Source organism: Fringilla coelebs (assembly GCF_963513975.1).
Source record: "Fringilla coelebs genome assembly, chromosome: 10".
Taxonomy (NCBI): domain Eukaryota; kingdom Metazoa; phylum Chordata; class Aves; order Passeriformes; family Fringillidae; genus Fringilla; species Fringilla coelebs.
In genome coordinates, this window is record NC_140036.1 from 1,000,708 (window position 1) to 1,072,796 (window position 72,089).

Genomic DNA, 72,089 nt, shown 5'->3' on the forward strand with positions numbered 1-72,089 from the left:
ACATCTCTGTCCTCTTGGACAAAAACACCCAAAAAACCAAAACCTAGACATTGTTAAATACAGGAGCAAGATGCAGAAAGGCATTTAACAAAATGCCACTTCAGTGGTGATTAGGATGTAAATTGGATTTGGTCCAGCCCTTCCTGAATCCGTGTTTCAGCAAAGGAAGCTGTGCCAAGGCAGATTGGGCCGAGCCTATTTTACTGGTTTGAAGCTGGTGCAAACTCCACCGAAGGAGGGGAGCTGGTGGTCGTGTTTGCAGTGTCACTGCAGTGAGCAGGTGGCTGTCACTGCAGTGTTCACTGGAGAGGTGCTTAGGACAATGTTTGCTGAGAGAGCAGTGGAGAGAGAAAGCAGCCAAATGTTTTGCTTCCTCTGGAATTCACCCCTTGTGTGCCTGGGAGGGCAGGGAGGCTGCAGATTTATTTCCCTTCCCCACTTTCCTTCCTCAGCCCCCCAGAGAACCAGGGGTGTCTTTTACTCTGCTCCTGCTGAGGGATCCTTTGCTAATCAGCTGTAGTGGAAAGGAGATGATCCTGCCTGCTCCATAAATTCTCACTGAGACCCCACTGGGGGCTAAACTGAGCTTCATTACACACTGTTTGCATATTGCAGGGATTCCTTGAGACGCTATTGCTGGGAATTCTCCTTTTCTATAAAAATTTGCAGGTGTCTCAAAAGTACTGGGAGTAAAATGTGTGTACTTATCAATGTTCTATGGAAAACACCTCAAGAATCTGAATTTTCCTAAACCTCATCCATTCATCTATGAATTTTTAAAGGTCATTCAGGTGAATTTGTACCCCTCTCTGCTTGTGAAAATAATTTTGAAACAATGTCTGACTTGTGTTCAGTGGGAGAAGCAATGGGTGGATTGCATCTTGCAGAGTATCTGGCACTGCCCATTGTCCTTAACTCTCTGGTTTTGAAAGCACCTCCAAGTGTTTCTGTAGTTTAAAGTTTCCACTCTTTTTCCTCCTTGATGAATAGAAATAATAGATTTCAGACACATTTATTAATTTCAATTTTGAATGTCAAAAAGTTGTGTTATTTCAGTATTTTGTTAACTCTTGATCATTTTGCCCATTTCCAGAGATTTAAATGTTTCTGTGGAGTGCTTGACAAAAGTTCAGGAGCTCCTTAGGCGCTGTTAGGCTCAGGAGAGCCTTTCCATCTCTTTCTTTAGGGACTGAATCAAGCCCAGAGCCTGTGTTTTCACCTGAACCTAAAGGACTTTCAAATCTTGATCGTGTGTGAGACTGAACTGAGAAAATCCCAACTGGCAGTTTCATCAAAACCACTGGAAATACTTGTTGTTGTCAAGGTAGAAAGGCTGGGAAAAGCTTGCTCTCAGTCCTGGCCTCTTTGAACATCTGAAAATTCCCTTCTTTCTTGCATGGAAATAGTGAGTTTGTAGACAAGTTTGCTTTGCAGTAGCTGTGGAACTAATCAGAGAGTGAAGTCTTGGAAGTGATACATCTGAGCAGAGTCTTGAGCAAGAGGGGGAGCACATCAGTAACTGTTTTCATTGCTGCTTTTTCTAAACAGGAAGAGTAACTAAAAATCAAGAACACTGCTCACCATTATTTTCCTTCTTTTTTTTTTTTTTCTTCAGAAAAAAAAACCCTGTTCTAGCTGTGGTGTCCAATACATTGGATGAAGACTGCTTAGAACAGGAGTGTCACAGTTACTTCCCTTATTTGAAAGTTTACAACTTATTTTAGATTGCTGTACTGCTCACAGTAGAATAGTGAAATATTTAATAAATATATGCTGGACACACTAGTTAAAATTTGCCTTATAAATATATATAGGCATATATATTATATATATAATATTATAAAATTATTATATAATTATTATATATATAATATTATAAAATTATTATATATAAAATTTGCAGTTATGTGCTCAGCACATAACTGAGGCCAGTTAAGAGGGGGATGATTGGCCAAAAGCCAATTTAGGGCTAAGGGCAGCACCCAGCCATGGGCTCAGACAGAGCTCTGCAGAGCTGGCTGAGCCAGCAGCACTGCAGGGGTGGTTTGCTCTCCATCAGTCCCTGGAATTGCCTGGTGTCACAGCAGTACTGTAAAACAGACCTGCAACATCAGACCCATGAAGGAGGAGATCTACCTCCAGTTTTAGGCACTAATTGAGGGCAAATCACGGGGCTGCAAAGCTTCTGAGGTAAAAGCAGCATCCATTAGATTTCCTAATGCAGATCCTAATTAATTGTCAAAAGTAGATAAACTTACCTGTTACTGGCTAGATCTCAGTTACCCAGAAAAAATTTTAAAAATAGGTATAATAGCCTCTATTTTAAAGGAAACTATTTGGTGGATACAAAACCAAAAAAAAAGTCTGGTTTACAAGGCCCTTGGGCAAACTGCAGGTATTGTCAGCATGAGCTGGATTTCAGTTTTGTGTTTATGGAAAGAAAAGGACGAAAGGCACTGGGAAGATGAAGGTGTGCAGCCCAACAGACTCAGGGAGCAGCGTGAGGGTGTGTTTGAGACAATGCCCATGAAATCAAGCACAGCACATGGGACTGGGTCAGCATTCTGCAGCTAATCCAACACTCTGCTCTCCTCAGCAGAAAACGAGCAGGTTTTGCGCCCCCAGGTAGTTACAAAATAAACCCTGGAAATGACCGGGGTGCCTGACTTCAGTTTGAACAGAAACAAGTAAAATCAACTGTAAACTGAGAGAGTTCATTATCTTACATAGCTGCCACATCTTTAATTTTGTGTTTGTGCTGTGCCTACTGGAGGATCAGGATCCTTCCAAAGGTTTTGAGATCAGCATTTGGTTCTGTGAAAGTCTGGATTAACCCACCATTGCCATGAGAAAGGCAAAACTGGTTTGGAAGCAGGCTCCTTAGAAAACCAGCATAAAAACAAGACTGCTAGCACATGTGAAACATGCTGTTAGATTTTTGGGTCTTTCAAAGACATGTATCTTGAGATAAATGTGCAATAAAGCCTGTGTTTAATCTAGGAAGAGGAGCAGTATTCTACTGGTAAAAAGCAGAAGGAAAATAAATTGCATCATCTATAACCTTTGCAGTCATAGGCTCAGTGAACAGAACATCAAAACCAAATGTAAGGAAAACAAGCCTCTGTGTTCAATTTACCTAGTGATATCCGGCCTTACAAGAAGCTTGAAGCACATTCATTCTTTAGCTGCAGTGTGAAAAAATCAGTACTGAGCTCAGTCTTCAGTGGATGAGCGTATCTAGGGGAAAAAATTGCTTAAAGCCAGATCCAAGGTCTGTCAGAGTGACTGGAAATAGTCCCAGAGACTCTGGGGACTGTAGATGAGGCTCTCAAACATGTAAATGAAAGTTTGATTGCTTTGGGTGAGCAATATTTCTGTTAATCCTCCAGCCAAAGAGATTTGATTATTTGGAACAGTAAACCAGCCATTTGGTTCCTGACAGAATACAATGCATGTTTGAGCATATCAAATGTGTTTGGAGTTAGGGGAGGAAGAATCCCGAGATGTTTGGGTTTGGTTTGGATCTGCATCCAGAGCCTGCGTGTCTGCTGGAGCTGCTCACCCTGCACCAGGGGCTGCCTGGGGAGGGAGGAGCCCTGCACACTGCCAAACCCTGCCAAACCCTGCCAGCTGCCAACCCTGCCAACCTCTGCCATCTGCCAAACCCTGCCATCTGCCAAACTCTGCCAGCTGCCAAACTCTGCCAGCTGCCAAACCCTTCCAGCTGCCAACATCTGCCAGCTGCGAACCCCTGCCAGCTGCCAACATTGCCAACCCCTGCCAGCTGCCAAACCCTTCCAGCTGCCAACACTGCCAAACCCTGCCAGCTGCCAACCTCTGCCATCTGCCAAACCCTGCCCAATCCTGCCAAACCCTGCCCAACCTCTGCCAGCTGCCAACCTCTGCCAGCTGCCAACCTCTGCCAAACCCTGCCACCTGCCAACCCCTGCCAGTTGCCAAACTCTGCCCAATCCTGCCAAACCCTGCCAGCTGCCCAGCCCTGCCATCTGCCCAACCCCTGCCAGCTGCCAACCTCTGCCAGCTGCCCAATCCTGCCAGCTGCCCAATCCTGCCAGCTGTCCAGCCCAGCCAGCTGCCAAACCCTGCCCAATCCTGCCCAGCCCTGCCAGCTGCCAAACCCTGCCAGCTGCCAAATCCTGCCAAACCCTGCCAGCTGCCCAGCCCTGCCATCTGCCCAATCCTGCCAACTCCTACCAGCTGCCAACCTCTGCCAGCTGCCAAACCCTGCCAACCCCTGGCAGCTGCCCAGCCCTGCCAGCTGCCAAACCCTGCCAGCTGCCAACCTCTGCCCACCCCTGCCAGCTGCCCAACCCCTGCCAGCTGCCCAGTGCCAAGAGTGCCAGAGCAGCCAGGGTGCTGGGAAAGCAGTGAGGAACTGGGGCAGAGTCTTTCTGGAATGGGCAAGTGTTCTTTGGAGAGAGCTCGGCTTTCCACACCCCTGCTGGAGAGAGAACAGCTCGACTCCAACCCTGCTGCCATGCAGGAGGCTCTGGGGCCACTGTCCCCCCAGGACACCCTCCTGGGGCCACTGTCCCCCCAGCACACCTTCCTGTCCCCCAGCACACCCTCCTCTCCTGCTGCAGCCCTGATGGGCTTTGGTGGAACATGGAAATTTCTGGTTTGGAGTAACGTGAAAATTTTTCAGGTCTTTGCCCTCAGTTTCCTTTCAGATGTGTGTAGGTGCATGGGGGCATGGGAGAGGGAGGGTGGGGAACAAATTCTGGAATTTTCTTTTCCTCCCAATCCTGCCCAGGGTAGGTTCTTCCCTAATCTGGTTTGATGGCTCCGTTTTTTCTCCTTGCTGGGTGCCTGAGGATGTAAGAAGTGCTGATGTCCTTCCCTTACTAAAATTAGGAAGCTTTGTATCTGGGAGAATCTGACCATGGTTAGGCATGGTGAAAACAAGGAGGCATGAAAAACTGATGTGGAGACAAAACTCCCCATGCCATGCCTGCCTGCTTGCTGCTGGAAAAAATCCTTGCTGCAGGAGGAACGCAAAATAAGGAGGATGAAGCCTTCAATGCAGAGTTCAAATGAGTTTTTATTCTGCTGCCAGTGCAAAATACCAGTGATTTTCTGCTCGTGACAGAGCTGGTAGGAAATGGTACCTCAAGGAGCTTGTGTTGACAAAACATCTGAATTCCCATTTTCCACTGAGGTGAAACTGGCCCAGTGGAAGAACTGACAGACCTTCACTCAGGCTCTGTGCCTGGAGTCCTGTCTGAGGGTGTGCACCCTGACCAAATTTGTCACTCAGGGCTGGGAGGGTGAGTCTGACAGCTCATGGAGCTCTGTCACAGCCATGACACAATCTGCACCTGATTTAGAGGAGTTCTGCTCTTCTGAGAATTCCTTTCTCAAACAGAAACCACCCAGATAAATTTTATTTGGTAGCTAATTAGAGTTTAAGTAGATAAATGTGTATCTAAGGACAGTGGATTAACCTGAGGATATTAAATGAAAAATTGGTTCCTTGATTCCTTTTGAAAAGGACCATAAAAAGCATCACTCTGAAGACAGCTGTCATCTTTTATTGGCCTGGGTGCGTGTGTGGAGTTTTCTGTTTGTTTTTTAAGGGGAGGAGTAGAAGTCTTTTTTGGCAAGGTTTCTTTGTCTGAGAATCTCTGATTAGGAATGTTGTGCTTTAGTTATCCTGGTGCCTGGGCCTGGGCCAGGATTTCTCAGGATGGAGGATGTTCACAGTGGTGGTGTGCTTTTTGCCTCTAGCAATGGTTTTTCCTAATAGGGCAAGCTCAGAAGGCTCCTTACCATGAAGGGAATAATGGGAAAGGAAGTTTCAGTGGGATTTTTTTTTGTTTGTCTTTTTTAAGAAAAGGAGAGGGAGACAAAGGATGGAGTTAATATAAAATCCTGCTCTCCAGTTAGCCTAGGAGATGACCTGCAGTTTTTGGAATTACGGTATGTTCAAAGATATGTCACTGAAATAATGTAATGCCACAGACATTAGGCCATAATGACCCAAAAAAGTATGTGTTTAGCAGTTTGCAGCTGGAGGCAAGGAAGGAGCAAAACTGCTTGAAGTGAGCCAGAGCTGCACACTCTGAAAACCCTGCTTGCACTTGGACCCTGCCTGGGGAAACATCCCCAGCCAACTGTGGGACTTTGGTTTAGAATAGATGCCACAGTGGCCTGCAAGGAGAGCCTGGACAAAGGATTTCTGACTTTTTATGTAGCTATCACCTCTCATCTGAAAGATCACAGCTGTAGTCACCATCAGTGGTGGTCTGGAATTTTACAGGGTGGGGTTTTTGTTTGGTTTGTTTTCTTCTTCTTTTTTTTTTTTTTTAGCAAAGAGAAAGGACTTGTGAGAAAAAGGAATTGATATGGATCACCCAGAATAGGTAAAGGTCTTCTGCATGTCCTCAAATGCTTCCTGATGACCATGAGGCCTAAATAAGCATAGCTGTGTGCTCAATAGCTTACTGCATTAGACATTCATTTATGTGTACCCTGAATTTCAAGGGTCTAATGAGGCCTTGCATTACTGTTAATCTTGCCTGTGCTCATCCATCCAGCCCTCTTGGAGGAAGCAGCAGCATGAAGAGCTGCAGTCTGTCTTAGTGGCACCAGAGCTCTGCCTCTGCACTGGGCAAAGCCAGGGATTTCAGATGCATTCATTGCTCTAACAGCCAGATGCTTTTCCTGCAGGGCAGCTACCTTTTCTGGTGTCTCATTTCCAAGATTGTCTTGGTTTGGAAAGACAGGTGCCTGCTAAAGGAGACAGGAGCCTCCCCTGAAATGAAGAATGCAAACTCTTCCTACTCTTCCAAATTGCTGTGGATTTTAAATTAAGGGGCTCTCAGGCAAAAACATGGGAGCAGGAAATAACAGTTCTTTAATAGGGAAGGGAAAAAATAAAATTATAAAGTAAAACAATGCAATACACCAGAACAACACTGTCAGAGTCAGAACTCAACGTGACACCCTGTGGGTCAGGCTGTTGGCAGCAGCCCAGTTGGAAAAGGGGCTGCAGCCCTCCTGGAGTGTCAGGGGTGGTTCTGTTGGAGCAGGGGGTCCTGTAGGAAAGGGGTGAATTCTTCCTCCACAGATCTGTGGAAGTAGAAGCAGCTGCTGTTCCTCTGGGCAGTCCAGTGCAGAAGAGCCGTGCTGGTGTGTCAGAATCTCCAGATTATATCTGGGTAGGAATGCTTGGCTCCTCCCTCTGGGCAGAGCATCTCACAATGGGATGTTACAGTTCTTATCAGTCATGGGGTGACATTCAATAGCCCCTTATCAGCAGATGTCCCCTGTTGATTATGATCACTCAGGAAGAGAGATAAGGAGCATTGCCCACTTGACACCAGACAGCTGCCACACAGATGGCAATAGAATACATCTTGCCTTGCAATCTGGAACAAAGATTTAACATCAAAGCTTTGTTTTAGAGTTGGTTTTTCACCTCCACACATTGTCTTACTCTTCCTCAAAGCAGTTTTAGGTGTGCACCTCACAGCTGCATGGACTGCCTGCCCCTTCACCCAATGGGGTCTTTCTACTCCTGCTTGTGAGTGAAACCAATCTCCCAACACTGCTGCCTTCCTTGGTAGGCAGGTGAGGTAGGAATCACCTAATGTCAATTTGAGGTGTTTCAAAGCACCTGCCACTGCCCTGCTCCACAAGGGAGTACAAATTTTCATTTGTAGCTTTTGCTGGAGAGGGCTCTGGGTTTCACTGAGCCCCACTTTGTTCCAGAGGCACTGAGAAGGGACCATCTAGTCCTGCACACCTGGCCTGTTTTCCTGTATCCAATCACACTCACCAGCAGTTAACCCAAAAGTGAAGGAGGTATGCAGAATTAAGTACAAAAGTGGTTTTCATGTGGCTAAAAAACATCCACATTGGCTTTCTTTTTTTTTTTACCCTGGAATGTTAATGCTGTGGTGTTTGGGTGTTTTGAACACAAAATGTTTTTCCTGTCCCCCACAGTAGTCTGGTCTCCGTATGTGAAGCAATTCCAAGGATAGGCTGTTCCAGAACATCTTTGGTTAATAAGAAGCTGAAAGATAAGCCTTGTGATAATTGATAAGTCATTAGCAAGACTCTAGCTCATCAGATAAGGCAATTAATGGTTTCACATTTCCTAAAAAGTGGCAGTGTTGGGCTGAGTCACTGCAAGATGTAGGATGAGGAATTGTTTGGTGATCCAGTTTGAATGCAGGACAGATTTACATCCCGTGTAAACATCCCTGTGTTTGTTTCTGCAATTCATACCTTGGCCTTCCAATCATTGTTACTGACTTTGAATGCTCAGTTGGGTGCTTGTGTTATGAAGAATTCATATTTCATTCCCTCAGATTTTGTACTGCAGAGTCTGTTCTCACTTCTCTTATGTGTGCTAATACTTGGGCTGTCACAAGGAAAAGGTATTTCACTTTTTTCACTGTGTAGGTGTTAGAAATATGGATTATGATTTGAACATCATGGAATCAAGTTAGTCCATAACTAGATTACAAATAAGAGGGAAAAAAATCAGAATTCAATCAAAATTTCTTAGGAATTTATTTATCAATTTGAAAATCAATTTTTGTTTTCAGCTGGTTAGAACAAAAAATTTATTTTTTTTTTACTTTGTATGGTATAAAAGTTCAAAAGACTGTGAAGACAGTAACATGGCATAACTTGTATATTCAGAGTTCTTTGTATTGGTGCTGAGAACTTTACTGAGAATTGTGCTTGGAACACAGGCAGGTTGAAGTGCTGCATCTTTGAGGCAGTGTTGATCGGAAGAATTGGGTCTGAATTTCAAAACAACAATTGAACAGAACAGCTACAGAATGACAGTTTTGGTGGAGAGCTTTAGCCTTGCAATATTATTGCTAGAAGTCACTTTTGTTGAAGTGAGGAAGTCAGGAGGGAGTCCAAAGGTGATTTGTGTCAGGAGGTTTGGTAGGACTGCCTGTGTGGAGCCAGGGAGCCCCAGCAGCCACTCGGACTTTGTGGTGGAACTGCAGCCCCAGTTCCTCCCTTCTCTGGAAGGTGATTAGGAACAAGGACAATAAAATGCTTTGGGAGCCTTTTTTGCTCTTTGTTTTTGTCCTGTTCCCATCCCAGCTGGGGTTTAAAATGCAGATGAGGGCTGAAGTGCAGCTCAGCCTCCCAAAGGACCAGTCAGAAGCTGTGGTCCCTGTTCCCTATGAAGGTGAGGGATCCTGTTCTACCTCCATCCACTCCTTCCACCTTCTCCTGAGAAATGTCCCTGAGTGTTTCGTGCTGCGTTTGATGAATGAGTGTTCAATATTGAATAAAAATTCCTACTGACTCTTAGTCCCACTTGTTTTGGAAAAGGCTGCACAAATGGCACACAAATTCCTTGCTTACAGCAAAGCAAAGATAAGAGAGGAGATAACATCCCGGCTGAATTGAAAGATGAACTCAGGAGGCATTGCTGTTGAAAAGCAGGTTTATTTTTAACCTATTTCCCTCCATCCATAGGGGTAAGGGCTTGCTGGACCCAGCAGGCAGTTCAGGAGAATTGTGACACTGAAGGCTCAGCCTCAGTGCCTCCGTTTGAAACGCCCCTTTGGGAACCCCACAAACGCTATTTTGTTCAAATATTGAGTAGTTTTTGTATGAAAAATATTATGGCCACCTACTATACTATTTTCTGGGTGTATAACTATGTACCCAGAATTAATTACTGTAGCTGCTTTAAAGCTGTGTCTCTGAGAGTAAAAAATTCCATCTGGCATTCTGTGCACCAACCCTATAAAGGGCCCAGCACACAAAGCTGGTCACCTGCAGCGGAGGGACCGGTCCCAGCTGCGCCAGGGCTGCCCTGCCAGGGCGAGGTGGAGCCTGTGTCCAGAGGGGAGATAAGGATCGTGCTCTGATTAGCATACAACTTGAGGAGTTAATTGCAGCGCTTAAGAGAGCTGATAGCATCTCAAAGTACAGCCCTGAAAGTGTCAGAGGAAGAATAACAGTATTATGAGTGTTTGATTTAAAGCGATGGGAACAGTCCTCTGCTGATAAAAGACAACATCGCTGGTGTTGCCAGAGCTCAACTTGCTGTGCAAGGCCCTGTCAGAAGCTACTGGGAAGAGCTGTTTGAAGCCCATCATAGCTGGAGCCCACTAATGCATGTCTGAACATGTGTTAAAGCTCCCTCTGATTCAGTACTGAAGCTACAGCTGTCACATAAATAATAGCAACTTATTTTTATAAATACTGTACTCCTGAGATCACTCCTTTTGAAAGGCTTGGAACATCCTAAAGAAAGAGACAACTGAAAGGTGGCAGGACCTGGCCTGGCCTTACTAATTTTGAAATGCACTTCCAGAGGTGATATCCAGTTTGCTCTCAGGCTGTCTGTAAAGCCCATTGTTTGGGCTGTAACATTATACAGTTCCATTCATCTCAAGTGATGCCTGTGAAGTCATTTGCACGGTGCTGAGGGCACTGAGCCTCCTGGTGCAGGGGGTGAAAGAGAAGGCAGAGAGGAGCACACAGAGGCTGGATGGAGGTGTTGGTGCTGCTAAAAATGTCTCAGGGTCTGTCAGGTCCAAACGTGTCCCTGGGAAGTCTGGAGACAGAAGTGTAAACACTGACTCTTAACTCTTCACAGAGCTGAAGTGTGTTTACTGCACTCACTGACAGTTTCACTGCAGAGAAAACAGGAAGGAAAAATAAGAAAACACTCTCCTATTTAAACTCACAATTTGTAGCAGCCACCCTTGGGCCATCCCAGTTTAAGGCCTTTGTGGCAAAGCTCGGTGTCACCATTGCCTTGTGACATCAATGACCTGTGAGCAGCGGCCTGATGCTGCTTTCCCTGGAAATCAGGAGGGCTCTGGCAGAGTCACAGCCCCTTCCCAATGCTCCTCCTGGGCCAGGCTCCCCTTACACAATGCTCAGTGTCAGCCTGCAGCAGAGAGCTTTGAACCTTTTATAATCTTGGAACCTTTTATCATCTTCTTACTTCAGTAAGGCAACACCTCCTATTCTAATCAAGTGCCTTAAAAAATTTTTTGCTCAGCCTAAGACTGTGTAAAAATTAAAAAGGCTTTCTGGAGTGCACACATTTCTAATTAATGAGGGAATAACATCCTTCATAGTTTTTTTTCTTTCAAAAACAGACAATTCCTGGAATTTCATCTTTCTTACGGAGTGCTTTAGGCAGTGATTATTCACAGTGACTTCTGCCTTCTTCTCTTTGCATCTGGCAGATCAATTGGCACAGAGAACTCGCTGGAGCACTGTTGTCACTGTTTAATCCTCAGTGTACACTTGCAGGAAGGTAGCAGGGAAGTGCCCCAGCCAACTTCAAAGAGTGTCACTGGAAGCAGAAATCCACATCTTTACAGCAATTAGTGACAATGGAGGCACCTGTGGTGGGGAACTTTGGCTCCCAAAAGCTGCTCTAAAACTCCTTTAAGCACCCAGGATTTCTAGTCTTAGGTTTGAAGGACTGACAGGAATGACCTGCTCACCTCTGAGCTGGTGACCCACAGGTGGGAAGGAGCATTGTTAGAGGCATGTAAGCAGAATGCAGGCCTGTGTTGTTTTGATGTTAAAGCTATCCATTTCATCTTGGTGCAAGAATAACAAAGAGGTGCTCTGCCTGATGAAAGGCAAAGCTGCACTTGAGTTAACTCAGCTACAAAGCTCATTTTTGTAAATATTTTTACAGTCTGCATGGTGGGGATGTGTCAATTCATTTCCCAAATCAAAACCCAAGTCAAGGATTTTAAGACTCTTACTGTCTTTATGATGTGTGTTCTGTGGTCTCTAAGCCATTTTAAATTGGAGTCATGCAATTTTGTCTAAAAAATTAATAGTGCAGAACTTGGACTTCAATGGGAATATAGTTCAAGATGCTTGATTGTTGTGGATTGTGTTAGCTGAGCTCAGCAAGGCGCTGCCAGGGAAGCCGTGTGGCAGTGAAGCTCTCTGCAGAACAGCTCACTGAGGAGCTCATCCAGGAGCTATTGGCAGCCAGAAGGCAGAGGAGCCATAAAGAACCTTCTGGCAGGAGCTCAGAGCAGGCAGCTGCTTCCAGGTGACCCCTGCCTGCTGGAAGTGCCTGGTGTCAGTACTCCACCAAAGCAGAACTGCAGCAGGGCTGCCTGGCCAAATGGGAAGGTAAGAACCATCACTGCTCCCTTCCAGTGCTGGAGGCTGACAGAAATCTCCCAATGATCCCCACTGCCAGATCTTAAATTGGGCAGGAGGAAGGGGGAGGAGGAAATGGATGGCCATGGGGAATTTGGCCAGTGGCATGTTTTAGGATGGCATAAAAGTGATGAACCACTGAGATAAACAGAGTGAAGGATCTCTCTCTACGTGCTAACCTGCAGCGTTTGCTATTAAAATGTGTGTTTGTTCCTACAGAAATCAGTGGGGATGCAGAATTCTCAGCAACTGCAGTTCCTGGGGAGGCAAACAGGCTGAGCATGGGCAGCCCTGCCATGCACATGCTAGGAGGTGCCAGCGTGGGGCTGGTCAGGGGCTGGAATTGCAGGAGATTTGTGGCAGCAGTTGTTTGAAGGAGATTTGAAATGTTTGCCAGGGGGGCTGCTCATTGCTGCATGCAATGCTTACAGTGCTTCTCAGAATTAGCAAGCAGGAAGTTCCAAGGGTGACAGAAGGATATTTATTCAAGAATAAAGAAAATGAGTTGAAAATATACTTCCAGAGTCCAGTATCTCTTAGCATTGTGAGCCCACAGCACCTTGCACAAAATATTTGCTGTTTTTCAGCAAGAAGTCTATATTTTTTATGTGACAACTCACTGGAAGGGATAAAAGACTCACAGTGTGTATTAGTGAGTAAAATTTAATTTTATTTAAGCATTAGCTACCAGTTGCTGCTTAGAAATCATGTTCCAAACTAAATTAAAACGGCAAAAGTGTACAGCATCTGTCTTCCCAAAGAGTTACCAAGTTTTACAGGATCTACCTAAAAGTCACATGAAACTGGAGCAGCTAATTTCAAAATGATTTTAATACTGCCTGATCCATTTGAATTTAAGCAGATGAAGGATAAGCTGAAGCAGGGATAAACTGAAAGGCCATGTGCCGAGTCCCTTCATTATCTACGTGACCAGAAACTGCTCTGCTTTAGCATCTGCTGTCTCTTTTGTGCTATCTCCCTCTTTAATTTTCCTAAATGGCTGCTGCACTGCTGCTGAGATAAGGTTTTTAATATGAGAAAGGATTTAGATGTTCCTACAAGACCGGCCTAGGCTCCTTTTTATTTTTAAAATGTCATCTTGATTTGTGTTTTTTTCCTTCTCTCTAAGTGATGGGCATAGGCATTATGAAATAAACCTGGGAGCTAAATTTCACTAATAAAATCCTTGTCTCCAGTGGTAACATAAATAACAATTGGTTCATAGTACAATAATTCCAGACAGCAGCCATTATGACAAGATGCATAAACTAACCCTCATATTAGGTACATTACTCCTGAAAGAGACATTTCAGAAGTTGTAGGGCTACATGTATTTCATTTTAAATAAAGTTACCTAATTTAAATAAAGTTACCTTTAAATAAAGTTATTTTAAATAAAGTTACCTAATTTAACTTGTTTATAACACTCTTTTTTTTTAAAAATCACCCATAATGGATATATCCCTGCTCCTTCTGCCATCCTGCAGCAATTCCATGGACTGACTCTGTTCAGAACTGAAGTGTGGGATCTCCCCCAGGAGTGCGTTTTTAAGGGGGCAATCCTAACAGGACCCCACATTCTGGCACCCCCCCAGATGTTGAGCAGCACCTCCCTCCAGATGTGTTCTGCTGGTGGCTGGGGGACACCCTGCCCAGAGCTGCTCTGCTGGGTGTCCACACACATCCCAGTGGGATCAGAAATGCCCCTCTGGAGCAGCCTCCCCTCAGCCCTGCTCGCTCTGCATGAGGGTTACAGGAAATGCAAAGTGTTCACATCCCAAATAGCTGTGTACCCTGAATTCTAGCCCCTGTGTTTGCATGTCATGGAAGCCTCCAATGTCACAATTGCCCATTGAGTTGTTCTGCAAAATTCCCTGCTTCAGTCAGTGCATCCCATTGATTTTTTCTGGGGGAGGAGACAGAAAATCATTATTTCACTATCAACTTCAGGACATTTTTAAAATTCACATGTGTTTGTTGCTGCAGAACACGTTTTCTATAACATTTTGCTTTACTAATGGTGAGGCACATTCTGGTATTTCCGACATAAATGTGTGACAAAGTGCCCAGACCACCTCAGATCCAGAGCTGAGTGAGATTTCTGGATGTGGATTCTCACATCTGGGCTGTGGAGAGGAGAGCTCAGAGCAAACTCCCACTGAGCTCCCCAGGGCAGGGAGGAGAGGCTGCACCAGGAGCCCAGGTGCATTTGGAGGGTGCTGACCCCCCAAAAAGAAAAGCATGGAATTTCCTGGCTCCCACCTGAGCTGAGATCTCTGTGTGATGCTGTTTTTCAGCTGACAGCTCACCCTCTGCTGTGACCATCCCACAAGTGACAGACAGCATTAAAATCTTGTTCAGATGGGCAGGAACACTGAATGATCACCTGTACAGAGGTTTGAGAGGTTGAACCACAGGTACACATGAAACTCCAGAGACTGAGTCTTCTCATAGATATTTGAACCCTTTTTGTTTGAAGTGTAAGCCAGTAGGGCAGATGATACTGGACAAGGAAAGATCTGACCCTTGAATAAAGTTTGGGAGGCAGAGAGAGCTGATAATGCCAGATCCCTGGGAGGAGCTCAGGTCACATAATGCAAGAGCACTCCCAGCAGTTCCTTGCTTTTCCTGAAAAGAGGGCCACAGGGTGCAGAGTTTACCCCTCAAAAATGGGAGGTTTTTTCATAACTTGCCTCTTTATCAACACCTGTCTCAGAAAATAAAATTAAGGGTTTGGTCTCCTGGTTTGCCATGGAAGCAGCTCTTCCAGTGTGTGAAAGGAGCACAAGCTTGCAGTAGCCTGTTCTGGAAATTCTCTGGTACCTTTCTGTAGCTAGAGGGAGGAAATTAATGGATGCAGCTGCTAATCCTATAATATTCTAATGAAAACTTCATTTTTATTTCAACTTAGCTTTTATGGGCTTCCTGCTCGTGAATAACACTTGGTAGGAAAATTATCCTAGTTGTTGAAGCAGTGTGGACAGGGAGATAATTTCAGAGACTTGATCTCAGTTTCTCCCTGGAGGGAGAAAATGAGGCATAAAACATCCAGAACTGGAAACTTTAAGGTTGGCTGCTACGACCTGTGCTGCTTTTAGGCAGCTTCAGGAGAGCTGTGTTGCAAAGCAAAACGTTTTTCTCACTGCAGTGCATGAAGGATTTTTGTTGCAATGTCCTGCTTCTCTGTGTACTTGTGATCAGTGCCTAAGGCAGCATGTGGAGTGCAACCTCTGCTCCAGAGGGAGCACAGTTTCTGCCCTTCATTTAAAATGGTGTTCCTGTTAAATTGCACTGGCTAAGTCTCACCAGCTTGGGCTGCCACTGCCAAGGTGCTTTCTGCATTCAGTACATGGAGAGTTGGGTTTATTTGCACTGCAGAAGAGGACACAGGATGCAATCCATCCCTGGAGGTGGGGTGTGCCCCTCCGTGCACCTGAGGAACATCTGCTCCTGCTGCAACTCAGGCTCTGAACCTCTGCACCTGAGCAAATCTGGGTTTATGGTATAGCTCAGGCTGTGTGGATGAAAATAATTAAAGAGCACTTGACTCTCACACAGTGAAGGCCTCTAGCTAATGTTGGCTGTGATGATAACATAAAATTCTGGGAAGCAAAATTTTTTGGGGGAAAGTTTTTAATAATCAGAGTACAGGGTTTTGAATATTGGACATTTATAGGCAGCTCGAGGAACTATTGTTTTTACAAGAAGAGCAGATGTAAATAAAGGGGCTTTTTTCAAGGTGATGTAAATAAAGGGTTTTTTTTCAAGGTGTAGTCTGCTATTGACAAAAGAGTTCTACTGAGATCTGCAGGAGAGGTGGATCCAGTTATGGACTGGAATTGCTATTTACTGTTTCCATTTGGGAGAAATTATCCCAGGCAACCAGCCATCTCCTTGGCTTCAGGATGAGGGTGTCTTGGGGTGAGTATCAAAAGATAGCTCTGGAGACAAGCACTGACAGGGATCTCATTTATCCCTGCCTTGGAGCTGGAAGATGGGTGTGCTATGAGGAAACTGAGCAAACCAGAGCAGAAGGAAAGACTGGAAAGTAAAACATGAGGGTATGGGGGAAAATGAGAGAGATAGGGAAGATCATTTAGTCAAATCCTGTGGGCTGGGTGTAATACCACAAATACAATGCTCTGAGCATTCTGAGGCCTCCTTCTTTATAATTCAACACCACACACTGAATTTTCACTTCTGTGGTTGAGATACCTTGGAGTCACCTTGATCTATTTTACAGCTTTATTTGCAATATTTTGTGTATGTTGTTTGGGTCCTTTTGGCTTTTATCTTTCTGTGATGGTAGAGATAATATTGGCAGAACACAGAACAGTTACAAGAAGATGCTCTCTCAGTCTTCATGGAAATTCCAGTTATTTTCTGCTTTTGTTGCAAACCAGTGGTGAAATTGTTCAGAAACCAACACACAGGGCTGAATATCTTTAAAACAGCTTTGTCTCCTGTTGAATTCATTACCTAAGAAAAAGTAAGTATGCTTTCCATTTTTCTCATTGCTGCTAATTCTAGGTCAATGTTGCATTGTATATTAATAAGTAGAATACAATTTCAGCTAAAGGATAGAAAAGTGTCTTAACATTAGAAGACTATAGATCTCAAATTTGCTTTGAAAGTTTGTATGTTTGCCTAGGAAAGAAAATAGTGTTGCATCAAGATCCTGGTAAGGGTTTTGTGCCAGGCTGTGTGAGGATGCTCTCAGTCCTCATGCTGTTGAAATTACTGAAGCTTGAACAGTTTCTACCAGCACTGCCCAGATCTTCTCTTGAAGTTGTGAACATCCCCCTGTCACTGCCCAGAAAAGTAAATCTCTGGAATGCTGCAGGGTGCTGTTCCTGTGTGATGTGTGAGGAAAGTGCATCTCCAAGGAGAAGCCAGTATTTGTGAGGGGGCAATGCCAGAGCTCTCAGTGTGAGCTCTGTCCTCTGCCTGTGCTGGGGAACCTAAATGCACACAGCTCTGCCTCTGGGACCTGTTCCACTGCACTAATTAGTGAGCAATTGACTGAGGGGAAATAAAAACTGGACATGAGCTGTCTTGTTTACTCAGTTAACCAGAAGTCAGAGATCACAAAAGAAGGAGTAGTTAATCCCAGTGTGACTCAGACTGGTGAGGGAGGCCTGGCCTGTGGTTGTTCAGATCTTCTGCTCTGATGAATCTTCTGGTAATAAACCCTAAACCAGGACACACATCAAGTCCTAAAACCTGGTAACTTAGCCGAAAAGTACAGAAAACCAGTTTATTTTTCTATCAAGTAATGCACTGCACTAACAGAGCAGAGAGGACATTGAGGTGGAGTTTGTCATAAAGATCTGTAAATACTCAATGTGTTCACTTTTGTCTCATTGATCAAGTTACAGACTCTATCCCATCCTGGCCTTTTAGATATCCAGTGATTATTCTTGAAAAACAAGTTATTAACCTTCATTTAAACTACTTACCTGTAAACTTAGAATCATTTTATCCAAGGGGTTTTGAGCACAAATTAGGATTCGAAAACCACTGGTTCCCAATATTGTTAATATGTGCAGAAAGCTGTTCCCAGAAATACTTATCTGCAAAATGCTGCTTGCTGCAGGAGTTTTATTTGGTTGTGCATTTTGCTGAGCATTTGTTAGCATGGGAGTTTTCAGAGTCCAGCACTGAGGCAGACAAGGGTAATTGTTCTTCAAGTGTTGCTATTATCTGACTTGAGATTTCCCATTATGAAATGCCCTTAAATCAGTGTCTGTCAAAGAATCAGATTAGTGCCTGCTTAGCTCTGTCAAGTTTCATCTTCCAAAGGGTTTTGTGTCAGATTTGGATATGAGGATGAATACTTAGAGTATTAGAAGTTAATATATGATACAATTGAAAGCTCTGTTGGGTAATTACATTTTTCATTTTGAATTTGTTACCCTAACAAGTACAGTAGGGCACAAATGAAAGGTTCTAATATCAGAAAATTTACTACATGATGTCATGCACTGCATCCCTCCCAGAAGGATTCATGTTAATTGTCACAGAGCCTTGCCAAAATCATGAGCAGTGTGCAGTAATGAAATCCTAATAGCAGACAGCTGGGTTTAGAGGCACATACCCAATGGCTTCAGCATTTCTCAGAGAAGTTACTCCTGCAAGGGCTCTGAAGTACTGCCTGACCCTCTGAGGGAAGGGATGCTGCTCTGCCAGCAGCTCTGCAGTCTCTGCAGGTTCTGTGTGGGGCAGCTTCCCTCAATGCCTGCCTGAGCCCAAGGGAAACCTCTGCCTCTACATTCAATGGAACTGCTTCACAACTTCCTAACTATCCCTTACCTTCTGTTTCCCAGGCTCCAGCCCTGGGCAGACCATTCTCTGGTGTGTGTTTGTGTATAAATGGGTCATTTCCACGGGGCTTTGCCCTCTCCAGTTGGCTTCAAAAGCTGAACTGTGTGTGGAGGGGTCTGTTTCCCACCTCACTGCAGACAGACTCCCCTGGCTCCTTAGGGAGAGGAACATCCCCCAGCAAGCACCTTCTTTCCTGACACCAGCTTGTGGATTTTAGATTTGTGAGGTCATCTTCACAGCTCACAGAAAGCAGGGAAGCTGTCCCCATTCTTTTGGGATGCTAAAAAGCCCCAGCTGTGATTTACCAGCCCACCTGCTCCGTGCTGGGAAGCCAGCTCTGCGGGCAGATGTACTCAGTGGCACCAGCATCAATTCTTGCCCCATGTTTGGAATTTGAATTCTCACTACCTCTCATCTGAGAGGGTGACAGATTTCATCAGTATCTACAGCCTTGTGTGGATCCATTTGGAAGCCCCAGATGGGTTTTCTGCTGCCAGTCCTCAGCTATTGATGTGCTGATCACACCTTGGAGGGCACTGCAGCCTTGCACCCCAGAGCCCTGGTGTGAGCTGTGGAGTGACAGAGGAGTGATGGCTGTGCCTGGGGGTGAAGCTCAGGGAAAAGTGATCTCAGGGACATTGGCAGCAGCAGAGAGGTCCCTGTGCCCCTGGGGCTGCTGTGGCAGCGCCTGCTGTGCTGGGCAGCTGAGCAAGGAGGCAGAGGGCAGCAGTGCCCCAGGTTCTCTGTGTCCTGGGGGGAATTTTGCACTGGGTGCTGCACAAGGACTCAGACTCAGGGAAGCCCTTGGGGAGGTGGTGGCGATCCAACACAGACATTGCTCACCACTGCTTCCTGCTCCAGAACCAGAACTGGCAGCCCCTGGAGAAGAAAACCTCTTCTGATATGGCAGGCCAGGTGAGACTCCTGTTAAACACCCATAAATACAGGGCATGAAGGGAACTTGCCAGCAGCATGGTGAAGATTGGGCTGGGGGTTGCAGGTTGTGTGCCTTGCCATGGAGAAAATCATGCTGCAGAAATCAGAGGTGGTGTTAAACAGAAAATGTTCCTTGGGCATGAGCAGATCTCTCCAGGTCCAGTAAAATATTTGAGAGATAGATATATAGGTGGAAATATCTGATACTTTTTTTCAATTTCCAAGTAGCAGGTGAATATATTGTACTCTGGACAAATCACTCCATTCCTACACCACCTGCACTAGGAGATGGTTTTCACCCCTGATACTTCAGTGATACCAGTGATACTTCAGTGATATCAGTGACACTTCAGTGATATCAGTGACACTTCAGTGATATCAGTGATACTTCAGTGATATCAGTGATACTTCAGTGATATCAGTGATACTTCAGAGATATCAGTGATACTTCAGTGATATCAGTGATACTTCAGAGATATCAGTGATACTTCAGTGATACCAGTGATACTTCAGTGATATCAGTGATACTTCAATGATACCAGTGATACTTCAGTGATATCTCCAGGCTCTTCTGGCCTCTGACAAGGACAGCCAGCACAGTTTTACACCTTCTGCTTGTCAAGGCAGTGCACGTGCAAGGTGGAGCAATAATAAATCAGCTCAGGCAGAAGCTCTTGCTGCTCCTTCTTTCCCTCTAAAAAGAGTTCCAGTGCAAACCTGCCATGTTGCACGTGCTGTCTGAGCTATGCACGCTGTCCTACTTCACATCTTCATTTTAGCACATTGGTAAAGGCTCAAGCAAAACAATATTAGAGCAGCAACAATTGGTTTCTAAAAGGTATCCCAAAATGAAAATTACAAAGCAGTGACTCCACTGTCAGAGGCTTGGCTGTATAAACAAAAGTTAATATTAGATATCTCTACATTCTGACTGGGGGAAGGAGAGTGGACAGGTCATGCTGATTGTGTTTTCTTTTACACAGCAGCAATGTAATCATTAAGAGCAGTGGCCAAACAGAATGAACATGTGAATTAAGGGAATTATTTTCAGGGAAGTGAGTAACAAAAAGCAGAATAGAAATGGAAAATGAAGGCTATGCAGCAGTGGAGGGCGGCTCCCAGCAGCTGGAGCTGGGGAGTAGAAAGGTGCTGCCAAACAGAGCTGAGCTCTGCTTTGCACTGTTTAGGTGCAAACACACACCTGTATGTGGGTGGGTGTGGAAAGCACAGCACTCCTGTTTCCTGAGACAGCTGCAGCCCAGTGTGGCTGTTGGACACGGCAGGGGTGACTCCCTGTGCTCCCTGGGGCTCCCTGTGTGCTGCCCTGCTGCTGTCCCCCAGCAGTGCCCAGGCTCTGCCCACCCATGGGCTCTGCCCAGCTGCAGCTCGTGCTGAAATGCTCAGAACTGGGCTTGAGTCAAGGGCTCCTTGCTGTGACAGGGGATTCTAGCTCTCTGGCAATACTACAGCTTTTTTTTTAATTTATTTTTAAATTTTAAATTCATTCTCTAAATTTTTAATTGATTTTTTCTTGCCAGCAGGGAAAAAACATTGTGTCCAGTTCGTGGTACTTACTAAAAGAAGAGGTTGCTTAAATTCCCTAAATTCCTTTTTTGTAGTGGGTTCAGCAGTACTTTTACCTCTGTTGAATGTGAAGGATATATTTTGCTTCCGTGGACGCCTTTTGGTATCTTTGTTTCAGAATAATTAGTGGTATTTTGGTAAAGGGGAGGTGGGTCTGTAGGCTTCCCAAATGCATTGTGATTGTCCTTATCTGATTTCTGTGGCTTTCCTCACAAAGCAGAGCAAGGTCTGGGAAAGCAAAAGGGGATTGCTGAGAGAGAGAAGAGCAGTGCCAAGTCCCAGCTTTCCAGCAGAGCTTGCAGGGCACGTCCAGCTGGGCTGTGCCCTGATGTGGGACCCTGCAGGAGCCCAGCTGGGCTCTCAGGGCCTCCCAAACACCCTGATGTGGGCAGGCTGGCAGCCCCCGGGGTTTGTACCCCCAGCACTGGGCACAGTCACAGCCTGTGCCTCTGGGAGGGCTTCCCTGGCTGCTCTGGGCTGTCCATGTCACAGACCAGGCTCCATCTCCTCTCCAGTGCAGGCTCTGCCACAGTGGTTTTCCTAAATAAACCAAATATTGCCATCCAGAATTGAAGGAGTTTCTCTAATCCCCTCGCTGCTGAGAGCTGGTGCAATGAGGAGCAGCAGCAATGACCTCTGGAGTTTGTGCAGCCCGAGGAGCTTGCAGGAGGCTTTGGAATGCCACGAGTTCCACACAGATGACTATAAATAATTGCCTAGGTTGGCCTGACCTCGGGCTGTCTGAGAAGATGATCTGATAATGGCACGAGTGACTCTGGTTCTGTTCTGAGGCTGAGATCCCGTTTAGGATTATACTCATTTGAACTCTCTGTAATTTAAGAAGGAAGCTTTCTGCATGCACTGCTGGAAACACATTCTGAGCACAGAGGTCACTGATGTGGCAGTTGAAATCATGGTGAAATAAGTCACTGGGGACACGAGTTTAAGCAGAACTGAAAAGTTCCCTCCTGTTGGACAGTGCAGTTTTCTTGCCCTGGTCCCTCAGCCCTGGTCAGAGCTGCCAGGTTTTGTGTTAACTGTGCAGAGTGAATTGGGCAGCTCTGCTCACTTGGGTCCCACCAGCCTGAGAGCAGCCTGCAGAGGGACAAGTTGGGCACCACCTCTTTCCCTGGAGGCATCCTTGCCTCCTCTCCTTTCAGTGGCAATGATGTGTGTTCGTTTCCAAGAATTACTGAGCCATTTCATGACATGTGGTTTGAGAAAGAAGAAATTATTAACAAAAATGGCCTTTATTACAACCTTCCTTGGTCGTGCCTTGCTTTTTTTCCTGACAAGTTATGAAGAATGAAACTGACTCAATCATCTTTAATGCTCTTTCTAGCCCTAATGATTCTGGGGCCTTTTCCCCCTGTAATTTCTGTTTTGCAGAATGCATAGTGTGAGGAGTAGTTCCATTACTTGCCAAGGTGCTCAGAACTCACAGCTCTTCATAAGACATGACCTTGATATGCAATAAAATAATTATTTTGGTTTTGATGCATTATGGTGCCCCCAGCCCCAAAAAGAAAGATGAGAAACTGGGTTTTTGACAAAGTTGTCGTCAAAATTTCCAAGTCAAAATATCCTAAAACAATCCTCTCAAAGGAGATGAAAAGTGCTGTTAAAACACTGGATTTGGTAGCAGTTTCTCAAACCAGCTGTGTCTGTGACTTGGTGTGCCATTGCTGCAAATGTTTGGGTTTTCCAGCAAATAATGATTTCTAGGCATTGCTGTAGAAGGCAGCGGCTTAGGACACGTGATGAATGTGCTGCTGGGAGGGGCACAACCACTTCAAAATGCCCAGAGCCCAGCCAACAAACAGGACTGATGCTGCCAGTGGAGGTGTTTGCAGTTACTGATGGTTGTACACGCAGCAGAAAAAAGTTTGGGAACTCCCTGGCTTGGAATAAAGAATTCCCTGGAGGTAGATGGTCTGTACAGATTAACTGTGGCCTTAGCAGCCAGGCTGTCAGTAAATTGTTTTGTTACTGGTGCCATCTGAAAGTCTTTAAACCTCATACAAGACTGGGAGAAAGCTCTGGAGAGATCTGTCTATTATTTATGTACTTTCGTTTCTTCCGAAATGATTGTAAAAAGAGTTTAATATTACTGGTTTGAGTAATTTCCTAAAAATCCTATGAAAACTTTAATTCTTCCACTTTGCTGCCTTTTCTGAAAGGCAGAGCTCTGCTTATCCTTTCTTTGCTTGGCCAAGAGTAATCTGTTGAGAAATATAGCTGTATTTGGGGAAGCCTTGGGGCTCATTTCATTGTGGCTGTAGTAAGAATATGGACCATAAATGGTGCAAACTGATTTATCATAAGCAGAGCCACCGGGAGAGGGAGGCAGATTTAATCAGATTTAATTTTTAATCATGGGGGGGACTGCAAAGGCTTTATAGGTGTGAGAGAGTGACAGAGGAGGACATCCACTGAAGTGCATGCTTCAGCTCTTCAGCAACTGTTTGTAATGTGTTAGCTGAGATTTCCAAAATACCTGCAGGATTTGGTCACATTTTCCACTGAGGTGTGATGGGCTTAGATAAGTTTAAATACCGTGCATTCAGAAAAAGGAAAAAAAGACTGAAAATATTTCCAGTCCTTACTGAAGTGTCCCACGGTACACTGGTGTGAGGAGAAGGAAAAGACAGGTGAGATCTACTGCACGGCTGGGCAAGCTTCCAAGAGCATTAACATTTTATTTTAAGAGATGAATGAAAGCCTCCAAATTGCTGTAGACTTGGCAGGTAAGGGTTGTTATGCTTCATCTTGCCTCTTGGCCAGAGAGCCCAGGCAGTGGGAGCGTGCCAGATACAGCAGTCTTCCCCACTACCTGAATTTAATTTAAACCATTCTGTGCAGCCCTGATTTTAATCCTTTCATTTTGGTTTTGAGTTACCGCATATATGGCACAATGGAAATATTTTTTCAAACTTAAATTAGAAACATATTTTAGGAGACAAAAAAAAAAAGTGCCTGTCCTTTATGCAGAATGAAACATCTTTAACTGTTAGAAGAAGCAGAGCCATTGGACCATTTTACTTGAAAAGTTTGATTATTAGTAGAAAAATGTGGATTTTTGTTTCCCGTTCCTTCTTCCAGTTACACACATTGCACAGAGTGTTTCTTCATGGTGGACAGCAAATAAGTTTTTAAAATAACTAGAGATAAAAGCGGGATGTGTCAAAGGTAAAAAAAAAATAAATCAGAGAGTTCATCCTTTTTTTTACACCCTGCATGTAAAAATAATGGCAGGGGTTTTTAAATTCTACTGAGGTCTTTTTGCTTGCCATAAATTATGGCAACGTTTTCACCACCTCCAAGAGTACATGTTTCCAGGATATATCATCGACTTTTGCTCTAAATGCAGTGCAGAACAGGAAGTATAAATGCTCAAGTAAAGTAAAAGTAAAGCTCCAAGTAAAAGTGGTGGAAAGAGGATGGGTTGCAACTGGATCTTCAGTTTTGCTGCCCAGGTTGGCCTTGTTTCTTCCACAAGGAAAAATAAGAGGCCAACTCAATAGAGAAAAAAGGTAATTTTGCCCCATTTTTAACAACATACTCAGGGTGGTTTTTGAGGCTAGAAAGCCTAGAAGATTCAGAACTTTATGGAAGTGCCAAACACCTGTGAGAAGCACAGGGGAAACCTGTTGGAGCAGTTATCAGCAATTCCCCTTCAAAGGGATGGATGGACATATTGGGTGGGATTTCAGGGATCCTGGCTCTGGCTCATCCATCAAACCCACCACTGGAAGATGAAGAGTGTGGTTTAAATGTGCAGCTGGCAGGATTCTGGCCAGCAGGACGAGTGTGAGGGAGCACTCTGACCTCACCTGGGCATCTCACAGAGCATGAGCACCAACGAGGCTGATTCAGTGCTGAGGATGTTGGCAGGTCTGGAAATGCCACTCAAGGCCTAAGTGACTGCAGTGATGCTCATTTACTTGTTGTGAGTAATTCCTAGAATCTGATAAAAGTGAGGGTTTAGGGTTTTTTTAAAGCAGATTTATTAGTAAATAATGTAGCTTATGCACTTTTTAATGCTTGCATGTTGTCTTGGAAACAGAAAGGAATATTTGCTGTGCAGTTGTGGTCAAAGGACTGCCCTTAATTCTTTGATGGATCATTTAGGGCCAACTCCAGAAAAAATGTGCCTGGGCATTGAGGCTGTAAGGACATACCCTGATGAATACACCAGCTTCTCTGTTGGTATGTGGGGCTGTCTTCCTACACTGCTGATGGTATTTATTTCAGCACAAACATATAAGCACCTGACACAGTTTTGGAAAGATCACTTTGAGAAGTGTGTCTTCTGAGAAATCCACGTGAGGTGACCTAGTCTGGTTTTATAAATTATGTGAATAAGACCACTGAAAAAATGGCTCGTTTCTCTTGTGCCTGGGAATGGTGGAGAGAGCAGACTGAAATGTGGCTTCCCTGAGTGCTGGAATGCAGAGCAGGTCATGCAGTCACCCGTGGGTGTTGGCCAGGATCACATCTGGCACGGTCACCATTAAAGGCAAAGCGAACTGAGGGAGGGGAAGGGACTGGTGGGGTATCTCTGGTGGAGAAAGCTTATCTCCAACTGCTGGCTACCCTGGCAAAGTGGGAAAAGGCCAATTAGCTCTGCTTATCCTTCCCTTCCTGTTGTTCCCAGCCTGGGTGTGAGCCACTCACGACTTCTTAAGGCTTTGAGCAATGAGCTGCTTTTTCTAAGGACTGACAGGAAATCATTTAATAAGCTGGGGGGAGGGACAAGTTTCCTGTTCTAGTTAGTCCCTATATAATTCCTAAACTAAAAAGAGAAGCCAGTTCAGTGGGCCACACCACCAGCCCTAGTGTTCTTACCATGCTCCTCTGACAGTGGAGATCTACCCAAAGTGATCACATCCCCATGGATCCCACCTTCCCCTCAGCTGGACCCCTAAAAGCTATTGATTCTTTCAAAGGATGAATAAGTTGAGTGTTTTCTTGCAGTTGCAAGTAGTGGAAGTGCTTCCAAGGCTGTGACTGTGGATGAGCTCTGTGCAGAATTCTGCATCAGAACCTCGGGGCCATTTGGAGCCTTGATGACAAACTAGGCTCAAGTGAAGCCTATTTTGCAATGCACAGGAAAAAACATAATGGAGATTGATGCATCTTTGTCTTGTCTTACACCACTTAGTATCAATACTCAGCTTCATTACTTTGCTCTGTGAACACAAGGCCTTTATTCCTTTTAATCCTCGAGACACCGAGATGAATGCCAAGAAATTCACCTCGTGTGTGAGTGCCAGGGGCTGAGCAGTGCAAGCCCGAGTTCAGTTTCAGTGAAAATCTGCGTAACTTCCTTGTGCTGCCTGCCAGCAGCTGGGCAGCCCCTCCAGCTCCCTGCCCTGTGCTTCACTCTGGCACTGGACATGGCTAAAGTGCATTAGGCACTTACATTTATCTAACTGATGCTTTTGGTGTATTCAGCCCCAGATTTGTTTTTCAGGTCTTATTGTCTACCGGTAAATTTGAAATACACTTCTGGATTCACTACAGAGTGTCTGTGGTTGTTTAAAGTTGTGTAAAAGTATCGTTTTATTGATCTGAGGAGGTGAATGGGAAACACAAATTTTGTCAAAAGCCCAGGGTAAATTTAAAGCTTTTAATACTTCAACAATCCTGTTGAAGAGTTGCACAAAAGGTCTAGTGTATTTAAAAAAAAAATACTTGCTAGATAGGATTTCATACTAAAAGTGGTACTGACTAAATCGGCACTGTTAAGGGAGAGAAATATAAACCCTGCTGTGCTTCCAAGCCCATCAGAAGTATTATTCAATAACTGAAGGCAAATCCTTGCTGAAGAGCTGGCATTTGTGTTCTGACAGAAGTGTGTGTTTGTTTCTGGAGCACACATCCTCCACTGCTGAGGAGCCTCTGGGAAAGCACAACATTTCAGAGGGGTCCTGAGGAAGGATGTGACAAAGTTCTGCAAGATGTGACATCTGGTGGATGGCCTGGTTCCAGTGACCCAGGGCCCCTGTCAGGTACAGTGATGGGCTTGCTTTTATTGAGGTCTTAAACAAATTTCAGATGACTTGATTAAAATCATGAGTATGCAACTCTGTCTCCACTGGGGGTTCAGTTCTTTGTGCTGCAGTGGGCAGCACAGCACATTTAGGTGCTATTGGAATTTTGCTAACTGCTTACTTGACAGCCTTAAGGATTACAGATTTTTTTTTTCTTTAAAATCTGAGAAGTTTGGTAGGTGTAGCATATATTGTTAAATTTTGCTCTTTTTCTGCTTTCCAGGATAGGTGTGTTTATTGTTGAAGTCTTGTATGTCTGCATTTCTGTTCTGTAATTACCAGTTTTTTAGAAGTCCCCAAAATCATGACATTCACCTAAAATACACCAAATACACATCATTGCAATATGTTTTACTGCTTTTTTTCCCCCATTTTCTACTTCTGACAAGAGCCAAGAACCTCACCTTTAAGTGAAATAATTGATTGTTTGCAACATAGAAATTGCAGTCTTCTCTGGCTCCAAGAGTGGAGACTTTCTTGAAAGTACCAGAAATTGCAAAAACAACAACAAAAAAAATTAGTTCTCAGCCTGATATTCTTTAGTAAGACTGGAACTGTGAGGCAATCCTTGCAGTAGTGGCTGCAGTGAGCTGGCAGTAGAAGCTGGAAAAGAGAGCACAGGGAAAGCAGCTGAAAAATTAATATTTTTCAATTAAAAATAAACCTTTCCATGCCTGTTTCTGTTGGTGTTATATGCTTCCATGTGCATGCTTTTCAGAAGTTACAGATTTTACATCCTTTATGATTTTTCCTCAGTCGTTCCAGCAAATTTTCTCCCCTGTTATTTGTTATTGCTAAGCTACTCAAGCAGATGAAGATTTGTTTGCTTGTTTTTATTTTTTTTCCTCTTGAGATGCTCTGTCTGGAATTTCAAAGCCAAGGCAAACTTTGGGGGTGAAACTTCTGCTTGCAAGGGTTGGAGTGGTCATTTCCAATAGCTGTGAAAACTCCATCAGAAGCACAATTTTTCATAATGATGAGGATGTATCAATCTGACAGCAGTTTGCCTGGGACACAAATATACACACAAGCCCATTGATTGAAATATCTGACCTGAGCTTCTGTATCCAGGAAAAAGTTGTTGATTTTATCCCTTGACAGTGTCAAAATACCTCCACCACAGATTTGTAGAACCTTAGTTTTTTTCACCACACTTTCCTTATTTTTTCCTGAACTAAATTCTTGTAAGATATTCTCTTCTCAGTATAAACCCACTGGTCTGCCTTCCCCCTTAACCTCCAAGGATTTAGTTTGTGAGGGGGAAGTGTTTAAAAATAATTCCAGATATGGCAGAACAGCCTGTATCCTTTCTATAGAGTAACTGACATCAGACTTCTGAGTTCACAAAATGGTCAACAAAAGATCAGTAAAAATATCTAAGGATTGTGAAGGGCAAACTTTTTTTTTCCTCTTTCCTTTAAAGGGAAAATGAGACAGCAAAAAGCAGGAGTAGATTTTCAGACAGTGGAAGGCTGAGTGACACACACCTTTTACTAAAACTATTGTGATTTTATAGCCTGAAGTACTACCCAACCTCCTAAAAGCTTCACCTCTGAGGATCCTGTGGCTCCGCTGCAATACCAGGTTAATAAGCAGGTTAAGGGCTCTGTGCATGAGTAGGGCTAAAGAAAAAAGGGGAAATCTCTCCTGTTTCCTTTGTGCCTGAGCTGGTGACACACAGGTAGCCCTGGGCTGGGTGAGAGTTGTGTTTTGCTCCTGTTAGAGCTGGGGCATGTGAGGAGATGCAGCCTGAGGCTGCAGGTGGGGAAGTTCTTCAGCCCAGGGAATATCTGCCTGCAGGGCAGCCCATGACTGCTGTGCCTCTCATGCGGCTTTGGAGGGCAGAAAGAGGGAGCCAAAGTGGGACACACAGGACAACAGCTGAGGAGGAGGAGTGGGAGGGGGCAGGAGTGGATTTAACAGAGAGGGAGCTCTGTGCTTGCTCCTGTTCCAGTGCCAGGCGGCATTGCTGCGGTGCCATTGCCACCCAGGCAGGGGCAGCAGCACCTGGGGAGCACTCCCTGCTGTCCTGCCCAGAGTTACCTTGCTCTCACTGAATTTTCTTATTTGAAGGAAGCACCTGAGTGCCCGAGGAGAGGCCAGGCAGCAGAGTTATTTCCTTGTGGCCAGATCTAAGGTAAATTTGGTTTGGAATTCCAAAACCCCGAAGCAGACAAGGGAGGGGCTCCAAGGAGCAAGGCAAGGACAGGGTGAGCAGCTCTGGCCAGGCCGTGGTGCCCAGCAGGACCCGAGGCAGGGAGAGCAGCAAAGAACCTTCCCTTACTGCAGGGCTGCACACCAAGAGCTGGAAACGTATCAGCAGGGCAGCTTTTCCTTGACTTAGTGATTTCCCTGCGATGTTTTAGAAATGTTGAGAATGGCTTTGGAGGCTTTGAAGTGACTCACTTGGAAGCACCACTGAATTGTTGTAATGATTTTACTTCTAATGTGTGCACACACCAGAGGACACCCATCTGCTGTGTTTTCTTACTCTCTCCTATCTAACAAAGCCAGAATTTCTTGTGAATTGATATCTGCTAGCATCAATATTTTACACTTCTCAAATCTCTTGGCTTACCTTTGAAAGACTAAACCTTAAAATAATAATTTCTTTTTTAACTAGAAATTTAAATTACTTTTTTTGCCGGCATATAAGATTAGACAGGGGAAACAACACACCTTTTTTCCCAAAGCAGTGACTACACTCATAAATGCATATATACAGCCATGCCAAATCTTTCTAAACATTATGAGCTCTGCTGCATGCTAACAGATTTTTCTAGATCCCTGTCCCGTTCTGGAGATAAACTGCTATACTTAACTGTTGTATTGCACTAGTCACGGACTCTTACACTTAACAAAGCGCTTTCTGGGCGCTTTCCCTTTGTTTTACCCGCTGGAAGTTGCTCGGGAGGCGCCGGGGATGCTCGGGCTGCGGCAGGAGCGCCCCGCTCGCAGCTCAGCCCCGCTCCCTGCGCGGCTGCGGCGCTCGCCGCTTCACTGATGCCCCCTTCTGCCCTCCTCGCCTCACACCACGGCAAAATCCTCCTCCGGCACGGCTCCACAGCGGGGCTAGAGTGCGGGAAAATCCTGCCTGGGCACAGCTCCACAGCGGGGTTTGAGTGCGGGAGAATCCTCCCTGGGCACAGCTCCACAGCGGGGTTTGAGTGCGGGAGAATCCTCCCTGGGCACAGCTCCACAGCGGGGTTTGAGCGCTGCCGGCCGTGCGGGGGAACGCGCCCCATTCCCGTGCTCTCGGCCCGTTCATCATCGGTCCTTTGCCTTTTCTGCACGGCAGAAATGCATCCTGTGAATGCACGAGGAATACGCTGAAGGAAGGAGGTGGGAATGATTTCATCCATTAGAAATCTTTGTGTGTGTGTGACCAAAAAGCTCTAAAAAGCACACTTGGCTTTCAGTTCTCAGTCGTGTGGTCACCCATGCACTTTAAGCCAAAGTATCACAGCAGAAATTTTAGTTCCTCCTTACAAAAAGATTAACAGTTTATCTTTGAAAAGTTTGGTCTGGTCTCTGTGATTGTTCTTGTTCACTTTCCAGCAACCCCTTTAGGGTGACCCAGGAGAGTGCATCCCCTGTTTATCCTCCCGTTTGGGGTGACCCAGGAGAGCACATCCCCTGTTTATCCTCCCGTTTGGGGTGACCCAGGAGAGCACATCCCCTGTTTATCCTCCCGTTTGGGGTGACCCAGGAGAGCACATCTCCTGTTTATCCTCCCGTTTGGGGTGACCCAGGAGTGCACATCCCCTCTCCACGCAGGCAGCTGCTGCTGCCTGGCCAGGCTGTGTGCCACCCTTCGGTGGCAGCCAGGGGAGTGTCCCAGCTCCAGGATGCACTTGTCCATTCTTGCCGGAGAGATCCAGTTACAGAGCTGAGAGCACCACCCAGATCCCTGCTGCTGCTGCCCCAGGGGCTCAGTTCCCCTCGGGTGCATTTCTGCAGCCCACTCTGTGCTGGGAAGGAGAGGGAAAGCAGCCCCTGTCACAGTTTAATTGGTGGGGCTGTGACCTTGCACAGCCTCAGCCCTGAAGGTCTGCCTGCCCCACAGACCCGGGCAGGAGTAGCTCGGCTGCTGGAAGCCCTCAGTGGGTGCTGATTGCAGGTGGCACTCCTGGGATTCCTCTGGAATGGCCATTCTGGGGAATATCTGCACAGAGTGCTCCTTATCCTGTAGGGCCTCTCCTCCCCTCCCAGTGATGTTCCAGGGAGCTCCTGCTGCACAGAAAACAGAGCTCCCAAAAAGCTGATTATTTCTGTAACACACACCACAAGAGCAAAGAGTGCAGGTGCTTGGGAAAAAAAAACCAAAAAAACAAACAAAACCCCAACAAAACAAAACAAAAACCAACCAAGCAAACAAACAAAAATACCCAGAAACTCTTGTCAATTCAAAATATGGATGGATGATATAGGCTGCTTTAATTCAGCATGTAAAGGGAGTGCAGGGAATAATGCCATAGAGACAGGACACAAAGCATTCCTCAGTTTTAGGGACTTTTAGGAATGGCAATGCTAAGATTGTATCACTGTTTCCCAATATCAGCTGCAGTGATACAGAACCACAGTGGAAGAAGGTTTTAGTCACTGCACTTTGTTTTTACAATATTAAGTGCAGTTACCAACTGCATGGAATGATCTCTCTTCTAGGTCAAACTTTTGTTTGTATTGCAATGACAGCTTGACATAAAATGATTTAATGACTAAAATGAAAAATGGTCCAATATTTCAACCCTCATATCACAAACAATTTAGGAATTAAAAAGAATAACACAGAATTCACGTATTTTTCAAAAATTCATTAAAACAACCCTCTTAGGTCCAGTTAACCCTGACATTTAAATTGACCTTAGGTTTTAACAAAACACCTGTGTTTTCTAAGGAAAGAAATACCAACCTAATTGAAGTAAAGCCTGTGTATCTGAAGTTTTCTCCTGTGTCCTGATATAGCTGTCCCTGAGATGGAAACTTGTGCTTCTCCCTGTAAACAGCAGTGAGAACTGGCAGAGGCAGCTCCTTCCCAGCACCCTGGGCTCCCGGGATGTTGACACACAGGAGGGGCAGAGAGGAAGGTGCAAACAGATGAAAATCCCAGCTGAATGAGTGGGGTTTTAATCTTCTTGCACCTGTTTCCAGGAGGGAGTGTGACACTGATAGGGTGCAGAAAGGAATGTTACAACCTGGGCAGCAGGATGTGGGTGGAGGCTGGAGTCTCAGGGGGGGAGTGGGGGAGGAAGAAGCAGGAGCTTGCATCGTATTTCTGACCTTGAATTTGGAAGAATTTGATATATTGAGACAATAATTTAAGAGAAAGAAAATAATTTAGGAGATGTTTTTAGGTATGCTGTTTACTGAGGAAGAGACGTGTTGACCTGCACAATGTGAATGAAGCAACTTTGAAACAGCTTCATTTCCAACAGCAATTGCAGTGAGACCGCAGCACTGACTGTGCTGAGAGGATTTCAGGCACAGCAGAATGTGATCTTATCTCCCAGGATAATTGTCTGAGCACAGAGTGGGGACCCAAATGGTCAGGAGTTGGATATTGAGAATAAAAACCATCCCCAGCAGGGTTTGCTGTGAGACTGGAGAGCAGGACAGCCTCTGCAGAGGGATCAGCTCTGGAGGTGCTGGCACCCCCTGGGCACGGGGGCAATGCACAGAAGGGGCTGCTGGAAGATTTCCAGCACCACTTTATCCATCTCCAGTACCAGCTCCCTCATGGTCAGAGGCTCCAGAGGAACCTGCTTGGACGCCAAGAAGGCACCCTCATTTTCCAGCCCTCTGTTCCTCAGTGGCCTTTTTCATTCCAGTGACAGGATTGTGATAAATGGCTAAAATACTCTGCTCTGCAGTGTTTCTGGAGATCTGTGAACCTGCTCCTTTCCAGCACACCCCTGGGTCTTGTGCTGGGTGTTCCCTGGCCAGGGGTGGCAGCTCCAGCTGCACTCAGAGTCCTTTGAAATGATGCAGAACAGAGATGAATTTCAAATGGTGCTCAAAATACTGTGTTATTGGTATAAATATTTGGGGTTTTTTTCCCTTTTGCTCTCTTTTGGGTGGACTCCTAGCAAGTTTGACAGAAACAGGGGATATTTTTGATATATGGCATCAGGTCTGTTAGTTCAGAAACCCCACACAGAAGCTTGTTTTTAGAAAGAGAGAAAATAAGATTAAACAGGACAGGGAATGCTGTTATGAAGGAATGAAAATATTTTCATTACCAGAGTATTTGTATGTCAACAGCTGATAGGGAATGATGTGAGACATTCCCAGAAGGACTCCCAAAGATTTTTTCATTGTGTAATAGACCAATTAGCAGAGCCGAGATTAAATGAGCAATGTCACATTGCTTCTTGCATTAAAAAAGTGTGACATTCAGTCTCTTTATCTAGTAAATATTTGCATTTTTTATCCTTGTGACTTCAGTTATACTGCTTTCAACAGCTCTATGTTCCCAAGTAATACAGGCAAAATGGTAGTCTGTCCAGCATAACTTTCAGACATAAAGATATATTTCTCTTATGTAGTATAAATTTTTAAATATTTATTAATGAGAAGCTTTGTACACCCTTGGAACACGTCCACATGTGAAAAGGAGGGGATATTAAACTCTGCTAACACAGAACTTGTAATATTTTAAGATGACTTCATGAGTTAATAAAGGAGGAAATGAGCAAATTCAGTTTCAGACTGCTGCCCAGCTCTCCTGGAGCAGTCCTTGAACTGACCCAAAAGAAATTATTTGATTTACAGTCGTTTTCCAATATTAAAGTGGTTTGGATAAATTTTAGTCTTTTTCTAGAGAAAACAGCCAAATAAGTAGATAAAACATTAGTGCTATTAGAAAAAAAAAAAAAATGCAGTATAGCTTTGTTTCCTTAGCAGCTTTTAGATTCCACTGCAGAAGAGGCTGGTTTTTGGTGACAGGGCTCTTTGATGAATTAATGTTGGTTTGCAGTGGGTAGAAGAAATTGTGATAGATTTCAAGAGCTTTAACATTTGGTTGAATTTAGTTTCCACGTGCCTTTTCTATTTCCACATCCCTGAAAATCTGCACAAGTTAATTATCAGTTAATGACTTTGCTCTTTCTCAGATGAGTAATTGAAGCAGGTTATAATTCAGAATCAGGTGGCTCCTTTGGAAGTGATGTGATCTGCCTCTCCTGTCAGTTACCTGAAATCATTGAAGAAAGGCAGAAGCAATGCAATGTTATTCCATGTCAGCACTCAAAGGACTTGCATTTCACAGGACACTCTTGTCCATCCAAATCTTCACTCTGGTTCATCCACTGATGCATTTTCACCTCATCTTTACCTTCTTCCTCAAATCTGTTCCTTTTGCTGGTGGCTCTTTCTGAATACAAAGCACAAACCTGTTCCTCAGCTCACAGGAACACTTGAGAGAAGAACAGTCAATTTCATGAGAGACATTAATTAATAACACTGCAATTATAATAAATGAGAGACATTTATTAATAACACTGCAGTATGCTCCAGAAACGACTCAGGATTCTGCTGCCTGCTACACTTACATGTTGTCATCCTTCCCTTAAAACCTTCCAACATTGCCTCAGGTGGGAGTTTCAGCAGGGCCTAAATAACCCTAAGGAACTGCATTTTTCATCTTCACCAGGTTCCAGGGCATGTTCTTTCAGGGGTATCCAAGACTCCAATACAAGCTTTGGGACTAAATATAAGTTGTCCTTCTAATGGTTTTTCAGCTTTTCTTCTGAGGTTCATTGGTTTCCCCTCCCCTGCTGGTCCTGACTTTGAGGATTCCAGCTGACACCATTTCTGGTAGCTGAATTCTGGTTTGTTATGTCATCAGCTCTGAAAACAGGGAGATGCTGGGAACCTGCCTTGTATGTACAAAAGTCATAAAATGTGTGTGCCATAAGGGAAGGCTGAATTGTGTCAGAAAATAACAGTTTTACCTTTTTCACCTCATCTGTAGATACTTAAGGTGTTCACAGCATTTGTTGCATTTTTGCACCTATTTGGAAGTGCAGATTTCAGTGCATCTCTATGTTTCTTTGAGAGGTGTATGTGTGTGTAAATGTGTGCAGGAAAGACCATTCCTCTTCTACTCTACTTAAAATATTTTTATTTTATTTATATTTTAATAGAAATAAAATATATAAAATATAAATACATAAAATATATAAATATTTTATTTATGGGGGGCGCCTCTCTAGAGCAAAGCTGAAATAATACAAATACAAGCATTGTTCCTCCCTCTCCCTTGCCCACTCAAAAAAATCCCAGGATATGAAGGTCCTTCCCTGGAAATGAGTCCAGCCCCGTGGGTATTGCTTCCTGCAGGCAAAAAGGAGCAGGTGCCAAGTTAAATAGGGTCCTGCTTTCCATCCAGAGGGGTGAGTGTGAATATAAAGTTAAAGCAGTTCCTAATGTTGATTAGCTAATAGTCACGTTTGAAATAGGCTCTTCCCACCCCTGGATATTGCTGGGGTCACTTGGAAGAGGAATGACTGCAGGGATTTCACTAAGGGTGGGGATCCACAGGCAAAAATGCAGTGAATAACTTGTGTGGTATTCTACCCGCTGCAGAGGAGCCTTCACCTCTTGCTGGAGTTTTTTGGCATCTAGAAGAGCTTATCTTCGAGCAGCATGGAGAGTGTAAGGTGAATTGCAAAAGAGGAATGCAGACAGCTTCTCCTATCAGCACATTGTTTTGGTTAGAACTCCACTGGAGTTCTGTAAAAATGCGCTTGGGGGAAGAGAAACAAGACAAAGTCAGCCTGTCCTCTGGGTTTGCTTAGTTAATCAAACAAGCTTATTGGGAAATTAACACTTCTGGGCTTAGAAAATGATTGCTATTTTATTTTTCACGTGCCTTCAAAACACTGTATCCAGCTGTCTGAATAACAACCAGGCACAGAAAAATCTCTTGCACCTCTGGCTGTACATGCAAAGGTGGGGGGCCAGGAGCCTGCACTGTCAGCACTGGCATGGCAGGTTTACTTTGAGAAGGGAATATTTTTAGGCCTGACTTCTTGTGAGTGACTGCGGATCTTCCACCACTCCGGATGTTGGCAAGAGCGAAATTCTTAGCAAATCACTTTTTCTCTGACATTTTCTGCTTTGTTTTAGATTTATCTGATAACTTCCACCAATATTAGCTGTTCTTTTGTGACTCCTATAAAACCACCCTTTAAGACCTGCCTGCTTGCAAGGCTGGATGTCCTGCACTTCCCTCTCCTGAGCAGACCAGTGAGGCTCTCACACCATCCTCCATGCAAAGATCCTCCTGGAAATTTCATATGCATTTTTCAGCAGTTGATTAAAATGTGCTCTTGCATTTTATCACTCATTTTTGCAGGGAATTAAGCCCCCCAAACAAGTATGAATCTGCTTGATATGTTGGCTGTTTTACAGTGCCAGCCCTGGGACTCACCCCGGCTCTGCTGCCTCAATCCTTGCCCTGGACACCCTGAACCTCTCTCCCCAAAGGATGGTGGTGGTCTCTGCTCAGAACAGCTCCTGTCCAGACACCTGGAATTCTCTTTCACCAGCCTTGCCACCATTCCATCTGCTGCCCTTTTCTTCCTTGCTCTTGGAGCTTCCCTCCTTTGTGATGTTTCCTGACCAGCTTTAGGAGCACAGGGGTTTCAGGGCTTGCTGGCTGTTTCCTCAGCTGCTTTCACATTCTGTGGGTTTGCATTTTATCCCTGAGAAGCAGGACTGTATTGCACTTCTCAGTAAACTGAAGCATGGGAAGTAAAGCCTCAAATTTCCAAATCACTTAAAGCTGTGTTAAAATCTAGGTTATCATTTTGGTGGTAAATCTCCTCAGCTGGGGAGCCTAAGTGTTCTCTGCACTCGCCTGTGTCCTCAAAGACAATGAACTAGGGGAGGTATATGGAATTTTGGTGTTTTTAAAACGAATTTTAATGTAAATAAGCAAAATAGCCAATGTCAGCCATGCTGGGGAGCAGGGGCTGTAGATCTTTGCACTGGTTCTGTGCGTAGAAATTAATGAACACTTGTGAAAGCTTTGAATAAGGGGTGCTGTGGAGGAGCAGCACCCCAGAACTGTCCCTGCTGGGCTCTGTCCTTCACCCGGGGAGGATCCCCGTGCCTGTCCTGATCTGCCTGACCATCCCGGAGGAGAGAACAGATCCTCTGCTGTGGTCCTGCCTTCAAGGGAGCTCCTGGGGTGAGTGAGGATGTGTGTGGGAATGAGTCACCCTGGAACTGCGCGTTCTCTCCGGGACAGCCTTCGGGAGGAGGGGGCGGCAGCATCTGCCGGGCTCTGGGGAAGGTCACTGCAGGAAACTCCGATACTCGATCGGCATGGGGAAGAGGGGACTCTGAGCTCCAGACCTGGAGCTGCCGGGCTCTGGGGAAGGACACTGCACGGAAACCCCGACATCCCATCGGCCTGGGGGAGAGGGGACTCACGGGGGACAGGGGACCCAACCCCACTCCTGGAGCTGCTGGGCTCTGGGGAAGGTCATTGCAGGGAAACTGCGACATCCCATCGGCCTGGGTGACAGGGGACTCTCACCTCCACACCCAGGAGCTGCCGGGCTCTGGGGAAGGACACTGCAGGAAACTCCAGTACTCGATCGGCATGGGGGACAGGGGACTCACAGGGGACAGGGGACATTGGATTGGACTGGGGGACAGGGGACCCTGACCTCCAGGCCTGGAGCTGCCGGGCTCTGGGGAAGGACACTGCAGGAAACTCCAATACTCGATCGCATGGGGAACAGGGGACCCAGCCCGGCCTGGAGCTGCCCGGCTCTGGGGAAGGTCACTGCAGATTGGCCTGAGGGACAGGGGACTCTGAGCTCCAAGCCTGGAGTGCCGGGCTCTGGTGAAGGTCACTGCAGATCAGCCTGAGGGACAGGGGACTCATGGGGGACAGGGGACATTGGATCGGCCTGGGGATCAGGGGCCTCTTGGCTCCCAGCCCGGAGCTGCCGGGCCCTGGGGAAGGACACTGCATGTCAGCCTGAGGGACAGGAGACTCAGCTCCAAGCCTGGAGCTGCCGGGCTCTGGGGAAGGACACTGAAGATCAGCCTGAGGGGATCAGGGCCCTCTCGGCTCCAGGCCTGGAGCTGCCCGACTCTGGGGAAGGACACTCTGCAGGTCGGCCTGAGGGGATCAGGGGACTCTCACCTCCACACCCAGGAGCTGCCAGGCTTTGGGGAAGGTCACTGCAGACCGGCCTGAAGGACAGGGGACTCAGCCCCACACTTGGAGCTGCTGGGCTCTGGGGAATGACACTGAAGATCAGCCTGAGGGGATCAGGGGACTCATCTCCAGGCCTGGAGCTGCCTGGCTCAGGGGAAGGTCACTGCAGATCGGCCTGAGGGGATCAGGGGACTCTCCCCTCCACACCCAGGAGCTGCCCAGCTCTGGGGAAGGTCACTGCAGACCGGCATGAGGGACAGGGGACTCACGGGGGACAGGGGACCCAGCCCCACGCCTGGAGCTGCCGGGCTCTGGGGAAGGACACTGCCAGTCGGCCTGGGGATCAGGGGACTCAGCTCCAGGCCTGGAGCTGCCCGGCTCTGGGGAAGGACACTCTGCATGTTGGCCTGAGGGGATCAGGGGACTGTCACCTCCACGCCCAGGAGCTGCCCGGCTCTGGGGAAGGTCCCTGCAGACCGGCCTGGGGATCAGGGGACTCACGGGGGACAGGGGACCCAGCCCCACACCTGGAGCTGCCCGGCTCTGGGGAAGGACACTGAAGATCAGCCTGAGGGACAGGGGACTCACAGGGGACAGGGGACCCAGCCCCAAGCCTGGAGCTGCCCGGCTCTGGGGAAGGTCCCTGCAGACCGGCCTGGGGATCAGGGACTCAGCTCCAAGCCTGGAGCTGCCCGGCTGCTCTTGGACAGGTACGCCGTGATTATATCTCAGCCACACCGAGCAGCATTGCGGCCCTGAACAAGACGAGATTTGCAAATTCCTTGTCAGCAAATGCCTTTAGGAAGTGTGCAGCAGGAAATAAAGAAAGGAGTCCCTGTCTGCAGCTCCAGAGCCATTTCTCTGCTGCCTGAGACCTTTGTTTTACCCTGTGCGCTTGAGAGACGTTTCCTGAGCGCAGAGGCTTCTCGGGGACCCACGGGCTTGGGTCAGTCTGAAGCAGCAGGAAAACAGAGCTCGCTGTGGCATGCTGCAGGAGCGTATTGACTGTGCAGCTGTGAAATCTGGGGAGTGGAGAAGGCTCAAGATGTAAGCAAATAATATAAAGAAAACTCGAAAATGCGTACGTTTAATCAGTGTGTTATTCCAGCGTTAAATCTGGTTTAGACAAAAGCAGCAATGAAGTAACTGTTTCCTAGGAGCTGATTTTCACCTCATTTCAGACATGCAAATACATCTCCTATACCAACATGTATTTTTTCCTGAAAATATATTGTATGCCAGATGAATATTAATTAATTTACTTCTCTTTATTGTAGGCAAAGTAAATATATGCAGCTTACCTAAGCACTTTTTAAAAGCAAATATTGAACAGAGGCAAGATTTGATTAGTCATTTTCACTGAATTATTCAGAGTTTCAGAGTTTGGTTCTGCACTTATTAGAATAAGTTCCAGGAAAATCTCCTTGGTCAAATATATCCCTGTGGAAATCTGTTATGTTGTATTTAGTGCCTCAGTTCTAGTTGGTTTTTTTTTGTTTTTTTTTTTCATGTTTTTTAGGATCTTAAGTGAATTTTTCTTTTAAGGATGAGAATTAAGAGAAGTTTCGCTGTATAAATTCTAAATTCAGAGGGAATCAATAAGGTTTCCCTTCCCTTTTGTGGGGCTATCTATTAGCCAAAAAGAAATAGACCTTAGTGTTTCACTCCAAAAAAAAAACAAAGGGATGAAGTGTCTGTTCAGGCCTGGTTTGAGCTATCTGATAGGGAGCTGGAATTTATCATTTAAGAAGTCTTGCAGTTGAACTTCAGCTCTTCTCAATGGACTAATCTTGGAGTGTCTCTATGCAGGGCCAGATCAGCCTCCTTCATGTCAGTAATCAACAGCAAGTGATTTGGGGGAGGTAACTGGCAAAAGAAAAAACTCTAGCTGAGCAATCACTCTGTTCCAGCTTTCTCTGATTCCCCTCCTTTTGTGTCCTTGCTTTTGCCCTTTCTCTCATGCTAAAGGGTCTAATTAAGTGAACCTGTTAATTACCTAGACAGCTCTCATGATTTTGTTGTTCAGCCTATATGAACAACATATATCTCTCTTTTTAGGAGGAAAATGGGTTCAGTCCAGGCAAGAGGAGGAGCACATTGTCTCTCTTTGCTTCCTGCTTTTAAGCTCTCCTGATGAGTGCCCTGCCTGGTGGTTGTGCTGCTCCAGAAGACAGGCTCTTTCCAGGAACATGAAAGTCCTGAGATAGCCTGGAAAGATAATGAACACACAGACTGTGTCAATGAAAAGTCATAATTCATGTAAAAATGCAGACAGTCTGAAAAAAAATAACTGAATCAGCACAATAGTGGCAAATCCTTCTTATTGAACTCCTTTAACAAGGGGACATTTTCTAAAATAGTAAAATAAAAGACTTAGCTGTGCTATTCATATCAAACAAATCCAGCATCCCTCCAGCAAATCTTTTTTCTTTATCATCCTGTGAATAACCTGAGTTAGAACAGCTGGATAAGGAACAGCTCTGAATTGCAGATGCTGCAATGCAGATTATATTTTATTAAGCTGAAATGAGAGACATAGCAAACTCTCCCAGGGAGTTCAGGAGTTTCCACCCTCCTAGTAATTGCATACTGTACAGGAAATGGAGGGTAAAAAAAATTACAAAAGTCACTCAGGGTATCTCTAATAGCGTCATTGCCTTGAAACAAGTTCTCATCTCAGAAATCCTCTGGAAGAAAGAACCAGGAAAGCCTTTTGGTAGCTCTTGGTATTTGTCAGGAGAAAAAAAAGCTCCTGAGCTGCAGTGCAGCTGCCAGGCCTGTGCAGACTCTGCAGTGACACCTGCATTTCACACTGAGCTCCCCAGGGTACCTGCACCGAGGCGCTGCCTTCATCTCCTCTCACCACTGCCGTCCCCTGTAGGCACCACCTCCTAAACAGGGTGATTTGCTGCTGCTGCAAAGCACAGCTGAAAGTATTTCATGTTGTTAATCCCACAGGCAGAGACAGGAGCATTATCAGCCTGCAGCTTTCATCTCACCAAGGTGATGCCAGATAAAAACTCAGCACTGGCCTGCATGGGAGCTCAGGCTGCTCTTGCCCACAGCCCATCCCTCTCTCTGGGAGCACAGCTGTGCTCCAAGCTTCCCTCCAGCCACCTGGGCTCAAACTGCTTCTTAAAGGGAGAGCAATGCCTTTCCCCCTCCTTCCTCTCCTTTCCTTATGAATGCTATTTTTAAAAAAATCCAAGTCTGTGCTGTTAGCTCTTGAGAATAAGGTTGTTTTGGCAGTTGCAAGTCATGACAGTCACTATAAAAGGGAAGCTTTATACTCAGATTATGCTTTGTGAGGTAATTCTCTAAAAAACGTGGAGTACTGGGAGTGTTTCATCCACAGCAGTGCCAGAATGATCAGTTTCCTCTCTTGAGTGGAGAGAGAGAAGGGATTATCTGGGAAACAGAACACTTAATTTTTTGTTTTCTTCAGTGACTGAGTCATTAACAGGTGTATGGTCGAGGACCAGAAGGTTCTGTACTGTGTTCTTGTTTCTTCTAACTGCCTGTCATCTACTCCAAATTAGCTATTAGCTTCATGTGCCTTAAAAGAGGCATTGTGTGCCCCTCAAAGGGAAGGAAATGTTTGCTTGCAATTTATAGATGAGATGCTTTAAATGTGGGCTTGACTTAGCCTGTCCAAATTCAGAAAGCTGAGGCTCTTCCAGGTCTGATATGTGGGATGTACCTGATGGATTGTGCTGGAACTGCTTCATAATTCTGTAGGAAACTGAACTCCTTCTTCAGCAGAGTTACCTGGATTTCTTTATGTGTGTCAGGCGCTTCACAAGCTGCCAGTGAAAAAGGGAGTGGTGGAGTTTTGTGTATTTCATTTACTCTATTTTCCAGAATAAATGCAAGATTGAATGTGTTCCATTAAAATATTGAGTTTATTGAGTCATATTTGAGTTTAAACCATCACAAGTGCAAAAATCTTGTGGGAGAGGAAAAAAAAGCTCTAAGACATGAACCTCATTGTACTTCCTTTGAGACTCCATCAGCATAGTAAATTAGTTACACTGAAACCACCGTGCTACGCAAAATATTTGCTTTAGTTCTGCCTTTGTTACGTACCAGCCAAAACTGGACAATGCATAATACATAAATTGGGCAATTTAGAGCCCTGGTGGGATTATATGGCTATAAAAAGTACACCTACATCAGCTCTTGCAAGATTGGAGACAAGTAGGATGTCCAGGAAAACTTAATTTATAGAAGATTTAGGTAAATTTCAAATTAATGTCCTCGAGTGCCATTAAATTGATGTGAATCTCTGACTTAGCAGTCTGTCAGTAATATTGATATGCTTCAATAATTATGAGATTAATTATCAACACTAACTTGACTTCTTCCTTTCTGAAGAAGTCTGTACCGTTAACAGCAGTGTCATTTACTTTATCTAGGGAGGAATTTGATTCTGTGTATGAGGTAGCACAAGCAGTCAGCAAATCTGTATTCATTAAGTTTTATTAAAAGATCACATTTGGAGTTTGGCTGTATGATAGAACATGGCAAATCAGAAAATACAACCTCTAACACACGTGGCTATCCAAGCTAGATAAATGGGCAAGACAGAAATAAAGTGGCTCCGTGCTAATAAATGCAAATCCATGCAGACTAACAGTGAAAAAAGTGTTTGAAAGGCACCAGATTCACCTGGTTTACATCATGGGATCTCAGGAGATCAAGCTGTATAGAAGGTGATATAACAAATGCTCAGATTTGTAATTTTATGCTTCAAGGAAATAACTGAAGCACTTCTTTTGTCACATTTGAAGCAAGATGTATAAGAAGTAAAAATCCTACAGTGCGCACCGTACTTCCATCTTTACTTTTAGTAAATTTAATTTTAAATTGTAGGTAATTTTAGATACCAAAATGTACCCTGTGATTTTAAATAGTTTCTCAGAACTTATTCTTTTCTTGCAGCTATTTCAGTATAAATATTCAACAAACAATAAAAGGGCATTAAATTTATATCACTGCTTCAGTGAAGGCTTTCTGTCAGTAAGTATCAACCGTCTCATTTAAGAACTTGGAGTTTTTATGCTTCTTTGACATGCAGCCAACAACCAAATTCCCTGGCTCTTGTGTCCTCGTGGAGTGCTACAAAAGGCTAAGAGCACATTAAGTTAAACAGACTCACAGAATGCTGCAAGGACAGGCCACTGTCACATATCTGACAAAGGGCCTCCATACAGTGAGTCACATCTGATGTTCAGAAATGGGCTGAAAGCACCAAAATCATCTGCTGCACTGACATGTTTCTGTATTTCAAATCACATAACAAAAGCACAAACACAAAGCTGTGGGCTGGGAGCTGCTGATTCTCGTGTCAGCCAGATGTTTGCTGGCCCTGTCTGTCTCAGCTGAATGCATCAGTCTGGTGTGTGTGGAGGAGAGGAAATGGTTGACATCAGTGAAAACCTTGCCTGCAGTGGGCTGCTCGCTATCTCTCCCATCTGAGGCTGCTCAGCCTTTCAGAAAAGCTGGTGGGAGCTGCTGGTGTGTCCTGAGAGCGGGTCTGGAATGGGCCCAGGCTGTGTGAGGAGCAGTTGTCCTTTTGTCCTCCTGAGCCAGCAGAAGATCACAGCCCGCGCAGACCCTGACCCTGAGCCCATGGCCCTGGCTCCCCTGTCCCTGCCCCTGCAGGATGCTCCTGCTGACAGATGATTCACAGGCCAGGGCTGCAGGCAGGGAGAGCAGGGCTGGAGCTCCCTGCCAGGGGGAAAGAGCTCAGCACTGCACAGGAGGCACAGGGAGCATCCCCTGCACCAGCCCAGGCACACAGAGCTGGCACTGCAGGCGGCTGGGCAGGCATCTGCCAGGCACATGGATATCAGCAGATTCCAGAGCTCCTCACCTCTCAGAGTGTCTGCGTTCCTGGAGGAAGGCTGGTTACCCTGCACAGGCTGACTGCAGGCGTGGGTGCAGGTTACACCCAGCTCTGGGTCACTTCACCCTCAGAGACATCCTGCCCATCAGGAGAGCTTTAGGAGCAGACAGGGAATTTTCTGCAGCCAGGCAGCACAGAGGAGTTAACTAGTGCTGAGCTCAGAAAGGTTGTGAGCTGTGCTGGAGCACAAGGCAGAGATTACAGCACAGTTTCTGAGGAAGGGCAAACATTTGGTTGGACAAGGTGATCAGAAATGATAAAGAGGCGGCAGCTTAGGCTGGGTGTGCAGGCTGGGTGTGCTGCAGCCAGTGATGTGTGCAGAGATGTTAAAATCAAGTGGAATAAGGAAGGAGAAAACTGAATTTAGAATTCTTAGCCATCCTAGTCCAAAACCAGGAGTAGCTGGACAAAGAGACTGACAGGGGCTCGAGGAAGCATTGGCACAAGGATCCTGATTCACACCTTTTCCATCATCTCTGTGCTGCTCAGTTTTATTTGCTCCATGTTGTGCTCTGCCCAATGAAGTCTTTTGTTCTGCCTTAAAGTCCAGGTCTATTTTGTGAATTAGTTTGTGAAAGATGTTCTGTGCGTTGGATTGCTCTCTGTGCCCTGACTGTGCCTGCTCCAGGCTGTCCTGTCTGAGATGGGCCCAAGCCACGCATTCTATTCAGGACATAACAGAGCCATGGGTGTACACAGCAACACGGGAAGGTTTTCAGGTAAATTTCTTACTCTTCATAAAATTCCATTGTGTCCCTGAGCTGGCAGCTTTTATGGAACCCATTCTTTCAAAGTGTTGCTATTGCTTAGTGATGGCCTCACTGCATTGATAAAATCAGGACTTTTTTTTACTTTGCAGATCTCTTCACTCTTATAAATACTTGAGTTTCATATGCCATTTTATGACAGATGATAATATTGTCATGAATTTCTCCATGGCTGACCTTAGTTTTCCCTTCACTTAAAACTGCATATCATGAGGAAACCTCATCTCACTCTCCACTGCTCTAAGACACACATGAACACAATGGACACCCCAAGCTCCAGTGCAGATTCTTGTGGAATTCCAGGTTTCCTGTGGCCAAGGACTCCTACCCCACTTATCAGGAAGTGATAATGATTTATTTATGAATTTGAACACCTACTGTATTTTTTATCCCATTTGAACTTAAAGCTCAGAGAGAGAAAAATTTATCATGAGCTCCCTGGGAATATAAGTGATGTATATAAGTAGGGTGCCTATATCTGTGTTTGTCTTTTCAGAGCAAATCAGTTTTTCTAACATTCTGGCAGCCCTTTAGCCATTCCAACCTCCTTGGTCTTGCTCTAGGTTATTTTGATAAATGTGCATTTTCTGTCCCCTTGACATGATGCACTTAAATTTTCCTGTGCTCTTCACATACAAGATTTTCTGGTTTACCTTGTGATTTTAATTTTCTTTTAACAAGAATTAACTGTGCAGTTAGAACACTGCTGTGATGGATGCTGTCCTCCTACAAGCATGGTATGGGTGTAAAGTGTTCCTGTTAGGAACATTTTGATCCAGGAACAACTAAAGAATTGTTTCTGCTCTTGTGTATATTCTGACCAAGTGCTTTGTGAATTTTTTGGGGGAAGAGATGTTTGGGGGTTTTATTACAGTATTATTTACAAGAAAAATTGGAAATGTGACTAGACTTTTGAAATTATGTTCAACATGGGTCCTGAAAAACTGCGTGAGAAAATCATATTGGTTAGACATTGATTTTTTTAAATTTTATTTTTATTTAGGAAAATAAAAGCTTGAAATGGATTTCTCAAAAGCCCAACACAACGATCTTATGCGAAACAAAATTACTGATTTTCATGTCAAGAGGTTGCTCCTTGAAGATTATATTGAAGGTGATCTTGATATGAACAGACAATTTGAACACAAACTTTTTATTAAAAACTTCTGAGATGTAATACTTTGTTAGGAACTTATTTTCTTGAGAGAAGATCAGCTGAGCCACCCCATGTGCAGGCTGGTGGCTGTGTCTGACTGTGTCCCAGCAGTGCCAGTGAGCAGCCCCTGAGCCCCTGTGGTTCAGCCTTGGGTTTGTCCTATTTGGGGTGATTTGCTCCCCAGAGAAAAGGGATTTGCTTCCCTTGGTTGAATTCATTGCTCTGTTTGAGCTGTGGCCTGTGCTGCCTTGCTTTGTACAGACACTTCTCCTGAGTGAAACAGAGATTGATGTACCTCCCTTGGCTTTAGATTTTTCTCTTCACATTTATTTCCTAAGGCTCTGCAGGGACCTTCCCCAGCTCCTGGCTCAACTGGTGTTCTGCTGGTTTCAATCTGGGCAGGTGGCTCCTCTCCTTTGGATGGTTGTGGGAAATAGATTTGTAGAAAGTTCTCAAAGCTTAACAGCAGGCTCACGTTGTGTGTATCTGTATGTAAACTTTGAGGTAAGAAGTGCTGATTTAGAAATGCCGTGGAATAGGACAGATGTTGTTGAGAGAGAAATGGAACTAGAGACAAGTTTCAAAGGATGGATGGCCTGGCAAATAAGACTAGATACTGTGGAGAAATAGAACTATGAAAGATGTATTGTAGTAGGACCTGTGAGGGGTAATTTTAGATGATTGGTTTTACGGCATTTGCAATATGGTGTGGCTAAAGCTGATATGCCAAGAAATGCTTATAATATATTGAAATTAGGAGATAGTTGGCTTCTGATTGTGATGGCATGAATTATAGCATCTGTATTGTCTCACCCTTCTCATGAGACTGAAAATGGAATAGAAGTGTTTAAAATGCCTCTCAGTTGCCCCATCTCTGGGTCAGAAAAAGGTAAAATCTGGCAGATGGTGCTTGAGGAGCAAGATTGGTTAGTTCTTCTCTCATCTACAACCTGTTGAATGTAGCCTGAGAGAAGTGGCTGACTCAGTGTGAAATCCTCTCTGCAGAGTGCCTGACGTTGTGTGGAAGGGGACACATTCCTTAGGAGTGGCAGAACACTGTGACAGACATCACCACCACACAGAGTCTGGAGTTTTTTTGGGTTTTGTTTGGTTTTTTAATTTGTTATTGCCCAAGCACCTGCACTCTTTGCTCTTGTGGTGTGTGTTACAGAAATAACCAGCTTTTTGGGAGCTCTGTTTTCTGTGCAGCAGGAGCTCCCTGCAACACCACAGGGAGGGGAGGAGAGGCCCCACAGGATAAGGAGCACTCTGTGCAGATATTCCCCAGAATGGCCATTCCAGAAGAGTCCCAGTTGTCGTGATGCAAGAGCTGCTTCTCCCTTCCGAGCCAATTAATCAAGTGATGGATGTGATCAAAAGGTTTTAAATGTATCAGCCTCCCTATAAATCACAGTCCTGACAAAAGCAGCATTGTAGCATCCTCTGAAAGAGAAGGAATTCCTCCTTCTCCCTGACAGTTCCTAACAAAGTCCAGAAAACCTTACCGCAAAACCACTCTAGAAAGAAGGGATTCCTTTATCAAAATGATTTCCAGAATCATCTTTAATCACAGGAGATTGGGAGAATTCCAAGCCATGAAGGGAACCATGATCAGCAGCAGTGCCTGTCCTGGGCACTGCACAACTTGAGGGGGTGCTCACTTGCGTCGCTCCTCACAAACTAACCCAAAATAACAACATTTCAAAGATTTTGGGGGAGAATCCCTTTTCAGATAATTAATGCAAAGTAGTTAAAAAAAAAATCCTTTTTCTTCACAAGTGCCATCCCATCCCCCTCCAGAAAGGCACAGTCTGACATCTGCTACTGCTGCTGCTCTGCCTGTTATTATTTGTCTTAGAGCCTCTGCCCATTCCTTTGCTTCTACAGCTGCTGCTGGTGTTTCCTCTTGGTGCTTCCTGCCTGCCTGGCCTGAATTCCTAAATGTGACACCCTCTTGGCCCTCTGGCTGCCTGCCCAGCTGGTTAAGAGCTGGCATCCAGTGACTGCAGCACTTATTTCTGCACTAGGAACATGAAATAATATTTGGGTTTCATTTTCTTTTGAGAAGCTCTTCAAGACCCTTTCATGAAGGTAATCTATTATTTTTTCTTGCTGACCCTTTGATCTGAGGAGGATCTTGTACCCGTGTGAGAATTGCCAGTGCCTGCAAGGGAAACTTGGGGCCAATTTCCTGCTGCAAAAGCCTTGAGGAGCTGGTTTGGGTGGGGAAGGGGAAGATGACTGCACAGCCTTACCCTGGCAGCATCCCTGATATCTCTGCTTTCTACCTCCCAGTAGAGGGGAGAAAAACACAAGGAGGAATTCAGGCTGTGCCTTCCCTCTTGTTCTTTCACCCCAGTGTCCCTCAGCAAGCCCAGAGAAGAAGAGGTTCATGATGAGTCCTCCTCCCCAGTGCCCTGGGAGATGCTTCCTGCAGCCTTCAGGGGAAGAGGGAGTGCCTGTCTGGGCCCTTCCATCAACAAAGATAATAGCTAAGAACTGGAGAAGAGGCAAGTAACTGGAACTGCAGAATCTCCTCCTTTGTCACCTTAAATTTCTCACATTTAATGAACTTCATAATGCTGAATTTAACCACATTAAGGACTATGTAGCCAAGGTATTTTGGCTTTTGAGAGCTGACAGATGAGAACCTGGCCTCTGGAAGATGAGACATTTGAAAGAGCCCACAGCTTATGGCAACAGCTTATCAGCAATATCCCCATTTGGCTGATATGAGGTTTTTCTGGTTTTATTAGATCACCTAGGAAATATTCCTGTCTTCTGTACTAGCACTGGTCCCTGCCAACATCCTGAAGGGTGGGGAACCTGCTGACCTGATTATTTAGAAAAGACAACTTTTTTTTCCTGTCCTGAAGTTACCAGCTGTATTCTATTAATGGCCAAAATAGACTTCTGATGTAATATTATCTTTTCAGCTGTGAAACAGCACCTATCCCATGTAGATTTTTTAAACTTGGAACCAAAATAAATCCTTGCTTAGCTACAATGTGAGTAGCCTGATGCTGGCTTGTGCACAGAGTGGCTAAAGTGAAGCATTACAGCTACAACCTGATGTTCCCACTTGTCTGCCATCTGGATGTGGAACATTTTTTTGCACTGGATAAGTGTAAGATGTTATTCTAAGAGATAACACTGTGCAGGCTTGTAATCACTTTTTATGGATGGAAGTATTTCCAGAGCAACACCACGTCCAGCCCAGAGAATACCAGGGAAAGGTTCATCTGAAATGGGCACAGGGAGTGACATTGGAAGGGATGCACGGAGCTGTGCCCCACCAAACCATGGCCAAGGGCCCCTGGTGTCTTCTAACCCAGAAACTGAAGACTCAGAAATTACATGGAAACACCACTAAATTGAAAGGAAAAAAGCTGCTATCACTCCTTTTTCTCCTGCAGTTAGTCAGTTAGCTCTGCTGAAGGAGCTGAATGCAAGAGGAGACACAGGTCTGAAATCCCAGGTTCTGTAGACAAACAGTTTCCAGGTGGAGGGATCAGCCTGTTCAGAGGCACAAGGTTTGTTTCTTGCAGCTGGCCTTGAATGATCATTTCTCAATGTTTTGCTGTCATGCTGCCCACACCACAGTTAAGCAGCACCTGAAATATTCTCAGGACAAGGAAACTAATGAATGTGGAAAAATAAGTTTGAATTTATGAGACAAAAATCTGTAACCAATAAAGCATTTCATCATCATGTAATTTTGTGTCAGTGCAATGTAGTGGGGAAGAGCTAGAATAATCTTTTGCCAAAAAAAGCTAATTTTTAAGAGAACCAAGCTGCTGAGCACTGTCATGTCTCATATTCCTTAAATCTGTATTTGCCATACTCAGATTACTACCAAAATATAAGAGAAATACTATGAAGAAAATCTGCAGCTTTTAAGAATGTTGAGTAAAAGCCTGAAAACACAGGATGTGGGTAACAGTGCACTGCAGTCCTGCAGAGAGGCTTGTGGTGAACTTCCACCAGAATCTTCCTTGGAGGCTCCTGCTCCTCCATTTGGAATGTTCTGGGCACTGCCAGGGGCTTCACAGGTGGGTGCTAAGCAGGAAATTCTATTGCCTCTCCCAAAAAGCAAGAACAAGTACAGGAGGGGTTAATTTTGACTTTTAGTTCATTCTTAGATGGTATCTTGGGAGTGTGCTTGACAATCTTAACTTGACACCTGTATAGATATATTTATTTTTATTGGAACATAGAATTACATTGGATTTTAAGTGATTCCGTTTGGTTTGTAAAATGATATTTTGTTTACATTGGTTCTTCTGGTTTGTTTTCAAAATGTTGTTACAGTGAGCTCTTAAATATTTTAATTAGCAGCACATTAAAAAATACTGTTTTCAGGGAATTAAGTCATTTAGAGCTAGTTAAGGCCCTTCTGTATCACTTTAACCTGAATCTAGGCTGCTAATCCTGTTGAATAACAAAAACACTGAATTTCCCTCCCTGGTTGTAGGCTGAGGCAGATGCAGGTAAAGTGCACCTTAAATGTCACTCAAGGGAAGATAATTACAAAATTGAATTTTTTTATGTATCCCTAAAACATCAATTAATCCTACTAGTGTTGGTTATGTAGTCTAGTGGAATGCCTGAAATTCCTGGGGTATCTGCTTGTTTCATATGATATTTCTGATGATGTCCAATAAAACACTCTCAGAATGTTCCTTCAAGCTGAAAAATGCTTTTGGTTTTCCCATACTTGTAAACATTTGAGTACCTTGATATTATTTCATGGCCTTCAATGTCATGTATTAAAAAAAAAATAAACAACCCAAATTCCATTGCTTTTATTGAAGGTTTGTCAGCTCTGTGGGGGCCACACAAGAACCCCAAGGTGTGAAATGCATCATTTCCAGCAATGTCTGCAGGTGTGGCCCTTCAGAGACCTAAGCACATAAATATGTACACTGCCCATTCAGCTGGGCTTTGGTCTGGCCACAGCAGTGCTGTCTTCCCTTGGGAAGGGGTGAGATCTTCTCCCATTTTCCTTTCTCCACAGCTCCCCTCATTGTCCTTCTCCTTGCTGTCAGTGCAGGTTTTGAGCCTCCATCCAAATCTGTGCTGTTTTTCCTTGGGTTTCTGGGTTTTTTGCTCTGTGTGCTGAAAGCCAAGGCACTGAGCATCAGCTGCTGCTCTGCAGTTCCAGCAGGCAGGATTTTCCCTCCTGGATAAAAAGCACAGCATCAGAGCCCCCAGCTTCAAACAGCTCCATTATCCCCTGGATCCCAAACTGCCCTGCTTGTTTTCAGGCCTCTCCCCTGGATTTCGTGGGAGAGCTGCAGCCTTGCTAAACAACCTCCCCTCTTTGCTCTCCCCTGCTCAGCCACAAGTGGCCTTCCCTCTGACCCTGCTGCCTCTGCCACCTGGAGCAGCCTTCCTGTGCCTGCTGCCTCTGAGTCACCACCTCCATTCCAAATGCCATGTGAAAGCCTAGAGCTTCAGCCTTGCCTTGGAACAATCTGCAGCAGCTTAAGGAAAACAACCTCTGGCTGTTACCCAAAGAGGGTTCAATCATTATTTCCCTAACCCTCCTAAAAGTAAAAAGGTTGGCCACCAAAAACAAATAGGAGGAAGACCCCACACACATTTTCCATATAGGCTGGGTTTTTATCAAAGAGGTAACAGGAATAAAATAAAATAATCTTGACAATTACCTCTACAAAATAAAAAAATGTCTATCCATGCAAATAAAACAGATTGGTACATTGATTTTTTTTTGTGTGTGTGTGCTTCTCTGTAATATTCCCATCAACTCCTGCTTCTTAAGAAGCATTTCAGAACGGGTGTATGTAAAGCAATAGTAAGGACAGAGTGTACTGTTCAAGGAGAAATAAGGTTAAACACCCATCAAGAACAGGATGATTGGAAGAACTCACTTAAAGCAAGCTCCCAATTCTGTGCTGCTGAGACTATCCCTGTGTGAGCCTCTGCCCTCTCTCCAGAGCATCCCCACAGATGATGGATGCACTTCAGTTCTTACAGGAAGTATTTTCCATCCTGCCAGGGACAATCCAGCCCCAGACAGCTTTCCAGGCTTCAGCAGAGTAAAAGAAAGTTTGATTAAAATTAATGTGGCATGCAAAAAGCACTTGGGAGCCACTTTCTAGCAAAGTCCTTGCTAATGCTGCGAGGAGCAGAGCAGGGAGGGAGACCACAAAGTCACCCTCAGTGTTTGCTTCCAGCATTATTTTTACTGACTGCTCACTGTTTTGCTCTCTTTCTAAAGTTCTTGAGGGCCCATTTTCCCTGCAACTTCGTATCTTTTTCTCACTGCTGCTTGTGGCTTTGCTTGTGAATGCTCATCCCAGCCAGCCTGGAGCACCTTCTGCCCTGTGCCTGGGGAAGGCAGCGCCCTGCTTCCAATTAGCAAGGCAAGGAAGCTGGCTGCAGAGCCTCCTCCTAACGAGAAACACCTCTGGTGTCCTTTATTTGTGTTTGGAGCCTACTGTCCTTAGTCAAGCTGGAGAGATTGCTGTGCTTGGAACCAGATCCACAGATCTTGTCTTCATTAGGAAAAAGGTGGTTTAGATGTCTCGCTAAAGGGATTCAAAAGACTTGAGCTTAATACAAATCAGTTGCTGTTTTTAAAAGGGGGTTGTTAACTTTGAATAGCTAAAATAGATTAAAACAGCTGCTGTCTTTGGGAAGGCTGTAGCAATGGCTGAAATCAGGAAATAGCCATGGTGTGGCTCAGCCAGAAACTGCCAGACAGACTCTAGGCCAGCCAGGTGAGCTCTTGTTTCTGCTGCTGGGGCCACTCAGGATTTCTTTTCCATCCTGGACAAGTGCTTTGTGTGAGCACCCAGGGGTGCCTGCTTCACCTGGCACGGTACCTTGTTGTAGAAAACACAACCAAATGGTGAAATAGGACTTGTACCTTTGAGCAGGTTCCCTGTTTCTCTACATCTAACTTTTTGTTGCTCTTTACACTGTGTGAGTGCAGGGTAGGAAACTCATTCATGAGGGTTGATACAACCGCAGCTTTCCCCTTAGGCCCTGGAAACTGTGTTGTCCTAAAATTTTACATGAGGAGGAAAAATTGTCAACTGTGAGGGGAGAGAAGAGAGCCACCATCAATCTGAGTGATAAAATGATGTTTGTCCATAGTAATGAAGTTTTTTCTGTGCCAGACTGGGCAGCTTTGTCCAGATTAAATTTCAGTAAGTGTCATTCAAAGCGTGGTTCTCTTCCTTTTCTCTTTCAGTACTGTGAGCATTGCAACTCCTGATGTGAACAGTTGTTCCCACACCATTATTCTGTTTATGTTATTAACCCTAATATAAGCCAGTCTAACCTTCTGACTAACCTTAATGGCAATAAAAGTCCTTAACATCTCCTTAATGCTTTCTTCAGCCACTTCAGTTCTTCTCTGAATTAGAATTACTTACACACTGCTATTGTATTTAAATACAGCACTTGCTTCTCTGTGGGTAAATGCAGTTTGGTTCCAATTATTGCATTGGAAGCCTGAGGCTAGAGTGAGGTTATTGCTTAAATAATGTATTAAAGGAAGGAGGCCATTTGGCTGGTTTTGTTAAAAATCCTGGGGTGATCATTTGTGTAAAACCACTGAAGGCTCATACAAACGACACCTGAATAAGCTCCAGGGAGAATGGTCATCTCAGTTCACGCTAGAAAAACCCCAGCTTGAGAGTCATTAGGGAAGCAGGAGAGCTGCAGAAAAATTCCCTCCTGCATCTCCAGTAAGAGATTGAGGAATAGCTGAAGCAGCTAAGAAATATCACTCATCACTGCTCCAAAATCTAAGGAGAGTGGGGCTGGGGGTGCAGCTGAGAGGCTCTTGGAACTTTTGAAATTGTTTTCAAGGTTATATTTAACCTTCATTAATTGTTCAAGTAAGTGAATCTTTTGGTTTATTAAGTGGGGTTCAGGTTGCAGTGCAGACCACCACTCACTTCTGCTTTAATCTTTGCACTTATGGGAAATATTTGCCAACTTTAGACACTACTCTCTTTCCAGTCTCTTGAATTAAAACTGGCAACAAAGCAAAAAAACTTTTGAAAAGTCCTACTTATATCTGATACAAACCAAATCCGTGTTGATATTAGCTTTTCTGAATATCTAGGAACTTCTGAATTCTAATATCTTCAAATTTCTGTTTTGTGAGCTTGGGTACTGTGGGCAGTGTGTTCCTGGATCCCAGGAATGCCAGCTGTGCCCAGCACTTTGGATTTTGACTTCTAGCATGTACCCAGTTCTGAACTGAGAATTATAACAGTCCAATGATTTTTTGGTGGTTTTTTTGTTGTCATTTTTATTTGTGGTTTTGGGGTCCTTTTTTGTTTATTTTTTTGTTTGTTTGTGGCTTTTTTGTTTTGGTTTTGGGTGGGGTTTTTTGGGTGAGGGGGGAGTTGGCCATTTTGGGGCAGTTGATTTTTTGGGATGTTTTTATTTTTGTTTTTTCATGGTGAGGTTTGATTCCCTAGCATTTTATTGTCAGATCAGCTCTACCTGCTGGAATAAGATTTGGTGGTGTGGACCTGCACAGGCAGACTGTTGGGGAAGATTATTTGTTACCAACTGGAGATCATGAACAATAGCACAGACTAAAAAGGAGAGTTCTTCAGAAAGCAAAGATAGAAGGAGTACACAAAGTAGATTTTTTTTTTTTTAATGCTTTCACTAATAAATTTTACTAAAATAGAAATTCAGACAGGAACTGCAGGATGAGCTCTGTCTTGGCAGGAGACAGACAGGACATACACCACCTGAGCAGCCAGGGAGATTTTGGGAGCTCTCTGCTGCAGCAGCAGGGACGTGAGCTGCTGCCTGCTACAGATTCCAAGCAAATAAATTGTGTGCATGAATAAATCAAACCAGCAGCAGCATCACCCAGAGCCCCCAGCTCTGCCCACAGCCTTCCCAAGACCTGTGCAATCACTGGGCTGGTCATTACCTGATAACTACAATGCCTCTCCTGACATAATACCTATTTTTTTGCATGAATTGCTAAGTTCACAAAAGCCTCCAAACTCTCTGCAGTGATCAAGTCCTGATTATAGTCTGCAGATGAATTGAGAGGTCCCGTTCCATAACCTCTGCATGACTTTGAAATGTGCATTCCACTTCAGGCAGAGTCTAACACAATCTGTTTCCACTGAAGGCAAGCACCACTGGAAATATGATTACAATAATTGTATTATGAACATGGCATTGTCGTGATCAAGTGAAGGGCTCCAAAATGTAACTGATGAAATTGTAGCTTTGACCTCCATCCTCAGCTCCAAAACTCAGCGCAGTTCAAATATCCCAGTGCGCTGGGCTCGTTAGCACAAAGGCAGCCCCAGCAGCTCCAGCCCTGCTCCCAGGAGCCACTTCACAGGCAATTCGGGTAAACAAGAGCTGGTGGGAGGGGAGAAACAGGATCCAGCTTTTGATGTCGCTTTAGAGCGTCAAAGACTGAATCTTGTGCTGTAACAGTTCCATCAATTCCCCAGAGCTGGAGCAACTCAGAATTCGATTTGAAATTCCTGTGTAAACACGCTGGGGCAAATCCACGGTTGATGTAAATTGTTGTCACTTCCTTGGCTGTATTCTGTCACTGAAACCAATGAATTTGGGGCTGTTTGCACCGTATGAGGATTCATCCCTTTCATAAATATTTATGCAAAAATGAGAGAATTATATCAATTTTAAAATATTTTAATGTGGTGTTCCAAATCACGCAGGACATAGTAGACCACTTCAGCTTTGTTTTCTTATCCTCTGGCTTCCTTCAGGCCCTAGTCTGAACTTCTCAGCTAAATATGGAAAGAAATGTGTAAATTGTACCAGTCCTACCACGAGTTTCAGTTTGCAGAAGTGCCATTGATACAGACCCCTGCATTTATTTGGGGTGGAAAGTGTCTATTTAAATTGTGAGATCAATCGTCAAATTAGATGTGTGACTGCACACATCGTTCCAGTGTTTATTTTCTTTTCTGGCACACTTGTGGCTCCTTGGGTTTGAAGAATGTAACTCAATTGGAATGAGCCTCAGTGATAAAATGGTCATCACATAAGACGTCTTTGTGTTGTTTTGAAATGTACTATTACAAGGCATTTTAATAAACTTTGTTTTTATTTTCCTTGATTAATAACACATTTGCTGGTGAATTTTCTGGGATGTTTGATTCATGGTCTTTCCTTTCTTTTCCTTAGAACTCCTTGGTGGCAGCAGCCTCCAGGAGGCCTTGTGGGACTATCCCATGGCGAGCTGACCTGGTCCTGCCTTTGTCCAAGTAATTTTAGTCGCACTAACACTTTTGACCCCTGGTGTCATTGATAAGCTCCAGAGCACCGAGAGCTGGGTCAAAACAGTTTTGAAAGGTCTGCAGAAAACTAAATGCTTAAAGCCATGTGATTGATACTTATTTGTTTTAATGATGAATATAGAAAATAATGCTGTCACTTTCCCTTCTCTGCCTGTTCGCACTGACAGAGAAGCAGATTTATGGATAGTAGATACATTACATGTAATAAAAACTGCCAGGGATGTAAGGGAGAATATTCTGGTTTCATCTTCTCTGCTCAATAGCTGATCTGATTTTTACCCATTCCTCAGCTGTGTGGTTTAGAAGACTCTGAGCGTTGTGCAAGGCATTAAACAACATCAGTTGATGACTTTTGCTAATATGGTTTCACTGTAGGATACTGTCATCTTCTTCTGATTGGCATTTGCCTCTCAGAGAATTGTTTGGCTAATGCACTGCTTAATACTTTCATTTTCTCTTTTCCTTTTTTCTTTTTTTTCTTTTTTTTTTCTTTTTTTTTTTTCTTTTTTTTTTTTTTTTTTTTTTTTTGTTGAAACTGGCTTTTATCTTTAAACTGTTTTTATAAAGCAGAAAACTGTGTCCCTTTGAACTCATCCTCTGATGTCATAAGAGCTGGGAGCTGACATGAATTACACTGTGAAAATACTGACATTTAGAGCTAGGTACCAGCATGTGCTAAAACCCAGTAACATATGAGGCGCTGCAGAAGGTTTTTTTACCATGGTGTTATTAGTGGCAGGCTCTTTGGTCTGAACGCCTTTGATAAGTGAAATTAGCACGCTGTTTTTCCAGCCTAAGTATGGTAAATTCTTTCCCCTTTTGGGGTCAAAAAATATAAATATTAAAGAAAACTCCGAGCGTCGCTATTTGCAAGGTTACAATGTTTGTTATTAGAGCTGCAGAATCCCTTCAGCCTTTTGGAGAAGACATGTGAGGGAGCCCTGGAAGGACAGGAAACATCTCTATTTGCTGGCAGCGTGCCTGGATCAGACATTGCTCCCAGTGCCACCCTGATGGCACGGCAGGGAGAGCCAGCCCAGCTATGCAGAAGGAAAACAGGCAGCAGATCAATATTTCATAACACAGAGGGGAGGGAACTGGAGGAGGCTCTTTGCAGGAAGCCAGTTCTGAGGACGGCCAAAAAACCCAGGATGTTCCCTGGAATTAGGGCCCTCATCTCAGTCCCCTCCCAGGAGGAGCAGCCCAAGGCAGGAAGCACTTTGCACAGGGCTTCCTCTGGGTGCCCCAGAGATGTCCCACAGAGAAGCCTGGTTTTAATGCTGCATTCCTCAGCACAAATAAAGCACAGCTTTACAGCTTGACCTGTGCAAGGCTTGAAAGGAGACCCTGATGGAGCCCTCCAGCACAGGTACACTGAGGCAATAGGGAAAAGTGCCATTTCCCTTCCACTTGGTTTTTTTAATATAACAGGGATATGCCTTACATGAAGACAAAGTGGATTTTGGATCTTAAGTAAGGTCAGAAAATTACACAGCACTCTGCATCCCCTAAAGAGGGCTGAATTTAGCACCATTTATTTCCACCTATGTCCATCCTCTTAACTGTGTCTTGTAGAAACTGTTTTGATTCCATCAGGCAATTTTCCTGATTGTGTTAATGGATATTATCCTTCCCATAAGCATATGGAAAGCTTGGAGATGCTTTTAATATCCCCCTTTGTCTTACCCAAAAAAGAGATCCAACCAAAAAGCCCCACAGCCCTTTCTGGTTTTGAAACTGGTCCATAGCTCCTGGAACTAACTAAAACACGAGCACAAGCAATCCAACGAGTTTGTAAATAATCCCAGCTCAGAACAGCAGCTTTGGCCAGGCTGAGAATGGGAGGAATTGGCCTGGCCCCGGCCACTGGAGTGGGACCCAGCTCAGCAGGGCAGAGACAGGGAGGAGAGATGGGTGTGCTGGGGACAGTCCTGCTGGGGACAGACAGACAGTCCTGCTGGGGACAGACAGCCATGCTGGGGACAGACAGCCCTGCTGGGGACAGCCCTGCTGGGGACAGACAGCTCTGATGGGGACAGACAGCCCTGCTTGGGACAGCTCTGGTGGGGACAGCCCTGCTGGTCCCATCAAGTGGAGCTCAGGTAGCTGCCTCAGCTGCCTCGGGAGCCCCTCCAGAGCACAGAGGGGCTCCAGCCCCATTTGTTCCAGGAAAACGGGACAGTCTCCCTGATGCCTGTTTTGGGCTTACCTAGAAACAGAGCCAGACAAAGCTAGAAAGCAGATGTGTTTAATGAAGGGTCTTCAGGTACTTTAAGGGCAGACAAAGCCTCCCAAGGGGCTACACCCAAGGTGAACAATTGTTTTTCAGACAACTATAAATTTGGTCCATTTACATATCAGAGGTTAATTCTGCAATTACAGCTTCAGCTAATGAAGTCATTTACCCCAGTTTGCTCCCCCCCAATCACTTTTTGTTTATATTTCAGGGCCTGAGGCTGTGGGGTGTCCTTGGATCTCAAGCCCAGAGGAATTGTTTTGTCTGACCAAAATGTGAAGGCAGTGACTGACACTCCGTGTGGAGTTTGGAGTGATGCACTGATGCAGCACAGGATCTGAAAAATAGAAAAGCTGAAATCTGAAGGCATCATCGTGGTGATGTGCCCATGTCCCAAAGTGGTGCTGAGCCCCTGAGCAATGCAGATGTGGCAAGGAAAGGCAGGGCAGCAGCTGGAGGCAGCTGGGCTGAGCTGGCACCCAGCCCAGGCTGTGCCCCTGCTGTGGTGACCCCTTGGCTGAGCTGCACACCCTCTGCACCCCAGGGAGCCCTGGGGAGAGCAATGCCTCCAAACTGAGCCAGCATGCAGGTAAGGATGGTGTGTGATGTGTAGGAATTGTCATTCAGTGGTAATTGCACAGCCACCATCAGTGCTCTTTCCCAACTGCTTCTAGCCACAAGGAGTTCCCTCTGATAAAGATTTCTGCTGTTTGGAGGCAGGTCTGGATTTACAACCACAAGATGAAGTGATCACATTCACAAGAGCCCTTGCTGCTGCAGGAGGGCTGGTGCAGAATCCTGCTCTGGTTTCTCACCCTGTGCTGTAGAAGAAACAGTGAGAGAATAAGCAGGAAAAGGGACTTGGGAAGAGTGTGAGAGGCATAGCAAGCGTGGGACAAAGGCACTCTGGGAGACCCAAGGTTATTTCATGTGGCTCATAAGTTGAGTTCTGTTGTCTTCTACTGCCCCAAGCTCCCTAACAAAGTTGTCCCCGTGGGAGGGATAATTTTCATCCTCTCCAAACCACTCACAAAATTCTGAACAAGAATGATGCAAAAAGAAGAGTGAATAAAAGGGTGCAGGTCAGCAGAACTTCCCAAAGGGCCAAGCACAGGTGGAACAGCAAGCCTGAATATTCTGGTGATAAAAGACTGATCAGGAGAAACTCATGAGAAAGATGTCAAAGTTAGGAAAAGGAGAAGGCTTTTAAGAGCTTTGAAAGTTAGAATTTCCAGAAAATTCTGCAGGAGAAGCCTGTGTGTCTGCTAGCCTATGGGGTTTTTGCTACTTTTCCCCAGAGAATTAGGAAAAGATGTGGAACTTTGTATGGGAGCTGAATTTGTGTTAAGGTGGACTTCAGGGATTTTATTAGATAATGAGAAGGATTCCTGGGCACCCCCTCCAAAAACCTGGAATTGTCACTGGCAGCTGTGCAAACCCAGGGCACAGGGAATATTCCTCTGTCTGCTCTGGGTGCCCTGACCCCCAGGGCAGCACTGACTCTGACCCTCACTCATGGAGAAAGTTCCCCAGACTCCAAGATAGACTGGAACCCACAGAAGTGTGCAATAGATTATAGAGAGCAGTGTGGGTGTGTCACTGGGGGAGAAATTGAGGGGTTGGGGTTTTTAGGATGCTGTGGATGGCAGCAGTATGGAGGGCACAGGGTGTTGTCCTGGGTTCCTTCTTCATGCTTCTTCTTCCTCCTTCTCCCTGGGTTTGGGTGGCATTTTGTAACTGGGCAGAAAAGTCTGCACTGTGGCTCTGTGGGGTCAGTTATTGGGTTAAAAGGGAAATAATCCAGGTGTCAGCTCTTAGTTGGATAGTTTAGTCTTAGGAGCCCTTGTACCAAGAGATTGTTGGGCATTTTGTGCCTTCTGATGAAAAGCTGCAGAACTCCCAGCAGTGAGACTGTTTTACTGATAAGGAATAATAAACACCTGAGTCCCACCATGAAATACTGTCTGGAGTGCCTTCAGTGCAGACCCAGAGAAACCACAGCTGGGACCCCCAGAGGCAGCAGGGGTGCCCCAGGCTCTGGGGTGTTGGGTTGGGCTCTCCTGATGCCGAGATCAAAGCTGGGTCCCTGTGACTCCAGCCCAGGATGGATCAGCCCTGCCCCAGCCAGGGAAGGGGCTCTGCCCTCCCCCAGGAGCCCCTGGCTCAGCCCAGGGCTGCCACAGGCACACAAGGGGAGGGCAGCTCTCAGCCCTGCCCTCTCCTGCAGGGGTGGATGTGCTCCAGGGGCACATCCCTTGTGTGGGGAACATCCCCCTGTGGGGAAGGAGAAGCAGCCAGGAGCGTTGGCTGCAGCTCTGGGAGGGCTGGCTGCAGCCTTGGCTCACGGAGTCTCTGGGGACTGGAAGCTTTTTCTTTGCTGTGTTGTGTAAAATTGTTTAATACTCGTGATTCAATTGATTTTAAAGTGGATAATCATCGCTGAGTTTTAAATACACAGAGCTTGTTGTTGGAGCTACAGCTTTTCTTTGTTAATACTAACATTAAATATTTATTCTGGATAAGGATAATCTACTAATATGGGGAAACACCTGTGATTGAACTGCTGTGATAAGAATCTCTACTATACACTTCTCCTGCCAATATTTTCACAAACCTCACTGTATTCAGGGGTAAATAAATGTAATTCATTTTCCACTCCTGTTGACTCACAAATTTGAATGTATTTGATGCACGAATCTTTGCAGTAGGTTGCAAAGCCCAGTTCAAAACCTGTGCTGGTTTGTTCAAGGAGCTCTGTTTGACAGAAGCCCCTTTTTTCCCTCCAGCACTAATTGGGTGATGATGATTGGGTCGTTTGTGGAAACGCCAGAGCAGGAGAAGGCAGCTGGAGACAAACCCCAAACCGTGCACAGCTCTGAGATTTTATGAAGCTGCAGCAATTCCCTGTCTCACTCCAGTGGAGCTGTATTACCCACAGGCAGCCTCTCCCTGTTTGCTCAGACAGCCCCTCCTGTGTGGCTTTCTAAAACCTGCAAGAGGGTCAATTCTGCACTTGAAAAGGGGAGAATGAAGTGATTTGTTTCTCCCTCTGGCAATAATGGAGTCAAGAAAAACTGGTGCTGAATACCTCTGTTATATGCACGTGAATGTCAGAAGAGTCTTGATTTAGAGTTATATATTTTCAATAGGAAATATTTGATAATTTTGGCTTTTAAATGTCTTATGTACTATGCATAAATTTAATTACTCCAAATAGTACTTTGCTCCACTTTTACTTCGTTTTTTTTTAAATACACTCTTCAGAAGGAAACAGTTTTGTGACATTGATATTTATTTTAAAAAAAATACAGCCTTTTCACAGCAGCTGTCATACATCCTTGTAAGAATCTAATTGGGCTCCTGCATGCAGGGAACTCCTGCACTTCAGGACATTATTCTGAGCTGTGATTTTTGTAGATAGAGTAATTTATTTTAATATTGAATATTAATATTCAATATTTAATGTTAGTTGCTACTTAGACCCGTGTAAACCCAGACCTTGTGAAGCCAGCAGCAAATTTCTCCTTGCTTTTGTGAAGCTGAGCTTGCTCTTTCTTGGTGGAAAGACAAACTTGTTCTTCATCCTTGTGAAAAGCCAGGGGAGCCGAGTGGTGTGCCAGGGTTTGATGGCAGCGCAGGTGAGCTGTGCTCCCACCTCTGCTGCCTGCTGGGAGGGGCTGCAGGAGCTCTGTGTGCTGCAGAGGAGCCTGTTCTCAACTCTTGGCCTCATCTTCCCTCCTGTCCTCATCTTAACATTCTCCACTCCTGTCCTCTGAAAGCCTGCCAGCAGGAGCTGCCCACGGCAGGAGCTGTGTCAGTCCTTACAGGGCAATTTCTGTTCCACTCTGAGTGACATTTCAGTGCTGCCAGTCCTGCTCCTGGCATGCCTGGGCAAGAGCTGTGTGCCTGACAGAGCCCCAAACCCAGCTGAGATCTGTGTGCCTGACAGAGCCCCAAACCCAGCTGACAGAGATCTGTGTGTCTGACAGAGCCCCAAACCCAGCTGACAGAGATCTGTGTGCCTGACAGAGCCCCAAACCCAGCTGACACAGATCTGTGTGCCTGACAGAGCCCCAAACCCAGCTGACACAGATCTGTGTGCCTGACTCAGCCCCAAACCCAGCTGACAGAGATCTGTGTGCCTGACAGAGCCCCAAACCCAGCTGACACAGATCTGTGTGCCCCAATCAGCCCCAAACCCAGCTGACACAGATCTGTGTGCCCAATCAGCCCCAAACCCAGCTGACAGAGATCTGTGTGCCTGACTCAGCCCCAAACCCAGCTGACAGAGATCTGTGTGCCCCAATCAGCCCCAAACCCAGCTGACAGAGATCTGTGTGCCTGACAGAGCCCCAAACCCAGCTGAGATCTGTGTGCCTGACAGAGCCCCAAACCCAGCTGACAGAGATCTGTGTGCCCAATCAGCCCCAAACCCAGCTGACAGAGATCTGTGTGCCCAATCAGCCCCAAACCCAGCTGACAGAGATCTGTGTGCCCCAATCAGCCCCAAACCCAGCTGACAGAACCCCAAACCCAGCTGACAGAGATCTGTGTGCCCAATCAGCCCCAAACCCAGCTGACAGAACCCCAAACCCTCCTCAGAGGGAGCACACAGGACTCAGCCTGCTCTGGGGGTTTGGGGTCACAGGGGTCTCCAGCCTTTTCCCCCTGGTGCTGTTCTGTGCTGCACTGTCAGTGGCACACAAATTGCAATATTTGCTTGCTTGCACTCACACGTTTAACACCCACTGAACACAGATTTGTAATGAATCCCTTGTTTGAGTAGGAGTTCAGCTGGCAGCAAAGAAATCCAGTGCTTCTGTTTTCCATATTCCTCATCCCAGGTTGTATACATAGCACTGACAGGCAGCAAATGCTATTTTTGTTATAAGCAACAATAAACAACATTTCCATAATAATTTCCATTGCATTTTAAGGAGTTTTTTGACCAGTTTAAACTGATTTGAGATAAAAGAAATATTATATTGATGTTTAACCCACAGAAACATTAGTCTTAATACTGCTTTAAAGATTGCTGTGAAATCTTCCTATAGAGTACTGAATATCCAGGAAATGTGGCACACCTTTTCTTCTGGCTTCTAGTTCTGCTTATGTTCTTTTTAAAAAGCTTATCCAGCTGGAAAGCACAGCCAGTTACAGATGACTTTTTGTGTGTCAGGTTCCTCCTTCCTGGACTAGACAGTGCAGTAACTACAGCTCTTCTAACTGATCAGGGCAGGCTCTGGGACAAACCTTTCCTGTTGTTAGTGATTATTTATTCCAGGGCTGGGGTGTCTGTGTGTAGCTCTGTTCTCAAAGGAGGAATAGGCAGAGGAAACCTAATATGTAGATGAATTCTAATAATAGCATGGAGGTTCTTCTTTTCCAGCTCCCTGACCTGTGCTGTGAGCGCAGGGCAGTGCAGTGGCAGCAGGGTATCACTCCTGGGCTGGCTGCCTTTCTGTGCCCCTCCCCAGAGAATGGAAATCTGGATTTTCTCCTCTTTTACCCATTGAAAAGTAATAAACAATGAAGTTAGAAACTCACAGCAAAATTGTGTAATAAACAATGAAGTTAGAAACTCACAGCAAAATTGTGCATCTTTTTGAGGAGGTTGTTTTCCAGTGGGAGTAGGGTGCTGAAGCCTGGTTTTGATCAGGTTCTGGCCCAGGGTGCCAGAGGAAGGATGTCCCAAGCACCCAGGGCAGCAGGGACAGCACATGAAGGGCACTGCACCTTCCCTCTGTGAGCTCAGCTAGGGAGCAGCACCTGCACTGCTGTTTGCTCTAGACATGGACAACAGCTCCACAAAAAGGAATATAAAGTTAAAATCACATCTTGATTGATGTAACTTGCTGTTAGGGTGAGGTGTTGCAAACCTCCCAAACCTGAAGCCAGCTGACAAGCAGTGAACATGAATCAACACAAATCATTTCCTTTGAAGTAACTAAAAGAAGAAGCCACGAGAGATGTATTTTTCTAGAAAATAAAAATTTCAACCACAACAAAGCTGCTGATAAGAATGAATTTAGCACACTTTGGTGACTGCTGAGGGATCCATAGCAAGGCTCTTTGCCTGCAGACAGCCAGGAGGAAAATGTCCATGTCATGGCCCCTGTGGACCTGCCCTGCTCCCCTTGCCCCCATGAGCTGCCTGGGCAGGGCTCACCTTACTTTATCCTCATTACTTTTATTATTTCATCATTGCTTTTATTCTTTGTGTGACATAATTGAGTTTCACTTAAACTACTGAAAAGCCTGGAATACCTGCAAACAGTTTCAAGTGTTAAACTGGGGCCCAAATACCTGCAGAGAACGCTGATGTCAGAAGTTTACAGCTGCTGTACTGACATGGGCTTCAGAAAGCAGCACATTCTCAGAGAGTGCTCGTAGAACCCTCATGAAATGATCCTGTAAGGCTTGCTGAGATTAAACATTTTCTTTGTTTACTTTTAAAATGACAAATTTACTTACCCAAATTGCTTTTTTCTGTGTTGCTGTAGCGCCCATTTACATAGGAAGGCTTTAAAAAAACCTCAACAAATTAAGTGAAGATGTGAATTTAAAGCAAATTACTTTAGCAGGACTAAAATCCTGTGTAGAAATTCCTTTCAGAATTTGAGTACTCTAAACAGCTTTTAACTTAGTTAACCCTAAAGCTTTTGGTTGTGCATAAGTTGGAGGCTGAGGCCAATTAATTAATCCACTTTAAACACTAATTCAGTACAATTTCCTGACTGTGTGTCTGTAGGCAGTTCTGAGGAACACGTGCTGCAGAAATGGAAACCAGTGAGGATTTTACTCTCCTCCAAAGGACTTTGAGTCCTATCTAGGTCTGGTAACTATTCCTCAAAATCTGAAGTTTTTGCAGTGACTGTGTTGTTGGAGCCCTGGGCTTGTTACCAACCTCTTGCATAGCCTCAGGATCCCCTTTATCAAATTTTCTTTAAGCATTTCCCTAAGAAAATGAAAGTTCCTTGAGGATGTTGTTTGTGTCAGCCTTCCCAACTAGTTCAGAGCCTCTTTTTAATCTAAAGCAGTGGAATTTAGAGGAATACTGTGAGCTTTGTAGTAAATCTTCAAGGGAAAATTCTGTTGGCAGAATGGAAGGCATAAGATGCTGCTTCAGAGTAATCTGTGCTGACCTTACTAACACAGAGAATATATCCTGGCAGGGTTTGGGATTGGAAATGCTGCAAACTGTGCATTGGGCTGCAGCAGCCTTGTGTGCACGGTTCCTTGTCCAGTGACCCCTCACAGCCTTTGAAATTCTAATTTATCCTTTTCCAGTATAGAATGCAACAGCATCACTGTTTAAAAAAAAAAATCTCTTGACTTGATATCAAGTATTTAATGGCAAAATCACAATTTTTTATTACATTTAGCCATTTGGCAGTGGAAAGGCCCTACTGTGTTCTTTCTTTGAAGTCTGAAAAAAATCTGGCCTAGGTTTGTAATATGGGGAAAAGAGATTAGTCTTGTGTAACAATTACTCTCCTAATGCCATGAGACACTCGGGGTGCGTTGTGTTTTCCTGACATAAACATTTAGCTCATCTTTTGTTTTTGTACCAACGGCTACTCACATCAGCCCTGCAGAATTTGGAAAGAGAAGTGCCTTCTGTAGGGGATTGTCTTCTCATTAGCCCCACTGATTTTCCAAGAGATCTTGCTTGGTGCAATGCATTATAATTATATGACAGGAGAACAGTGGAGAATATGGCACAGCATTTCCCATAGGTTTCCTATCTGAGATAAGAAAGATAAACATTCTGCTTTACTGCTCCAGGAACAAAGCCAGCCCTGGGCAGCTTCCTGGATTGGAGCTGCAGGAGCTGCAGGAGCTGCGTGCAGGCAGGAGCTCTGTCCTTCTGTCCCTGCCGGAGCCGTGTCCCTCTGTCCTTTCCAGAGCCGTGTCCTCTGTCCCTGCCGGAGCTCTGTCCCTGCCGGACCTGTGTGCCCGCAGGAGCTCTGTCCCTGCCGGGGCTCTGTCCCTCTGTCCCTGCCGGGGCTCTGTCCCTCTGTCCCTGCCGGGGCCGTGTCCCTCTGTCCCTGCCGGGGCTCTGTCCCTCTGTCCCTGCCGGAGCCGTGTCCCTCTGTCCCTGACGGGCTCTCCGCAGCACACCAAGCCCCGTGTCCCTGCCGGAGCCGTGTCCCTCTGTCGCTCTGTCGCTCTGTCCCTCTGTCCCTCTGTCCGTGCCGGGCTCTCCCCGGCACACCAAGCCCCGTGTCCCTCTGTCCCTCTGTCCCTCTGTCCCTCTGTCCCTCTGTCCCTCTGTCGCTCTGTCCGTGCCGGGCTCTCCCCGTGTCGCTGCCGGAGCCGTGTCCCTCTGTCCCTCTGTCCCTCTGTCGCTCTGTCCGTGCCGGGCTCTCCCCGGCACACCAAGCCCTCTGGCCCTCTGTCCCTCTGTCCCTCTGTCCCTCTGTCCCTCTGTCCCTCTGTCGCTCTGTCCGTGCCGGGCTCTCCCCGGCACACCCAACCCCGTGTCCCTCTGTCCCTCTGTCCCTCTGTCCCTCTGTCGCTCTGTCCGTGCCGGGCTCTCCCCATGTCCCTGCCGGAGCCGTGTCCCTCTGTCCCTCTGTCCCTCTGTCCCTCTGTCCCTCTGTCCCTCTGTCCCTCTGTCGCTCTGTCCGTGCCGGGCTCTCCCCGTGTCGCTGCCGGAGCCGCCTGCCCGAGGGGGGGAAGCCGGGGCCGGGTGTTCGTGCTGGGCTCCCTGGGAATGCCGCCGTGGCCAGGGGTGCCCGCACAGTCCCGCAGCTCTCTCTGCGGCCCGGGGAGCTGCTGTTTGTTTGTGCGGGGCGCTCTCCTTTCTGGGGAAACAAGGGAGCTTTGATTGGATCTCTCCTGTGCTCCCGGGTCGCTGCACTCCGGCCAAGCCGGCAGGACCGAGGTGTGCTCCGGGGTATGCCTGCCTTGACTCTCCATGACCCACCCCTGGTTCGGTCCTCACACCCCGGCCAGGGAAATATTTTGCTTGGGGATGACTTTCCTGAAGCAGGGAGAACATCTCCGGTTACGGGAGCAGCGAGCAGCGGAGATGCTTTCGCTTTGTTCCACTCTCTGCTGCACTTCCAGGGGCTGAATTGTGCAAAAGGGGAAAGAATCCCCAGGCATCACTTTCCCAAACCAGCTGGGAAGCTCGGGCTGTGCTTCCCCGGAAACCTGGGTGGGTGGGAGACTGCAGAGCTTTAGCCGGGTTCAACAGGAGAGGCTGGGAAATCGCAGTAATGCTGCCGGTGTTAGTGGTTAACAAGAGGTGTCACACACGCAGGGGTGACCTCCCCCACAGCTCCAGGGCTTTGCACTTCCCTGCATTTTTGCTTTCCCATTTAACTTTCTCATTTGTAACTTGTTTTTTTTTTTATTCTCAGACCAAGTTTTGTAACGCACTGACATCTGCTGTGTGTTTGACTAACGCAGCCACTCAAGAGCTGAAACGGGCCTTGCAGCCCGGCAGAATGGGGCTTGAGAAGGCAAATTTGAGAGGAAGGGGAAGGAGGGCAGGAGAACCTGGTGGCTCATTATTGAGTCGAGGAGGTAAGAGAGAACAAGCCACCCTGCCCTTAAGAATCGTCTATCACAATTGTTTTATGGAAGAGATGCACAAAGTAAGCTGATTTCAGTCATACAAACAGCAGTTCTAGCCACGGACTGTAGTTATCACCATTTAGAAAAACCTGCATTAACTCCATTTTTCCTTTCTTTTTTATCTAATCAGGGTTGTGATGATGTGGTGGCCATCGTGTGGTGGGCACATGGTCCTGATCAAGGCTTTTGGGCCAGTTTCGGACACACTGAGGCTGAGAGGAAGCAGTGCAGCTGAATTAACACCACTGCCTGCACCGTGAGCACCGACCACTCACATTTCCAAACTCTGTAAGACAGGAGCAGCCTCCCCCCTCCAGCAAATCCCTGTAGGTAGCACAGCAGGAGCTGCTGACAACAGCAGCATCACTTCTAAAACACTAAACCCACCTCTGGAAAGACTCTCTCAGTCTGACAGCAGCAAAGCTTGCTGCTGACTGAAGGTGTGCCTGAGGCATTTTCAGTGCAGGTTGGTTTGTGGCAAGGATGTGAAGCAGCAGAAGTGTTCCCTGGGGGTGTGGGACAACCAAACCTCCTCTGCCTCTGTGCTCAAACCCAGCTCCCAGCCCCAGCTCCTGCCCCAGGCACATTTCATTGGGCATTTCAGAGACCCAGTGCATTACTAATCAGAAATCTTTTATCAAAACAGTTTTAAACAAGAAACTGACCTGTGTCCAAAGGAGTAGTTAGGCAGTTTTGATTTTTGCCAAAAATTCTAATAAAAAATTGAAGCCAGGCTGGGATTTTTTGATACATTATTCAGCCAAAAACAATTGCTTATAAACCCACAGGGGTTTTTTTTCTTCCAAAAAAAAGTTCTTTGCTGGTTTCAGGAAAATCTAACAGTCTGTGAAAAGGGGGAGCCTCCTAACAAATAGTTTTTCAAAATATATATTTATACCAGAACCAATGAGTTATGGGGTTATCCCTCACATTAGTCCCTCCATATAGGTATTTTTAAGGTACTAAGTCTCTGAGGCAGGCAAGACTCTGTGCAGAGACACTTGAGCAAGAGAGGAGAGATGACTTTTTTTTTCCATTTTCTATCCCAGAAGTGGCTGTAAAATCTTGGTTTGTAAATGTATGTTTTATTAGAACAAACGGGCTTTAAATAGATCATAAACTGTAGTTTCTCCTTTTCTTCATTCCCAGAAAATGTGCAAAATAGCTGCAAGGCCATGACAGTGCTGGATTAACACCTCACCAACAGCAAGAACTGAAACAGAAAAGTACCTTTTCATTATGAGGGGTTTTAAACAGCAGGGGAAATCCTGCTCCCCTCCAGATCAAGAGGGAAATTCCTTTTCAGCTTCAAAATAGCCAAAATGTAGCTCTGCATTATTCTGAAAGCCTGTTTAAAAGCCCAAGCATTTCTATCCCTTTGCAGTCACCCCAGGACCAGGAACAGGGACACAGCTCCTTACACCTTAAATCAGGGTTACAGGGCCAGCTCCTGGGCTGCTGCTCAGGAACTTTTCTCCAGGGCTTGTAGCATTAAATGACTGCTGCCTCTCTATTTTTAGAAGTTTTTTTTTTTTTGTTTGTTTCAATGCTACAATGTCTCCCTTGAAAATCTCTGCTGAAGTGCCCTTCATTCATTGTTTTTAATGCTTCTTACTGTCAAGGGCCATCACATTTTCAAAGTGAGGTGTCTGACATCAGCAATCACAGCCAGGATTTAGAACAGGAGTTCCCAGATGTGTTTGAAGATCTTGTGTATTACCTAATTCTGAGAAACCACAAGTATAAAATGTGCCATGAAATGACTGATGGAGGATCCAATAGCAAGTAAAGCTTTGCTCTATGCCTTCCAGCAATGATGCTGTTTGCAAAACACTTGAGTTGCCCAAAAGGTGAGTGACATGCTGCAGTGTAACACTCCAGCCACAGCACCAGCTCCAAGAAGAGTTGTCACTGTTGGATCATTGACTTTTCAGGTGAGGCTGAGCCCAGCTCTCCTCCCTGCAGTGTGAGCCGTGCTCTGTCCCCTGGCACACCCTGCACATCCCAGAGCTTTCTCTGGGTGGTGCAGGGACACACCAAGCACTAAAACTGACACATCACTCCAGGCAAAAGAAACACCCAAACCCCTTCATTTCCTCTGCCATGGACTGAAGTCAGCTAAAATCAGAGTTTTAAAACACTCAGCTCTTGTGCCCTGCCCATTAAAAATGAACCATGGGAGAATAATGCATTTTAATTTTTTGAACAGTTATTCCAAATACCTGCTGGAGACTTTGACCTGCATTCAGTGCAATACCTGCTTCCACATTCAGTGGGCAGTGCCAGAGCCCAGCCCCACATGAAGCCACCAAACAGAACTGGCTCAATAAAATATTCAGCCACGTAGCACAGGCTTTTCTGTGGAAATAATAGTGTATAAAACACTTATGGCACCAGGCAGATGAAGACTGATACAGAGCTTAACTTCTCCTGACAGCTATTCTCATAATGGGTCTCTCTTTTATTTGTTGCAAGGGATAGCTACAAAGTGGATGAAAAAAGGAAAACAAATTGAAACTAAATTATATGTAAGTAAACAAACTGTAATAAAATGAGCAGGCTGAACTTTCATCTACATTTCAACTGGATTTGAACCAAGTCCCTTCTGAGAGTCTAAGAAAGTTTGGTTAAATTTTTTGTTGTTGTTGTTGTTTGTTTGGTCTGCTCTGCATTTCCTTGCTCTCGATTGTGACCAAGAGGAGAAATGCTGGAAAACTGCAAGCAGCTCTGATCTGCTGTTTCTGGCCAGGTCAAAAGCAGGACAAGCTGGAAATATCATGCAAATTCCACGTTTGGTGCATTCCCAGTTCAGGTTTGCATACTCAGAAATCAGAACAAGATGGAGATAAACTGAAAGACCTCAAGGTGATTGCACGGACAAAAATCAAGTAGAATTTAGGTGGCCATGCTTAAACTGAAATATTCAGCTTCTTCAAAGTTTCTGTTCTTGCCATGAAGGGAAATTGGGGAATTTGGGTTCACATTGTGCTTCCAAGCCCACTGGTTGGCTGGGACAATGCAGGGACCCAGGAGGTGCCTGAGGATCAGACCCAGCCTCCACTGGCACCCCAGTGAGTGTGTGCTCTCAGGTTATGCATTCAGGTTTGGGGGCAGACTGTATGTCATCTGGAGTTGACTTTGACCAGGGCTTAGCTCTTGTCCTCCAGAAAGAAGAGAATTACTTCCATCACATCACTTTTAACCTGGTTCTCTAGAGATGGCATTTGGTTTGATCCAACAAATTTGTTGTCAGATCAAACTCAGTTATTTATCTTGCAATCCTAAAATCGCAGTAGTTACATTTAAAAAGAAACAAACTTCTAATTGTTTTGAAGTATGGGGAGAGGCACAGCCAGACTCAGGAGGGAATAGTTTGTGAGTGCCCCACTCTGACTGGGGAGCTTGGGAAGAAGAACAGCTTTGCAGATGCAGCTCATGCCACAGGCTCCTCTGAACCCTGCAGGTTCCCAGGGGAGGAAGGTGCTCTGGCAGGGTGTGGCAGCCCTTCCTCACATAACTCTGCCCTCTGGATGTGGCAGGGCATTCCCTGGGTGCTGCAGCCAGGGCTTCTGGGCAGCAAGCAGATGGGGAGAAGCTCGTGTGTACAGAGAGTTATTCACAAATCGTTTAGGTAGGTAATATATACACACATTCCAGATGTGGACAGACTATTTAAAACAAAAGCACCCTGTTCCTGGCTGATACAGCCCCTTCTGCAAGTTCTGGAAGACCCTGGGACATGACTACTGAGCTTTAACCAAATTCAACTGCTCCTGCGTTGCTCAGAATTGGAAGAGGAGCATGACTTAGGTGGTCATAGTGTAGATGGCAAACTCTGAGTGCACACGTGGGTTTTGCAGCATGGAGCTGTGTCTGGCTGCCTTTCTCCCAGGGCAGCACCTCCTCTGCA